The sequence below is a fragment of the Barbus barbus genome, assembly GCF_936440315.1.
Source record: "Barbus barbus genome assembly, chromosome: 23".
In the NCBI taxonomy this organism is placed as follows: domain Eukaryota; kingdom Metazoa; phylum Chordata; class Actinopteri; order Cypriniformes; family Cyprinidae; genus Barbus; species Barbus barbus.
The window spans coordinates 22,207,007-22,269,199 of NC_136751.1; the positions used below are offsets into that span (position 1 = coordinate 22,207,007).

At 39.3% G+C, this 62,193-nt stretch overlaps 1 protein-coding gene across 1 annotated transcript; it reads right to left on the reverse strand.

The window, feature by feature from the left end:
- Positions 1–29,831: 29,831 nt before the first annotated feature.
- On the reverse strand, positions 29,832–55,421 carry LOC306843027 (chitin synthase chs-1-like; the record flags this gene model as incomplete). The annotated part of the gene is made up of 17 exons (XM_079374267.1): positions 29,832–29,924; positions 30,009–30,090; positions 30,173–30,390; positions 30,490–30,600; positions 32,849–33,111; positions 33,638–33,817; positions 33,983–34,267; positions 34,350–34,550; positions 36,008–36,149; positions 36,240–36,341; positions 36,442–36,616; positions 36,702–36,854; positions 36,969–37,058; positions 37,854–38,863; positions 39,823–40,011; positions 42,141–42,276; positions 55,318–55,421. The coding sequence occupies 17 exons, from the start codon at positions 55,419–55,421 to the stop codon at positions 29,832–29,834; spliced, it is 3,534 nt and encodes a 1,177-aa protein (XP_079230393.1).
- Between the last annotated feature and the right edge of the window lie 6,772 nt (positions 55,422–62,193).

Consider the following 62,193-nt stretch of genomic DNA (forward strand, 5'->3'; position numbering starts at 1 on the left):
TGACTAAATTTTCATTTTGGGGTGAAGTAACCTTTTAATTCGCTCCCGCGAGCATATGCGAGTGAAGTGCAGCCGCCAATGCGGGAGAGGTGGGTCTGACTCCGGGATACTTTTACACTGTTCCTGCGGGTTATTATTCAAGTTAGCGGTTCTAAACTCACGTTAAACCACGGATCCTATGGTTTTTTGCTCTATTTTATTTTTGGTTTTATGCTGGTAATCCTATTGGCATATTTTGCATTCAATGCTATGATCTCTATGCGCGCCGCGTTTGTGTAAATGGAGAGAGGGATATGCTAGGAATCTATCCCTTGACGTGATTGGTTACTGAGTTTTGTGATGTAGCAAACCGAGGGCTGTTTCAAATGGCGTTTCTGGGTCTTCCATTGGGAAACTACAGTTTTAAGGAGAAAATACTCAGCAATGGTGTTGATTAATGGATTGGCACATGGTTTGTCTAAAAGCAAATTAAAAACACTAGAAGAATAAACAACATATAAAACTTGATTTTCACTACAGGGGGACTTTAACACATATGATCGCATAAGCTACTTTATAAGACAATCATGTTGCCATTTTCATTTGAAAATTTAACTTTCAATATAAAACATATTACAGTGCATGTGGCAAAGAGGTTTACATACTTGAAAGAGGTTTGTACTAGAAATGCAAACATTAAAATTTTGTGTTTGTACAGTAAACAGGTGTGTGTGTGTGTGTGTGTGTGTGTGTGTGTGTGTGTCAACAGAGGAAGGGATGGGTTATACCTTCTTCTGGAAAGGTTTCCCTCCAGGTGGACAACATCTCTATGGAGTAGGATTTGCCATCAAGAATACCATTCTCCCAAGTCTTACAGAAACACCTGCTGGAATTAGTGAAAGGCTAATGACCCTCCGTATCTCCCTGGCAAAAAAGCGTCATGCCACACTTCTCAGTGCTTATGCACCAACTTTACCATCTGAAAATGAGGCTAAGGAATGCTTCTATCAGGCACTGGATGAAGCTCTTTGCCGGATCCCTAAGAGTGATAAGATCTTTTTGCTTGGGGATTTTAATGCTCGGGTTGGACAGAACGACAGAATATGGAGTGGAGTACTAGGCAGGCATGGCATTGGTAGGATGAATGAAAATGGCATGAGACTATTGACTCTTTGCTCTGAGCATAATCTTACTATAACTAATACCGTCTTCCAGCAGAAGGCAAAGTATAAGACCTCGTGGATGCACCCTCGCTCTAAACACTGGCACATGATTGATTTTATCATTGTGCGGTGTAATGACATCAAGGATGTTCTCATCACTCGTGCCATGAGAGGTGCAGAGTGCTGGACAGACCATCGTATGATTGTGGCCAAGCTCCATATGAAAGTGCACTGCCCCTTGCGGCTGCAAAAGCCCAACAAAAAGAAGCTAAACTGTAACCGCTTGGGAAACACAGATGCAAGAAATGAGTTTCGACGTCTTTTAGATGAGAAACTCAGGGAGTCAGAACCTTGTCTGAGCTCAGAAAACACCATGGAAAAACAGTGGACCTATATCAGCTCTGCGCTTTATGAAGCAGCAGCCCAATCCATCGGCTATAAGAGCAGGAACCACCAAGATTGGTTTGACGATAACTCAGACACCATCCATAGTTTGCTTAAGGATATGCATAAAGCACACCGGGCAATTTTAAAAAACCCTTCATCCACTAAGACCAGACAGCATTTGCAGGAAAGTCGGAGGAAAGTGCAAAGGGAAACACGTGCCATGCAGAATGAATGGTGGATTGAAAAGGCACATGAAATCCAGTCCTTTGCTAATAAAAATGACATGCATAACTTTTATAATGCTATTAAAACCATTTACGGGCCAACAAATCGCTGCATCACTTCTCTGAAAACAGCAGATGGACTAACACTTCTGAGGGACCAAGATAGTATCCTATTAAGGTGGGCTGAACATTTTGACACCCTGCTTAATCAGGATTCTGATGCGGACTCCACCATTCTGGATGAATTGCCTAAACTTCCTCCCATCCATGATCTCAGCCTACCACCAACCTTTCAAGAGGTTCTGTCATCTATCCATTCTCTTAAGAACAACAAGTCCCCTGGCACTGATAATATCCCTGCAGAGCTACTGAAGGAGGGGGGGTTCATGTGTACGCGCACCCTCTATCGGTACATCATCCAGGTCTGGACTGATGAGAACATCCCACAGCAGTGGAGAGACGCAAATATTGCTGTTATCTATAAGAACAAGGGTGACAAGGCTATCTGCGGTAATAGTAGGGGCATATCACTCCTTTCTGTGGGTGGGAAGGTCCTGGCCAAGGTGATGCTTCAGAGACTCGTTAATAACATCACAGAGTCAATGCTGCCTGAATCGCAGTGTGGATTTAGGAAGAATAGGAGCACTATCGACATGATTTTTACTGCCCGGCAGCTTCAGGAAAAGTGCCGGGAGCAACATCAGGACATGTTTATGGCCTTTGTCGATCTTTCTAAAGCATTTGATACTGTACAAAGAGAGCTGTTATGGGATGTACTCCTTAGGTTTGGCTGTCCCAATAAATTTGTTAACATCCTCCGCCAGTTCCATGATGGGATGACCGCTCGGGTGTCTATAGGTGGACAAGAGTCCGAGCCCTTCTTTGTGCGCACAGGGGTGAGGCAGGAGTGTGTGCTAGCACCAATACTCTTTAACATCTTCCTCCTATGTGTCACCAAGCTTCTCCACAACGAGATTGAAAATAGCAGTGGCATAGCAGTAGACTTCAGATTAGACGGCAACCTCTTTAATATTAGGAGGCTACAGGCAACCAAAAAACTCTGTAGAGAGCAGGTCCTGGAACTGCAGTATGCAGATGACTGTTGTAACCCAGGTTACCAGTGGACAGAGACAAAATGCACTCCAAATTAAACAACAGAGTTAAAGTATGAAAGATCATACTTTCAGATCAAATATAAGACCGCAAACAAAATAATTAATTATATAGAAATGGAGAAATATAAATATTGAATGTTATAAATATGTCCAATAGCGTTATCTCCCTTTACATAAGCCTCCAATGAGATCGCATTTTGAGTGACGTCATGGAAAATTCCGCTATCGCGGCACTTTTAGAGAGCAGCGCCTTCTAGAACTTTCTTTTCTCTGTGAACCTCTGACGCGAGCAGATGCTTGTGCTGCTCCGGGAGATTTGAAGCTCTGATTGAGTCGAGAAATTGATGTAAGAGTTGTATAAATGCCTCTAAATCATTTATATGATGACGATGTAGAAATAAGTAGTGGTAAAATGAGTGAAGTGATATGATTGTTCACGTTATGTGTTGACCGCATGTCAATGACGCAATATTAGCGCGAGTTTAAAAGCTAATACAGTGTGTGTGTATATATATATCTCTAACGAAGGATTCAGAGAGAAGCAGTTTATGCCCGAGAATGACATTTTGAGAACGTGTATCATCTGGAACTTCCCTGGTTCTTCTGATGTACATGTAAACGAGTTCCTTGGTGAGTTAAAATAGTTTCAATAATTTCAGTATTGTTCAATAAGGTTAATTTAGGATCATATTAAGTGTTACATCAAATTATTGTTTATTTGGTGCAGCATTAATGGCAAATACAGCCAAGTGTAAAATGGAAGATGTAATTAGGCATTTATGTGAAATTAATGCCATGGAAGGCAATGTATGTGTGTTAAATAAGATGCTTACCAGAAAGTATGCAAAAACGTGTTTATTGCACAGACAATTTATTGCATAAAGACAATTTATTGTACAGAGTCTTATAAATGGACATTATTTGCTGTGTTTTATTAGAAGTTGTGTATAATCTGAATTGATTCGTGTATATAGTGTCAAATGCTAATTGTTTTTTTTTGGGCCTTGTGTCTTCAAGGCCAGGTTTTTGTGTTCTTCTGCTTTTGTTTCCATGTGAGTGCTGTGATGTCCAATTGATGAGTGTGATCCGTCCTGCATGTGAAATCGAACGAAGTGTGAATCATTCCTGAAGTGTGGACCGTCTCAGCTCTTCCTGTGTGTGTAACGGTGGGGTTGGACTGGCGAGCCGCCCGTTTAACGAATCCTTTGAATTCCCTGTTGAAACTGAACTTTCTCGTCTTTGAACGGTAGGATTAGAACCACACATCAATTTATTCTGTTCCATCCAGGGCAGAATAGGACGACTGAATTAAGTGCCTCACGAACTTTTGGACTGAGTTTACAAACTGATCTGTTCATTGAGAAACATCAAACTTTTGGACTTTCAAATTTTGTTTTGTTTTGTTTGTTTCATCTTCTATTGTTTTCCTTACGCCTGTGTGAGGTTATATGGTCCATGTTCAACTAATTGATCAATCATTTATTCTAACAACAAGGTAAAAGAAAAGAACATTCAGTAAATTCAAACTTGTTCTTACCTCATCCTTTTGTTTTGAGTATTCATTGCTGCTGTATCATCTCTCTCTCCCCGGACGAACCTAATCTTTTGAGCCCACTGGTCCATTTGTAAAGTTGACACAAATTTATCACGTGTAACGGGTTACAAGTAAAAGTGGCGAGCCAGCCAGGAGGAGAGAGATTGGCCTGCAGCAATAGTGACAATATAAATATATTATTAATTATTTATATACTCAGCAGAATATTGACAACATGGATATTGTAAAAAGAGAGAATGTAGATGTCTCAAATGCCGTAATAGTCAGCGGCTTAACATTAACTGAAACAGATCAGGACTTAGAAGCATGGTTGTTGAGATATGGCAGCATTAGTCGCAACCTTCTCATTGATGACCCAAACTCCGAATTCCATCAACATGCCATTATAGAGTTTACTTATAGCTCCGCTATGAAAACACTAATGCCCCTTCTGCCCGTAACAATGGTCAGTACGTCAAACCCAGATACCACTTTCATAGTGCGTGCCTTAAGCTGTGTCTACCCTCATGTAGATAGTGACAGAGCCACTAAGTTGTATTTGGAAGAACTACAAAATATTGCTAGCGCTAGTGGAAAGTCAATTGAAGAAGTGCTCAAGGAGGAGTTAAAGAGAATGAAAGCTGGCTGTTCTGTTGCTGAGCCCATAGATGCTTCAGGTGATGGAGTTGAGTATCCACATGCTGCAGACTCTCAAACTCGTGATAGCAGCACCACCAGCTCACTGGATGGACCGTCGTCCCCAGCCAAATTACAGAGAGTGACCACAGAACAAGTAGCCCTTTCCTCAATTGAATCTGAGACATCACAAAACCTGTCCAAGGAAAGACCCAGCAGTAGAACTAGCCATCCTGCAGCTAATGTGTTACCCCATCCAGTACTCACAATGGACATGATTGATCCACCCAGCGTGCAAAAAGTGGTAGTTGAACACATCGTCAGAACCAACGACACTGCTACATTACAACCTGCCTCTTTCCGTCTCAGGTCTTTCTCTGGTAAAGTTCCTAGGCCAGTAAACGAGCCAGACTTCGACACATGGCGGGCAAGTGTTCAATTTCTATTAGATGACCCCTCCATTTCGGATTTGTCTCGCACAAGAAGAATACTTGATAGTCTGCTCCCTCCGGCAGCTGATGTCATTAAACATGTGAGTCCCCGGTCCTTACCTCCAGTTTACTTGGAGTTACTAGAGTCAGTTTACGGATCCGTGGAGGATGGAGATGAGCTGTTAGCAAAATTCATGACCATGCTACAGAACCCAGGAGAGAAGCCCTCCAGTTATTTGCACCGGTTGCAAGTTATGCTGAGCACTACTGTAAGGAGAGGAGGCATTGCGGAGAGTGAGCAAAACAGCTGTCTGATCAAGCAATTCTGCCGTGGATGTTGGGATAATGGGTTAATTTCCAGCTTACAGCTAGAGAAGAAAAAGATCAACCCACCTTCTTTTGCAGAGATGGTAGTGGAAATTCGCACGGAAGAAGACCGGCAAGCCTCAAAAGAAGACAGAATGAGAAATCATTTTGGATTGAACAAACAGAGTAATGCCCCCAAAATGAGAACTGCTACTCATCAAATGTCAACATACTCCCATGATGCAGTTGGTGGAGCAGCTGAAGAGGTGGATACTATGAGGGCTCAAATATCTGAAATTAATGCTCAAGTTGCTTCTATGCAAACCTCAACTTACCAGAAGTGCAAGCCTGATTATTCCAAAAATTCTGAATTTATCCTGCTAAAGAAAGAGCTAGTAGAACTACAAGCAGAAGTAGAGGCTATGAGAACATCCATTTCTGGTAAAGTGCCAAAAGAAACCCCAGCAGCTAAGGAAATAGCAGGATTGAAGAAGCAAGTGGCAGAGTTAAAGGCTCAGTTGTCAGCCCCTGAAATCCCACAATATCGGTCCGGGAAGACGGCAAAATTCCAGCATAGGCAAACCGGGAGAGATGAGAACAGTCAACTCAGAAGTAGTTCAGTGACATCCACTCGTCCTCGTCCTGGATACTGTTTTAGATGTGGTGAGGATAGACACCTAGCCATCAATTGCGAAAATGACCCGAACCCTTCTAAGGTAGATGAGAAGAGGCGCCAGTTGAGAGAAAAACAAGCCCAGTGGGACCTAAAGAACCAAGCCACTACTACTCAGTTAAACACCACACAGTCTCTGTAGCAGGGCATATGGAGACTGGGACGAAGCATCATTGCCCTAAAAGCAAACTGCCAAAGGGACTAATTGGAATGAAATGCACTGCCCAAATCATTGTAGACGCAATTGAAGTGAACTGCCTTTTAGACACTGGTTCCCAGGTGACTACAATTCCCTTGTCATTTTACAAAAATAACTTGTCTCATCACCCCATGAAACCCCTGGAATCTTTGCTGGAAGTGGAGGGAGCCAATGGACAATCAGTGCCTTACCTTGGGTATGTGGAGTTAACTTTAATGTTTCCCAAAGAGTTTCTAGGAACAGACGCTGAGGTTACCACACTAGCACTGGTGGTCCCAGATTTGGTAAATATACCACAAGTCCTCATCGGTACAAATACCTTGGATGCACTTTACTCCAGTTATGTACCAAAAGAGAGCCCCAAATCAGCTTCTAAAGGGTATGCAGCTGTACTGAAGACACTTGATGTGAGGCATCGACAATCATGTGCCAAAACCCTTGGGTGTGTGACATTAAAAGGGGCAGTCCCTGAAACTGTACCAGCAGGGTGCACTGCTGTTCTTGATGGAGCCGTCTGTCTGAATTACCTTCCAGCAGAAACACTGACTGTTATAAGTCCTCCCACCATATCTTCTCTGCCAAGTGGTCTTTTAGTTGCTAGTGCATTGCACGCCTTACCTGTGAAACGTTTCTTCTCCTTGCCTGTGGTAGTCAAGAATGAAACCCAGACTAACATCGTAATCCCTCCCCGGTCTGTGATTGCAGAAATGCATGCTGTCCAGCAGGTGATAAACAAGCCATTAACAAGTGATGTTTCTGAAACACCAGAAAGTCCTCAGATAACTCTCGATTTTGGAGACTCCCCACTGCCTTCCGAATGGAAAGAACGGATATCAGCCTTGTTAAACTCTATGTCTGAAGTTTTTGCTTTGAAGGAAATGGATTATGGACACACTGATAAGGTGAAGCACCGAATTAAACTGAGTGACGAAACTCCTTTCAAGCATAGAGCTCGTCCCATCCACCCACAAGATATTGATGCCGTCAGGAAACATCTACAGGAGTTGTTAGCAGCTGGTATTATACGAGAGTCTGAGTCCCCATTCGCATCCCCCATTGTAGTGGTCCGAAAAAAAGACAACTCAGTGCGGCTATGTATTGACTTTAGGAAGCTAAACTCTCAAACCATACGAGATGCGTACGCACTCCCAAACCTGGAGGAAGTGTTCTCTATGTTAACTGGTTCCAAGTGGTTTTCTGTTCTCGATCTAAAATCCGGGTATTACCAGATTGAGATGGATGAAGCGGACAAGCAGAAGACAGCGTTCGTATGCCCCCTTGGGTTCTGGGAGTTTAACCGTATGCCGCAAGGGATAACCAATGCGCCAAGCACATTCCAGCGGCTCATGGAGCGCTGCATGGGTGACCTAAATAGAAGAGAAGTCTTAGTTTTCATCGATGATCTTATCATCTTCTCCGAAACCCTTGAGGAGCATGAGCGCCGCCTGATACAAGTCCTGAATCGTCTAAAAGAATACGGATTGAAGCTCTCACCCGAAAAATGCAAATTCTTCCAAACATCTGTGCGCTACTTGGGCCACATTGTCTCCCAGAATGGTGTAGAAACTGACCCATCAAAAATTGAGGCCATTAAAACCTGGCCAAGGCCCCAGAACCTTCGGGAACTAAAATCCTTCTTAGGATTTACAGGATATTACCGCAGATTTGTTAAAGATTTCTCCAAGATTGCAAAGCCGCTCAACAATCTTACAGCTGGCTATCCTCCGGTTCGAAAGGAAAAAAAGAAAGATAAAGATCATACTTACTTTAATCCAAAAGAGTCTCTGGGTGACAGATGGACTACCGAGTGTCAACAGGCATTTGAAAGCCTCGTGGAAAGGTTAACCTCTGCTCCTGTCTTGGGGTACGCAAATCCTTGTCTGCCTTACCTATTGCATACAGATGCTTGTGCTACAGGACTAGGAGCAGCCTTGTATCAAGAACAGCAGGGACACATGAGAGTCATAGCATTTGCCAGCCGTGGATTAACAAAGTGTGAAGCCAAGTATCCTGCCCACAAATTGGAATTTCTGGCTCTCAAATGGGCAATCACCACAAAATTCCATGACTATCTGTATGGGGCAGATTTCACAGCGGTCACTGATAGCAATCCCCTCACCTATGTCCTTACGTCTGCCAAACTAGATGCTACTAGTTATAGATGGTTATCCAGTCTCTCAACCTACAATTTTAAGATCCAATACAGAGCTGGAGCACAAAATCAAGATGCGGATGGATTGTCTCGTCGTCCCAATGGTGAACCATCAGATGATTGGGAATCTAAAAAAGAGCAAGAACGAATCAGACAGTTCACTCTATATCATCTTGGAGATCTTGAAGGCAACACCAAGACAATCTTACCTGAAGTAGTGGAGGCCATCTGTGAAAAGCATCACGTCAATCAATCCCATGATTCTCAGTCTTTCCCGTTGACCTTGGTAGAGTCTCTGAGCATGAACGCAAAGGTATTACCTCCAGAAATCCAGGAAGAAGATGGCCATGGTCTCCCAGAAATTCCTTGTCTGTCTGAAGAGGATCTGATCAGGAAGCAGCGAGCTGACCCTGAAATTAAAGAGGTAATTGCGTATTTGGAGTCTAACAACAAACCTTCAAACTTGAAATTCCACTTACCTGCAGTAACCTTGTGGATGAGACAATGGAACAAACTTGAGCTGAAGAATGGGTTGTTATATCGGAAGAGGATGGATGGAGACAAAGTGTTGAATCAACTGGCTTTACCTGAAGATCTTCGAGGAATTGTACTTACCAGTCTTCATGATGACATGGGGCATCTGGGTCTGGAGCGAACTCTCGATCTTCTCCGTTCCAGATTTTATTGGCCGAAGATGGCAGCCGATGTGGACATAAAAATCAAAAAGTGCGAGCGCTGTGTTCGTAGGAAGACTCCTTCACAGAAAGCAGCTCCCTTGGTGAATATTCAGACCCATAGGCCTTTAGAACTAGTTTGTATGGATTTTCTGTCGCTGGAACCAGACAGCAGTAACACCAAGGATATTTTGGTCATCACAGACCATTTTACCAAGTACTCTGTTGCTATTCCTACCCGTAACCAAAAAGCACAAACAGTTGCTAGATGCCTATGGGATAATTTCTTTGTCCATTACGGTTTTCCAGAAAAGCTGCTCAGCGACCAGGGGCCAGATTTTGAATCTCGTACCATCCAAGAGCTATGTAGAATTGCTGGCATCCGCAAAGTGAGGACCACCCCCTATCATCCTAGAGGGAACCCGGTGGAACGCTTTAATCGGACTCTCTTACAGATGCTAGGCACCCTGGAGAACAAAAGCAAAGCTCATTGGAAAGATCACGTCAAACCATTGGTGCATGCTTATAACTGCACCAGGAGCGATGTAACTGGATACTCACCATATGAGCTAATGTTTGGGAGGCAGCCTCGACTGCCGATCGACCTTGCTTTCGGACTTCATACCAACTTCCCATTACAGTCCCATTCGCACTATGTGAAATCCCTAAAGAGTAGATTGGAGGAAAGCTACAGAGTTGCTTCTCAAAATGCATCCAAAATAGCTGACCGGAACAAAAGACGTTTTGACAGAAATGTAGTTGCTTCTACCCTTGAACCGGGTGATCGAGTCCTTGTGCGAAATGTCAGATTGAGAGGGAAACACAAGTTGTCAGATAAATGGGCCTCTGAGATCTATGTGGTAGTCCGGAAAGCAGGTGACATGCCAGTATATACAGTCTGCCCAGAAGGGAAAGATGGACCAGTCCGCACATTACACCGCGACCTTCTACTGCCTTGTGGGTTTCTACCCCTGAATGAAATTGAAGGAACAGACCCTCTGAAAATTCGTCATAAGCCTAGAACCAGATCCCACTCTGCACATGAAGCGGTTCCTCAAGAACATCTGAGTAGTCAGTCTGAATCAGAGGATGACTCTTATATTGGAAATTCAGGACGCCAATTGGAGTTTAGTACGAAAATTATTTCACCTCCAGAACATCCTATGCCCGTAGAGAACTTACCTGAAACAGAGTTTCTCAATTCCCCTGCTGCTGTGGTAGAACCTGTGAACGAAACCTTACCCGACACTGGAACCCTTCCGGCTGCCGTAGACCTTGTAAAAGAAACCTTACCTGACATCAGACTAGAAGAGGACTCCACAGATAATCAATCAGAAAATGAAGAAGAAAATAGTATACCTGTTCAAGATGGAGATACTGTTGAAGTGGAGAACTGCAAAAGCAACGGCATTGAAAGTACTGAGCCCCCAGAGTTGTTAGCACCTATGAATGGAAATGTGCTGGAGTTTTCAGGTCTGTCGGACATTGTGACGGAGGAAACACAGTCCAATGACACAATCTCACCTGCCCAGGATGTTACAAGTAACCAGCCCGTTACAGATGATAACCTTGGAGCTATTGACACTAGACGTTCCAAAAGGCAGCGTGGGCCTCCTAACAAATTCCAGTATCATAAACTAGGAAATCCCCTAACACTAGTCATTCAGTCCTTACTGCAAGGGTTGAGCTCTGCACTTACCACTTCCTTGGAAGAATCCACATCCATCAGTGATCAGTCCTTGAATATGTCTGGTGCTTTTCCTATAGTGGTGACAAGTCAACCCCAAGCATGCCCGAGGACGTGCCTGAATTCAGAGGGGGAAAGTGTAACCCAGGTTACCAGTGGACAGAGACAAAATGCACTCCAAATTAAACAACAGAGTTAAAGTATGAAAGATCATACTTTCAGATCAAATATAAGACCGCAAACAAAATAATTAATTATATAGAAATGGAGAAATATAAATATTGAATGTTATAAATATGTCCAATAGCGTTATCTCCCTTTACATAAGCCTCCAATGAGATCGCATTTTGAGTGACGTCATGGAAAATTCCGCTATCGCGGCACTTTTAGAGAGCAGCGCCTTCTAGAACTTTCTTTTCTCTGTGAACCTCTGACGCGAGCAGATGCTTGTGCTGCTCCGGGAGATTTGAAGCTCTGATTGAGTCGAGAAATTGATGTAAGAGTTGTATAAATGCCTCTAAATCATTTATATGATGACGATGTAGAAATAAGTAGTGGTAAAATGAGTGAAGTGATATGATTGTTCACGTTATGTGTTGACCGCATGTCAATGACGCAATATTAGCGCGAGTTTAAAAGCTAATACAGTGTGTGTGTATATATATATCTCTAACGAAGGATTCAGAGAGAAGCAGTTTATGCCCGAGAATGACATTTTGAGAACGTGTATCATCTGGAACTTCCCTGGTTCTTCTGATGTACATGTAAACGAGTTCCTTGGTGAGTTAAAATAGTTTCAATAATTTCAGTATTGTTCAATAAGGTTAATTTAGGATCATATTAAGTGTTACATCAAATTATTGTTTATTTGGTGCAGCATTAATGGCAAATACAGCCAAGTGTAAAATGGAAGATGTAATTAGGCATTTATGTGAAATTAATGCCATGGAAGGCAATGTATGTGTGTTAAATAAGATGCTTACCAGAAAGTATGCAAAAACGTGTTTATTGCACAGACAATTTATTGCATAAAGACAATTTATTGTACAGAGTCTTATAAATGGACATTATTTGCTGTGTTTTATTAGAAGTTGTGTATAATCTGAATTGATTCGTGTATATAGTGTCAAATGCTAATTGTTTTTTTTTGGGCCTTGTGTCTTCAAGGCCAGGTTTTTGTGTTCTTCTGCTTTTGTTTCCATGTGAGTGCTGTGATGTCCAATTGATGAGTGTGATCCGTCCTGCATGTGAAATCGAACGAAGTGTGAATCATTCCTGAAGTGTGGACCGTCTCAGCTCTTCCTGTGTGTGTAACGGTGGGGTTGGACTGGCGAGCCGCCCGTTTAACGAATCCTTTGAATTCCCTGTTGAAACTGAACTTTCTCGTCTTTGAACGGTAGGATTAGAACCACACATCAATTTATTCTGTTCCATCCAGGGCAGAATAGGACGACTGAATTAAGTGCCTCACGAACTTTTGGACTGAGTTTACAAACTGATCTGTTCATTGAGAAACATCAAACTTTTGGACTTTCAAATTTTGTTTTGTTTTGTTTGTTTCATCTTCTATTGTTTTCCTTACGCCTGTGTGAGGTTATATGGTCCATGTTCAACTAATTGATCAATCATTTATTCTAACAACAAGGTAAAAGAAAAGAACATTCAGTAAATTCAAACTTGTTCTTACCTCATCCTTTTGTTTTGAGTATTCATTGCTGCTGTATCATCTCTCTCTCCCCGGACGAACCTAATCTTTTGAGCCCACTGGTCCATTTGTAAAGTTGACACAAATTTATCACGTGTAACGGGTTACACTGTGCTTTTGTGGCCCATACTCCAGAGGATCTTCAAACTGTTCTTGCTGTGGCGGTTAGGGCATACAGCAGAATGGGGTTGACTATCAACACAACCAAGACAGAAGTGCTTTGCCAATGGCGTAGCAATGTCCGACCCACACTACCTGCGTTCACTGTTGGGGATGAACAGCTTTCAGTAGTGCCATTTTTTAAATATCTGGGGAGTATTCTTGCTGAGGACTGTGGCATTGACAATGAAGTTCAGAGCCGCATTAAACAGGCATCAGTTGCCTTTGGGAGACTTCGGTGTAGAGTCTTTCACAACAAGAATCTTCATCTTTCTACAAAAGTAGCCGTATACCAAGCGGTCTGTGTCACAACCCTACTTTATAGTTGTGAAGCTTGGGTAACCTACAGCCGTCACATCAAGTCCCTAGAGCGCTTCCATATAAGCTGCCTTCAGCGCATTCTGGGGGTTACCTGGCGGGATCGTGTGCCTCACACTGAAATACTTAAAAAGACCAATTGTAGAAGTATTGAGGCCATGATCACCCAGCGCCAGCTGCAGTGGTTGGGGCACGTGATAAGGATGCCCCCATGCCGACTGCCCCGAAGAGTGCTCTACGGCCAGCTACATCATGGTCGACGTTCAGCTGGAGGGCCGAAGAAGCGACATAAGGATCAGATGAAGACTTCCTTGAAGAAGTGTAAGATCAGACCCGAGGACCTGGAGGCTGTTGCTGTTGACCGTACCATCTGGCAAAAGCTGTGTAGAGATGGGGTTCATACACTTGAGATGGAGAGGACAAGCATGAGGCAGCAGAAGCGAGCCAGGAGAAATACAGCCATGACTGCCACCACTACTACTACCATTGCATATATATGTCCCACCTGCAATAGAGTTTGTGGGTCCAGGATAGGACTGTTTAGTCATCAAAAGTCTCACCGATAAAGGCGTGGACGTCATCATCGAATTTCGATGGACAACCGAGAGAGTGTGAGTGTGTGTGTGTGTGAGAGATCAGGAAGACTTTAACTTATTTGGTACTGAAATATTATACCTATCAATACTACAGTAAGTTTAGTAGCCTATACCACCCATATTAGTCAATTTAAAATTTGTATTTATTTTTATTATTATTATTATTATATCCTCACTGGAGGCTGAGCCCCCCTAAAATGAAAATCCTAGAATCACCCCTGCCCAACAGCCTATAGCACGGCAATTGCACAAATCGAAACTACAGTTCGCAGTCTTCGCACTTAAGTGCAAGAAGGGAGTAATGCAAATGACACAGACTCCTTCTTAGCCGACGGCTATTATTATAAGTGCAATCAAAAATACGGACCATTTCAAACAAAGTAGAAATAGGTAGATAAAGAATTATTCCTTCCTAGCGGCAACAACAAATCTACAAACAAAGTATTAAGCAAAACACTCATGTGCTGCCTCCCTCCTTCTTACTAATCGCTTGTTTTTCAAAGGACATTTTATATTATTGTTTTCAACTGTCCGGTAGGGTTGGGTGGTATATCGAGTTGGTGTATATTTTTTAAACTTTTTTTGTGATATATAATGAAGCAATACCCTTATGAAAATTAACCATGTTTTTACTACAAAAAACCCCCCAAAACAACAAAAAAACATGGTTAATGTAGTTTAACCACAATTGGTCCTAAACATGAGACAAGCTTTATATTAAGCTTTGAATTATTATTTTTTTTTGAATGAAAGTTCAAAAAGATAAATGATGCAGATTTATTTTCACAGGGCCTTTGCTCATATTTACCAAAGGTGCCAATATTAGTGGAGGGCACTGTGCTGACAGATAGTGTTGTGCTAGCATTTCACGGGTATATTCTCCAACTGTAAATGTTAGAAAATCATTGAAATATTTCAGTTTTGCTCTCAGGAAAGGATAAGCCTTCTTCATGCGAGTCTCCATGCGAGAACATCATAAACTTCAGTTAACAAACATATGTATCACAACAATTCTGACTAAAATATACATTTTGCTAAAATATTTATTGTTGAATAACAAATTTGTCATATGTAGAATTTCAAACCTGCAAGTAAGTGTATTTTTATGATAGCAGTACCTGTAAAGCAGGCATCCTCAAATCTGGCCCACTCCTGCAGAGTTTACCGCTAACCCTAATCAAACACACCTGAGCATACTAATCAGAGTCTTCAAGATCATTAGAAAATCACAGGTAGGTGAGTTTGATCAGGGTTGGAGCTAAACTCTGCAGCAGATTGACCCTCCAGGGAAAGATTTGTGGAACCCTGCTGTAAAGTGACTGTTGTAATGGGGTAATCAAAATATAGGCTAATGCAGTTTTGTGCTTTTGTTTTTATTCATATTTATTTTAGTTTAGCGAATTAAATTAGGGCTGCCAACTTTCATGCTTTCAGCATGAGACTCACACAACTGACATTGTTCTCATGCTCTCATGCCACATGTCCATTTTCTTATGCATTAAAAAGTGCCCTCAAATGAAAGCAAGAACATCCTTACTTTAAACTGTAATAGTGATAGTGAAGTGACATTCAGCCAAGTATGGTGACCCATACTCGGAATTCGTGCTCTGCATTTAACCCATCCAAGGTGCACACACACAGCAGTGAACACACACACACCGTGAACATACACCCGGAGCAGTGGGCAGCCATTTTATGCTGCAGCGACCTACAATTCCTGCCGGCCGGAGACTCGAACCCGCAACCTTCGGATTACAAGTCCGACTCTCTAACCATTAGGCCACGACTTCGAGGATAATTGAGGAAACAGATTTGACAACCTCTCCAGTGCGTATTAGTGTTTGCACTCTGGAGAGCGTCAGAAGTTTCAATTTATGTGATTTGTAGCATTGAGCAGTGTAGCTGATCACAGACATATCTTGTGATTTCTTTGATTCCGTAACTCTTTTTTTTTTTTTGTATGCTTGCGAATCTTCTCATTGTAATCCGAATCAGAATCACGCTCCCGAATCCTCTCAATGTTATGAAATGTATGCACAATTTAAGTAAGACATTCATCGTGTAGTGTAGAGAGCTTCATTGATTGTGATTAAAATATAAAATGTAAAAATAAATGAATTGATTAAAATGTGTATATATATATATATATACACTCTGTTATTTATTGTGCGTAAATGATTGTTCTAATTATTCTGTATTTTCGTTGTATGCGATTTGATATGGAGTAGCAATTTGACGATTTCATGTTAAATTAGTAAATAAAAGATTGCTCTGATCTGTCTTATAGGCTATTATGTCTTAAACGGATCGCAGTTGATCCGTGATATACGGACCAGGTCCAGACCCTACCATTCGGCATGTGATTCACAGATTAATTTGGCACATTAATTTACACATTCAAGCTATTTAAAGCCACAAGAATAAGAAAGAAACAGAACTCAATGGATATCACATAACGTGTAAACTTTGCGCACTAGTTATGCCGGTGAACCGTAACCAGTCCATGGTGTAAAAAAGGTTGGAGACCCCTGGTCTATAACATAGCTGCTTTGGTTAAAATTTCTCAATGGTATTGTAAAAAACACCCTTTTACCCTGTCAAAATCAGCTCTATTTTCAGCACGCTATTCTAGTCCATGTTACTTTAAATGCTAATGAGCTCTGCTCACCCCGCCCCTCTCTTCCGTGGGGTTAAGCTAACAAGCACATATTAGGAAAGGTGGTTTGCAAAAAAAACATTATACTCACTTCTTCTGTAAATGAAGCTGGATCACGAATGATTCACACGAACTTAAATGCATTTAGGCAGATTGGATTCGGGGATCGGCGCATTCCCTTCAAAAATGAAAGTAACGTTAATCCTCTGCTTCTTCAGCGGCTCAGATGATGGGAGTAAATGACGACTACTATGTTCATTATTACATTCAAAAACAAATGCCTCAATTGCTTAATCAGCGACATTCTTGTCTTCCCCTGCACCGGAGTCAACACAATGGCGGACAGCTCACAGCTCACTCAGGGCGGGTCTAAGGTAAGATGGTCTTGTCAATCAACTATCGTGGGAGCGGCTTGTGCAGAACTATGTCATTCTGATGGGAATCTCAGAACACACTGATTTGAGAAAGGGGATTTTAAAATAGGGATTTAAAAAACAACACTGGGTGGATTTTTATCATTATAGGGTGGATGTGTGTACACACAAAAAAAAGTTTTTTTTTTTTTTAAAGTCGTGACGTATTGTCAAGTATGGTGACCCATACTCGAAATTGGTGCTCTGCGTTTAACCCATCCAAGTGCACACACACACAGCAGTGAGTAGTGAACAAATGCACACACACACACACACACCGTGAACACACACCCGGAGCAGTGGGCAGCCATGCTGCAGCGCCCGGGGAGCAGTTGGGGGTTCGGTGCCTTGCTCAAGGGCACCTCAGTCGTGGTATTGAGGGTGGAGAGAGCGCTGTACATTCACTCCCCCCACCTACAATCCCTGCCGGCCGGGGACTCGAACCCACAACCTTTCGATTACGAGTCCGACTCTCTAACCATTAGGCCACGACTTCCACACACTTCCAACACACATTTATATTAAAGTATCGGAAGTCGGAATTGACCCTTTTTTTATTTTTTAGAAAAAAAAAGCCTTTGTTCACAGCCAGCCTTGTACTCTGGGAGGTTCACAAAACTGTCGTCTATAAAATGCGTTGCACAAATTCAAACATTTGAGTTGTGCTGTTCTGTTGTAAACAAATCTTAGCAATGATTCCTAATTGCATCTACTTTCGGAAGGTCAATTAAAATGCTTTTGCGTTCACACAGAAACACACAGCATCTCCCTGACATTGCTGCATCAATACTACTGCGCATACTGAAACCACGCCTTCTTTCTTTGTGTGCACATATGTGACCCTGGACCACAAAACCAGTCTTAAGTCGCTGGGGTATATTTGTAGCAATAGCCAAAAACACATTGTATGAGTCAAAATGATTGATTTTTCTTTTATGCCAAAAATCATTAGGACACTAAGTAAAGATCATGTTCCATGAAGATATTTTGTAAATTTCCTACTGTAAATATATCAAAAATAAATTTTTGATTAGTAATATGCATTGCTAAGAACAATTTTGACAACTTTAAAGGCGATTTTCTTAATATTTAGATTTTTTTGCACCCTAACCCTAACCCTCAGATTCCAGATTTTCAAATAGTTGTATCTCGGCCAAATATTGTCCAATCATAACAAACCATACATCAATGGAAAGCATATTTATTCAGCTTTCAGATTATGTATACATCTCAGTTTCAGAAAAAAATTACCCTTATGACTGGTTTTGTGGTTCAGGGTCACATTTGGGCAGAATTATGCAAATATTTCCACATTGTGACGTAGACGTGGGGGCGTGTTTTAAGGAGGCGTTTTAACCCGGTCTGGATGAGCCTTCTCTTTTAGATAGAATAAATCCTTTTGTGGGAGACTTTGAGCTTTGTAACTCAGATTGTATACACAAACAGCTACATAACACACTAAAGAAAAGGAAAACAAGAAATCGCATCATATGACCGCTTCAAAACAATTTTTTTTTAAGGAAACACTTTTTTTTGTTTGTTTGTTTGTTTTTAAACCAAATAGAAAATACTGATATATTAATCACAATTCAGGCAAGATCGCCCAGCCACCAACTGTCAGCAGGAAGTGTGTCACTTTCAATATGCTTTGAAATCACCCTTTTTTTTACCCAATTTGTTTCAGATTTCATCAGAATAATGTCAAGACACTCTGTGCACAAGATGTGCCGGTGAGCTTCGGCGACGCAAGTGTGTACATACTTACTTCTGGTCTGTGTCACACATGCCAGAGTAGATGGTGTTACAGCTCATGATTGTGCCCCTCCTACTCTCCGAACGGAGCACTCCAATCTCTCCTTGCAGCGTCATGGCACCGTTTCCAGCACAGCATCATAGGCGTGGGACAGATGGTGTCTCAAACCCCCTCCCCTATTCAAAGAGGGATGCTCCACCTTTACATGAATCGCTTCCTTTACGGCTCTTTCAAACCACCTCTCTTGGATTCTCACCTCATGGTCGTGAAAATAGTGTTTCTTTTGTTGTAAATGTAAGAAGACTGCCGAATCCTGCCCAGAAGAATTTGCACATCTATGCTGAGCCATGCGTCGATAAAGTGGTTGTTTTGTTTCTCCTATATATAAATCCTCACACTCCTCATATATGCCGTTGAGTGTAGTGAGGAGTGTAAGGATTTATAAATATTGTGGCAGGAAGAGCAAACGGCAGACACAGTTTTATTAAACAAAATAAACAAAATAATAAAATAAAGTGTCCAAAAGGGGTTTAAGTGTTCAAAAATAAACAGGGGGTCTGGTGTCCTCGTCGTGCTGCGGAGTTTGTGAAGGAGGGCAGTGTTCTGAAAGGAAGGGTCCAGGTAAGGGGTGGAGTCCGGCGGTCGCACGCGCTCCCTTCACAGGTCCGGGGCGCGAGGGGCGGCGGCTTCGTTTAGCGGCTTCGTCCTCCTTTGGCCCGCGGCGCTTCCGGGGGTTATACGGCCCGACATCCTGGCCCGTCCGCTGTCTCGCGGGTGTGGAACTCGGTCCCTCCTCGACACTCCCTTCCTGGATCCATGAGGACACCGGCGTGAATGTACAGGGAAGAGACTGGTCTCTCGAGGAAACGCACGCTCAGCATTTAAACAGCGGCGGTGATGAGGCTCTATTCACATTAGGTGCGCCTCATCACACGCCGCCAGCCCTGGCTGTTTCAGCGCCTCCTTCTCTCTCATACACCCACTCCCGTCGGGAGCCTGGTGAAGGGCGGCGAATAAGGGACGGGGTGGTGCTGATAATATGGCAGCCAACTATATGGATTATATACTATATCAACTATATAGAACTATATCACAATATGGATTAGATACTCTTTTCTTAAAAACTCATAAAGAATTATTTACCGGACCTCTAACTCAGGTTTATCAATATATCGATAACACAAGGAATTTTTCCCTCTGCATGGAAATTTGGAGTACTTACTCCTATTTATAAATCTGGAAGCTATACAGAAATAAATAATTATAGACCAATAAGTATTCTCTCTGTAATGTCGAAAGTCGCTGAAAAATGGGTAGCGGAGCAAGTAATCACATATCTTGATAATAGTGCCTTTCCACTTCCCCCTATGCAATTCGGCTTTAGAAAAAAATATTCTACAGAAATGGCAAATTGTTTTATGTCATATCTTTGATGGATAAAGGAGATGTAGTTGGTGCTGTATTCCTGGATTTTAAGAAAGCTTCTGAAACTGTAAATCATGAGATTTTACTTTCTCGGTTATTACAGTTAAATTTTTCAACTGAAGCTGTTATGTGGTTTAAATCTTATTTAGAAAATAGAAAACAATGTGTACGGATTATAAATGCGAAATAAGATTACTTGCATTATAATATTGGAGTTCCGCAAGGTTCTATTTTAGGCCCATTATTGTTTAGTATGCATGTAAATGATTTACCAAATGTATGTCCTCCAGATGTTATGTGTCAAATGTATGCGAATGATGTTGTGTTGAATGTACATGCAAAAAGTCAACAACAGGCTGCACAGATATTGACTGACACTATGAATCAAGTTGCACAATGGCTTATCAATTCACGTTTACATCTTAATGTCAGAAAAACTGTATGTTTTTTACTAAAAGGCCAGATTACGATGTGAAAGCAGATGTATTTGTTCAGGAACAAAAACTTGAGGTAGTACATGAATTTAAATATTTAGTATTATTATTGGATTCTCAACTTTCTTTCAAAAAACATGTGAAGAAAGTGGTAAATATAACGAAATTTAATTTAGCAAATTTCAGATTTATTAGAAATAGTTTGACTAACGAAGCAGCAGTTTTATTCATGAATTCAATGATTATTCCCCATATCACATATTACATGACTACCTGGACTCAAACATGTAGGTCTTTTTTAAAACAGTTGAAAGTATTTATAAACAAACTCTTAAGGTCTTGGATAAAAAATCAAACAGTTTTCATCATTGTAGCATATTAACTAAGTTAAGCATATTACTAAAGTCTATTTTGAGTTGGGAACATTTGATTCAATTTGCTGAATCATTTTACCTCTTAAACGGTTTTGCTCCACCTGTGTTTAAGGATTACATGCATCAGATAACAGGAAGATATACACGTGCCGGTATTAGATGTGATAGTAATGTGCCATTATGAAGAACTACCTTTGGTCAATTATCTTTTGCTTTTAGAGGAACACATGATTGGAATAGACTCCCGGTGGAGCTGAAAGAATTAAAACATTTAACAGGACACTGTGGTTTCTCGAAAAAGCTGAAAATATGGCTATTGACCCATCAAAATTGTGATCATTTATAGTGATTTATGGATATGGTATGGTAGTAGTAATTTTATTTGAATATTCTTGATTTATTATTTTTTATGCTCTCAAATGTTCTTCTTGTTCTTAATTTGGTGTATTAATATTTTGTTTATATTTTATTCCTGTCCTTAACATCAACCTGCCAAAAGAGACTACGGATGAAAATTAGCCAGTGTTGGCTAAATCTGGTGCATTTAACATATTGTATGTGTTATTAATGTGAATTGTCCCTGATTAAAGAAATGAAATGAAATGAAAATACATAGGAGAAACAAAACAACCACATCGACGCATCGCTCAGCATAGAGAGAGTAGGAGGGGCACCATCATGAGTAGATAACACCATCTACTCTGGCATGTGTTACACATTTAATCTAGTAGTCATATGACCACTATAGGTCTGTTGATCATGTGACTTTTGTGGACATATTTGCCAGAATAACTTCCTGTTTTTACAACTGATGAAGGTGTTTGGATAGACACCAAAACGTCTTGTTAAGCTTTTTACAGTCCAGTGATTTTTTTGGAAATATTCAATTTCACATTTTTTTTCTAATTTCTTTCTCATTTCATTCAAATTTCACACAAAATCTCTGTATCTCTGTGGATCTGTGATGGCGCATCCAGACATAGTTTTCACTCTCTTCGGTTGTGGTGTGGCTGGAATCAGACTCAGGTAAGCAAGCTTCTGATTGGTGTAGTGGTCACATGTTGATCTTGACAATTAGTTTCTTTTTGTACCAGTGACTGTACTCTTCCATTGACTGTTGGCATTAGATGTCGTCGATTTCATCGGAATACTCCAGTCTCTGACTGAACAAGATAAGACCGTGGTGTCTCACACTTTCCCAGTATAGTGCCCGATTTCACCCACTCTCTTTCATCATCCACTTTCACTGCCCCCGAGGAACCGGGTGGAATTTCAGACAAAGATCGGGCACTGTTCCTCTTCTTGTAATACTTTCTATAGCTCTGTTTGGCCTTTTGATCTGCCTTTCTCACTTGCTGAAGATCGTGCCACTCCGGCTGCAGGTGTGACTCCAACGTGGGAACTGTGATTCTTATTTGTCTACCCATCATAAGCTGTGCAGGACTTACACCTGTAGCTTGAATGGGTGTAGCTCGGTAGCTCATCAAAGCTGAAAATGGGTCAGACTGTTTCAGAATCTTTTTAGCTGTTTGCACTGCCCTCTCAGCTTCTCCGTTTGACTGGGCATAATAAGGGCTCGAAGTAAAGTGCTGGAAAACATAGTCTCTTGCAAAGTCTTTAAAAGCCCTTCTGCTAAACTGTGGTCCATTGTCGGTAAAGAAAACATTAGGACAGCCCCATCGTGCAAGCACGTGTTGTTTCCCCTGACAAGTCCTGAAGGTGAGCTATGTTGATATATCTCGAAAAATAGTCCACGACTATCAAGTAGTGCTGCTTATTCACTTCACAGATATCAACACCAATTCTCTTCTGTGGACGGTCTGGCAGGGGAGTGCTTAGAAGTGGTCCCTTCCTTTGGGTAGGTCTTGATTCCAGACAGTCCTTGCAGTTGTTTACGAGCTGCTGGATTTCTTTACTTAAGCGTGGCCACCACACACTACATTTGGCTCTCTCCCTACATTTCACAATGCCTTGGTGACCACTGTGCAGCCTTTGGAGTATATCGGACTTCATCTTTCGGGGAATTATGATCCTGTCATCATACAGCACTAGGTCCTGGAAAACGGACATGTGATGACGTGCACTGTAGTATGATTTCAAGGCTTGAGGGACATTAGCTGGATACCTGGGCCAGCCTTCAGTCACATATTTCCTCACCATTTGTAGCTCGAAATCCAACTCTGTTTCTCTTTTCACAGACTCCATCTTTGTTTGGGAGATTGGCCATGCATCGCTGACTGCATTCTAATAAGTCTCTACTTCTTGCACTAGTTCAGAAACCGCTGACGAAATGGTGGGCTGAGGGTGTCGTGACAGTGTATCGGCAACCACCAGTTGTTTGCTGGGTACGTATTGTGCAACAGGATTGTATCGCATCATTCGCAGTAACAGTCTTTGACATCTCAGGGGAACTGAATTGAAATCCTTGACATTTATCAACGGGATGAGTGGTTTATGGTCGGTTTGCAGGATGAAACTCTCCAATCCATACAGAAACCATGAAAACTTTTCACAGGACTACACAGCCGCCAGGCACTCTTTTTCGATCTGGGCATACCTTTTTTCAGCGTCGGTCAGCACCCTGGAGCAGTAGGCCACCGGTTTCAGTTCTCCATCATAGTCCTGCAGCAAAACGCCCCCCAGACCGTAACTGCTCGCAACTGCGCTGACGACTGTGGGCGTTATGACATCATAAAATGTTAGAACAGGAGCTTCTGTGATTAGAGGTTTTACATTATTAAAAGGCTCCTCTTGTACAGGTCCCCAGTACCATACTACATCTCGTTTCAACAACTCGTTGAGAGGTCTAATGACATCGGAGAGATGAGGAACATACCTGCCCAAGTAGTGAATCATTCCAAGCATTCTCCTTAGCTCTGAGATGCTCTGTGGCTTTTCCAGGTGCGTGATAGCTTCGATTTTGGTTGTATCTGGGCGTATGCCCTCCTTGTCTATGACGTGTCCTAAGTACCTGAGTTGACTCTGTCGCAGCAGACATTTTTCAGTGTTTAACTTGAGACCAGCTCGGTCAACGGCTTCCGGTACCCGATGCAGTCGGTGCTCATATTCTTCAGGGGTGATGCCGTACACTAAAATATCGTCCATGAACACTGCAACCCCTTCTAGGTCTTTAAGGATGGCCCGTTGGAAGATTTTGGGTGCGCTGGTGATCCCAAAGGGTAGTCTGCGGAAGAAATATCTTCCAAAAGGAGTGATAAAGATTGTTAGCTTGGCACAGTCTATATCCAGTGGCAGCTGCCAGAAGCCACTAGCTGCATCGAGGAGTGAGAAAATTTGAGCATGTGCTAGCTTAGGAAAAATGTCATCAATTGTTGGCAGCACAAATTTCTCTCTTTTTACAGCCTTATTTAGTTGTTATAGATCGACACAAATCTTAATCTGCCCTGTCTTCTTTGGGACAGCCACCATAGGAACACACCACTCAGTAGGCTCAGTGATCTCCTCGATGACAGCGCATTGAACCATTCTCTCTGTCTCTGCCTTGACTTTGGGAGCAAGGGCACAGAAACCCATCTTGCAGTTTGCACACTGTATGGTACAGTATCCTCTTTCAGGCAGGTTTTTATGGGTTTAATCTTTACTAACCCCAGTTCAGAAGAAGAAGAAATGGGTTGGAGCTCTTCTAGCCTCTTCACTAAGCCCATTGCACTTGCAGCATCACGACCAAGAAGATTATTTACATGGTGACCATTCACAATGAATGTTTCAAAACTGTACTGCTTATCTTTAAAAACAGTCATGGTGTTGAATTGTCCTCTGTAGTGCAATGCACCCCCTGGGATCTCAAGTTTCACATTTACCCTTTTGAGTTGTGGCTTGTACTTCAAAAGGGACAAGTTTTTCTCTGAAATGACACTTATGTCTGCACCTGTATCGATCTTAAAGTCTATCTCAGTGTATCAGGAGAGTGACTTTCTATGCTCCACTTTTATCATCAATTTCACCCAGAAAGTGTGTTATGCCGCTGCCCTCTTGTGGTTTGTTGACTTCATGGACTGTTCGGGTTCTACAAACTGCAGTGAAGTGACCCTTTTTCCTGCATTTGCGGCACTCTGCACTTTTTGCTGTACAGATTTCCCCTTTTCTGTGATTTCTGCTGCATCTTTTACATCTCCACTCAGATGCATGCTCTGTCTGGTTTCGTTTTGAGCCATGGTGCTGTCTGCCTCTTTCACTGTGATGGAATCTTCCCCTGCCACCTCACTGATTTGAGCACTAACGCAGGCAGCTTATTTGTTAACATGTCCACGAACTTGTTCAGACTGTCTCACAAGCTCTATGGCGTTTCTGAGTGTCAAATCGGTCATAAATTGAAGCTTTTCTGATAACTTGTGGTCCAGAATCCCGATCACCAACCTGTCGCGAATGTAGAAACAACGGGGCCCAGATCACGTGTAGAGATGTTCCTTAGAGCCAGTAGCACTTAGGACACGCAAAAATACCTCTCACTCATGCCTTAGGGAAGAGTGTACTCAAGCCCACTCATAGAGGGGTCATACACTGGTTCACCATAAGGGCAGTGTGATGTAAACTGCAGGGTGGCGTTAAAAGAGTAAAGCTGCTCAGCGCCTCAGTGAGAGGATCTTCACTCAGATAATGCGTGATGATTGAGTGGGTAACCTTAACAACAGCAGGCCCCTTGGGGCGGGACACAGTGGCAGGCATCCCAGTCGTTAGATAACTGAAAGTAAAAAGACCTGCAGGTCCTGGAATTGCAGTGCTGACCTGGGGACCTGATGACCAAGTATGCTCCCAAAGAAACCTATGACTTGGCCACATGATCCAGAAGGTATGAGGCTAGGAACAGGGCTATCAACCTAGCCTGGATCTAGTATCGACGAGTGAGGTCATCACTCATCAGTCGATAACAAGAGGTGGCTGTCTGAGGACCTACCCTAACAGGTAAAAAAAATCACACAAAAGACATGTCCCAGAAACACGGCAAAGAATGCTAGCAGAGGAAACACAACCACCAGCGAACAGATCTTTTAGAAATGGATTGTACTCACCCACCATTGTTCCCGTGCATGAGCTCAGTTCCGGAGGTGAAGTCCAAAGAGGCCTCAGGTCTGAACCATCAGTAAGGTAGATTCTATGAAGCATAGAACCTGACCAAAACATCATAGGTCCAGCATGAGAAACTGCTATGTCAAGCGCAGGAGGTTCCCACTTAACCTTGGTCAGGTGGAGTTAACGGTGGTAGTAGGGGAATTAGAGAAGGGAAGATGAGGGCAGATGACAGGCCCCCGGAGGGAAGGGAGTAGCACGGAAGTGGGCAGGTCCATGGTGGTAACGGAGAGACATCTGTGGGTAAACCTGGCAGATATTGGGAAGAAAAAGAAGTACTTTCTTCTCGATGCTCCAGTCTCGCCTTCCGAGCTTTTCAGTACCTGCGTCGAAATGGTGGTTGAGAAGTTTAGGGAGGCGAAGGTGCGGCAGCCTTCAGAACCTTCATTCCAAGAAGGTCCAGGTCTGAGCCCGAACAAGGCAGGGGTCCTGGCCCTTCTCGGTCTGGGGATCAGAGATGGGCACAGAAGGGTAGTGTCGCGACTTGTGCCCCTCCCCCGCCTGTGGGTAGGGCTAGAGGAAGGTGTGGGTCGAAGAGAGGTAGGCAAGACCTGAGGGAGGTGGCTTCTACCTTTTTCTATAAAGAATCACTCTCAGAGTCTTGGGGTTTTGATGCCAGAAGATAGACTTTATTACAATAAGAGAATAAAGCCGAGAAGTTTTCTGCAGAAAAGATCTCCAGAATGTTCTCTGTGTCCTCTTTAAATAGTTTTTCCTCTAGGCGTGTTCAGTACATTTCATACATATGCATTATACCTTTTTTGGCTTTTTTCCTTATACATATGTTCCCTCCCTAGAGAAAAGGGGCTCCTAGACGTGTTTATAGTAAGGAAAGAGGCCCCCTTTGTATTTTTACATATGTTTCCTATCTCGAGGGTCAGCACATTCCATCCATGCAGGCCTCCGACACACAGGCATATGATTATAATGGAAGAATAGCTTGATACATAAATGGCTAAATTCACATTAATTATACTTGATTAATTCATATTTTGACTAATAAAAATCTTCTACACCTGCCGCCTTCATTTTTAATATTTGTTATGGGAACGTGCAGGGAGACTATATAAAAATGCGGACTTGTTAGAAAATGTTTACTCGATGAAATCATGGCGTAGTTTTAGTTGGTGCAACAGGTGCAAATATTTATTGGAAAGCTGGACGTTGCAAAGCCCAATGTAGGGCTTACACCCAGCTTTTTTACGTCTAGCTGGTGCAACTGGCCCCAGGTAGTTCCAAGTCAGTTTAATCACCGTTCTATATTAATGTGCTGCTTTAATTGATGTACACTAACCAACAAGAATCACTCGCACGCACACACACAGAGAGAGAGAGAGAGAGAGAGAGAGAGAGAGAGTGAGTTCGAAGGTGGCCGATTGCGCTGCACACAGACATAAACTTGTTTGTCAATGCTTCCCCGCGATTTTTATTAATAAAATAGCCTAGATACTAGATGGATTAAAGGATTTTAAATGCACTTCACAGAGGGTGGTTCTTTGCCTCTACGTCGTGCATTTAAAATCCTTTAATACTTCTGTAATTGTATTCATATTATTCACACCAAACTTTACATAATGTCAAAACACAGAGGAATTCAATTTATGAACTGTTTTTGGATATCTCAAACATTGTTGCCATGGTGATTTACTAAAGTAATGGATTAAAAGAAAACAGGAATTGTCTTATATCTTCAAAGTGCATTATCCAAACTTTTCAAAATATTTTACATATGAAGAACAAGACATTCAGAGGAAACCTGGTTAGTTTTATGATTTTATGATGCTCTGGGGCCTAACAGCAAATCACAAACCACCAGCACTCTAAACTGATAGATGAAGGCTGTAGTTGTCCACTAGATGGAGTCATAGAATAAGAAATCTTTTAAGCCTAATCTTGTTCCTCTCAGTTTTCATCAGCTATAATTACAAATAAATGCATAGAATCAGTTGATATGTACTGTACTGGCAATATTTTTTTTTATTGAATTATTTTACATAAGCTTATAGATAATCGTTTAAGATAAAATCATTTTTAAAAATCCTAATTGATCATTAAAAGTTTTATATATCCTTCCCTTTCTTTGTGTATCTGTTTGACACTCTTGTTCTGGAGTAACCCTTTTATTGCTGTAATCCTAAAAACTATGGTTAAATGTATATTGCCTGTTGTGGACTGTTTTCCTGATGCCACTGGGGTGGCAGTAGCACCTGTGCTTGGGCCCATCATTGTAGCTTATAGCTATATTTGATTGTGTGTCTGAATGGGAGCCAATCCCTTCATCTTCCATCACATTGTAAAAATCCTTCCCAGGAAATGTAAATTGGTATGGACTATGGAGGACTAACCCCCTATTAATAAAGTTTTGAAATTAGTTCAACAAGTACATATGGGTGCATTCAGGTGTCCACATACTTTTGGCCACATAGTGGATAATATGAGTAACACTTACCGCTCACGTTTTTTTGATCATTCATGAATTTATGATGGAAAAGTAATGTAAAAAGAATGTTTGATTTTTTTAAAAATTAAAAAACATAAGGAACGTCAGAACATAATTAAAATTAAAAGGACATGTCAGTGCTGATAGTCTTGTGGGCAGCGCGTCGACATATAGCACCATTGGTGCTCGTCCCGAGTTTGAATCCCAGCATTAGGACCTTTCCTGATCTCGCTTACCCCCACCCCCACTTCGCTTCCTGTCACTTCCTGTCCTATACTAATAAAGTCAAAAAATGCCAAAAATAAATATTAAAATAAGGACAGTGCTGGCACCACAAGCGCTACCATCAAATTTGAAGTAATAATCACAGGAGCATTTGATAATATAGCTTTATCATTTTCGAGGGCAGACTTTCTGACCATTTAAAGGCCTCTTTGGGTTCAACAGATCAGTCAAAGTTGTGACTACACTTGCAAAATTCTGACAAAATCCTCAATAGTACTTCACCATCCCTATAAATTGATACAGTTCAAGATGAGTTTGTGTGTTAATCCTGGGTTAACGTTCTTATTTGCAGTGTCATTGATTGGCCAAATTCAGCATGTGACGTAAAGGCTCTTGCTATCAATTTGTACTATTATTATTGTTATTTTAGCATATAAGTGATCTATAAGGGTTTTGTTTCATACTATTCAAGGATTCATAGAATAATGCTTGTTTTACCTCTTTTTTTACATCACATAAAACAATAAAATAATATAGAAGCAAGTATACTAGTATTCACACAAACTGAACTTCTGTTCAATAACATTAAAACTTCCTGAGACACAATGAGAGACATTTTCAATAGAGCATATATCAATATAATTTATTTACATGCACTCTACAGTAAATGTGTTCAAAGATATAGATTACATTTTGTTTTATATAACTGTGAATTTAATGTTAATTTAGTGCAGTTAATTTTTGTAAAGAAAGAAACAAGGAAATAAAGAAATATAGTGGTATGGTATATGGAATGGAAATAATTAAGTAGAAATAAATAATATATTGGCTAACAAACTACAAATTATTGGCCATTTCTTGTAATGTCAATAATATTCAATGCTAATATTCAGTACTATGTAATTGATTGTGATTAGTTTAATTATTAATTTGCATATCATGTAATTAATTCATTAATTGTCAGGCCCAATGTTTTACACTACAACAGAGCATTCAGGTTTAAACACTAAATAAATATTCCGAACATTCTATTTGCACTGTTATTATCCACTGGACTATAAACATTAATTATTAAATGCAAAACATTATACTGAAGTTATAGCCCTAACAGATGGGTTCTTAAAACATAAAGCTGTGTCTGGCCCATACGTCTCAGGCTGGTGGATTGAGTCCAGGATCTGTGCAACATGATTGACATGGTTCATTAAAAAAAAAGCTAACATTTAAAATGTCATCATTTTGTTTGTGATCCATTGGCTCACCTGATGTGACCGATGTGACTGCTTTCTATAAGATTTAATTTCTGTGTCAGCATATGCCACAAAATGGATCAATGTGTAGATTCTGAAACAAAAGAACATAATCCATTAAAAAACGTCTCTTTATCAGTAATTGTGATTTGATTCTTGTGTGCATGTTTAGTTACCTGTGATAAAGCATTCCAACAAACTGCATTAACAGCAGTACTGCAAAACCCAGTAGAAACATCAGTGCGATTGGATCTACGGAAAACACTTCTGTTGGGTCATAAGTCCCATTGGGATAGATTTTTGGGACCTTTATGGAGACTGAGTCTCCAATCGCCTGAAGGAAGAAAGTTGCCACCAGCCAAAGTGCATTGCAGAAGAAAAAGACAAATGTAACCTGTATGGAAAAGTAAGGCAAAACAGCATGGAAACAGATCTCTACTGTTCCAGAGCAAATACTTTAGACAAGACCACATACTATATTTCTTTTGCGTACCTTATTTCGAAGTTCTCTTAGATCATCAGCGATTTTTTCCTGTTGTTCTTTATTCTCTTTAAGAGGTTCCAGATATTTCTTCTGCAGTTCTTTCCAGAAATCGATTTCATCCTGCAACATGTGAAAAAAATGAGGAATTAAAACCTAATATTTAATATCTAATCAGCAACTCATAAAATGCATGACATGTTAAAAAACATTTAAAGTATACAGTTGACATATCTGCAGCGACAAAAGGCTCAAGTTAGAATGACCAAAAATTACTGTGGAAAAAAAAACATGCATTATTATGACACAAAAATACATGGCTGCTTTTGATTAATACAATAAAAAAAAACAACTAAATAATAAATAAATATTATTTAAATAAAATTATAATACATATGTATACACACACACACACACACACATATATATATATATATATATATACACTGAATAAAATAATAAAAACAACACTTTTGTTTTTGACACAATGCCACAGATATATATATATATTTTTTTTTTTTTATGTAATTGGGGTTTTAGCTGTGACTTTATTGACTTTTTTATTTACTTTGTTATATTTACTACTTATTTTATTTTGATGCTGTAAAGCACATTGGTCAGATGCTGCATGACATGAATATGAATTTGAAACATTTTATTGGCATATTTGTTTTAAATTAACATGTTTATTCTTCCGCGAAACGATATAGTACCACGTGACTAACATTCAAACGAATGTACGTTAGTAAGACAATTTATAACATCTACATACAATACCTTATTAAGATCCTCTGCTTCATACTTGTCTGTCTCCATTTTTTTCTCTTTTAGCCAGTCTTTGAGAAGTTTTATTGCCCATTCTGTATTTTTTTGTGTGTTGGCTTCGTAGCTGTCATGCTCTATTTTGTCAAGTTCAGTCTCAGTAAGCTCTCTGTGTCTTGTCGTTGTTTGTTCTTCGTAGTTCAATTTTCGTTTTTTCGTCTTAATTGGGGAGCCATTTGAATCGTCCAAATCTATCCACTGTTCAAACGTTTTGTTTTTACCGTACATGTTAAAATTAATGTCGAAATTTTCCATTGTTAATTGTGGTTGTCCAGTGTTTGTCACAAGATGGCGCCAAACGGTAATCTTTTTTTGGCGCGGAGGGATTATAAACATACAAGTAGTACCGGCTATGCGTTATTACTTTGGAGAGGTTATTATTTGAAAAGAACGAACCTGCAAATGTCCCAACTGACCAATCAGAATCAAGCATTCCAGAGAGCCGTGTAATAAATATGGTTATATGCAAGTTAATGAAATGCTTTTATTTTGTTATTCCTCATGAGACAGTTATTTTCATATTATTTGGAAATTGTACATTTAATATTACTCAACATTTGAAGTCATTTTCATTTGATCAGTTTTTTAAATGTGTTTTATTTCAAATTAATTTATTCGTTCATTCATTCATTTATTCATTATTGACAAAGAAACTGGCTTAATAAATGAATGCCAGAGATCACTTTTCCTTTGATCTGAGTTTTTACACGCTATTACCGCAAGGCCTAGTATATGCGCGCAACACAAAATAACGTGGCGGCTAGAATGACTGTGTTTTTCAAAGTGGAGGCTGACCTGACCGCAGTTGGATTCGGACGGCAATTAAATCAACAACTACCCCCTGTATATGGTGAAAATAACTTACGCCCCCCTGAGAAACAATTACCGTCCGAATCGGGCTTAACACAGATTTAGACAGATTTGTGAACAATATTTGAGAGAAATAGGCCTTTTGTGCACGTAGAAAAAGTCTTAGATCTTTGAGTTCAGCTCGTGAGAAATGGGGGCAAAAACAAAAGTGTTGCGTTTATAATTTTGTTCAGTGTATATATATAGGCTATATTAATTTCAAATATTTTGTTAGTTAGACTTACCAAAGGCAGTGCAGATTCACCCAAAGGAAATTCGTAAGATTTCATCTGCAAATGCTCAATCCAAGCTTTTGGATGAAACATATGAGTTTTAATGGTAGTCAAATTCAATAAGTCTACATAGAATATTATGAAACTATTTATAGAAGTTACACTTACTTTGATGAGGACTAAGCTGGAACTCATGTTCCCTACAATACATAGGAATACAGTATTAGTTTTAGTTGTAGTATTAAAACACGCCTCTACGTAGTTACAATAGATACAAAATAAAATGCTCACAGATGGACTGAAGTGTCAGTGTTAAATTGTCCTATTGTGTGGACATGTTTTTACCTTTGTGTTTCCAAGGGAATTTGTGGCTTTTCAGTTTTTGTTATTTCTTCTGATGGTAATATCTTCTCACTCAGATCTTCAGATTCCAAGCATGGACATTTGCAGCATGTGGCATTCATGACCTTTTTCTTGATGGTATCGACTGCCGTAGTTTTAGTCTGGCTGCCGGTTTCACGAGTGCCCCACGTGACATTGTTCATGTTGACTATGGAGTAAATAGCTAGGAGTAGATACCCACTGGGAATGCATAGGAAGTATAACAATCCATAGATGACCAGTGAGAATTCCTGAGGGTGTAACGCTGCCGTGATGATGTACAAAACCACCATGCCGATGAGGAACAGACCACTGGGGGTCAGAAAAGTCTTTTGCTTCACTAAATCACCTATGAGAGTTGACGAGAGAAGAGAAAGTATTATAGATATAGGCTAGATCGTATTGCTATCTTTTAGAAAAAATGTGCAGTCTAAAAATATTGATGGACTAAAGCATACAGCTACTGTACTTTCAAAAGGTTGGGAATGGTAAGATTTTCTAATGCACCTAAGTCTAATGTACACTACCATTCCTAAGTTTTAGTAAGATTTTTTTATATATATATTTTTGATTCTCTTATTCTCAGCAAGGCTGCATTTATTTGTTCAAAAATTTAATATTTTGAGATATCATTACATTTTAAAAGAACTGTCTCCTTATGTCTTTTAATGTTTTAATTTACTCCAGTAATGATTTTTTCTAATAATGTAAATGTAATTACTGTCACTTTAAACTTTATCAGTTTAATGCATCCTTGCAAAAGAAAAGTATTAATTTATTTTCAAAAAATCTTACTGTGCAACTGGAAAAGAAAACGACACTGAAAAGAAAACTTCTGATCAAACTAAAAGATACTTAAAGACAAAATTTTTTACCTATGATTGAGAGAATTGTTCCTGCCATGAGAAATGCATAGAGTACACTCATGATTGCTGCAATTTTAATCTGTGTGTCAGATTTCAGTTTGAAGCACAGGATGAGGTAGACAGAAGGGGGCACTATGGCCAAAGCTAGGGCTATATTTTCATCCATATTCAAGATGAACACAAAGCTTCCTGCAATATAAACAAAGCACTTTAATAGATATTTTGGTCAAATGTAACTGTAAAAACATATCTTCCTTATGCCATACTGCTGAAACAGAATAATAAATCCAAGCACAAAATATATATTTATTTATTTTTTTATTCAAATAAATATTTCTAAACTGCTAACTTTACCTGATATCATGAGACAGATAGTGGCAGGGCCCAGGATGGAAGCTGCCATGCTGATAATCTGGTACAAGATGTAAAGTTTTGAGATTGAGCTGTTCCTCTGAGAGGTCAGTCCTCCTGAGCCCAAGAGGTCGATGGTGTTGGCCATGGTAGAGGGTCCCCAGCGTCTGCGCTGGTTGTAGAACTCCTTAAAATCCTGTGGAGCGTTGGTGTAGGCATCAGATGCTGCGTTATACTCCACCCTCCAGCCCTGCTGCAGCAGCAGAGTGCACAACCAGCGGTCCTCACCTGACATTACACCAACAGAGGGTGAATTACTTTAGTCTTAGTTGAATTGATATAATTTGTCAGAAGTTAACTTCAAGCAGACCTTGGTCATACTGGACATATTGGCTGGCTTCACTGGCTTTGGTTGTGTATCTCTTCATGACGTTGTCGTCCATGAGTGCAGCTCCTCTGAAAAGACTGAAACATCCAGGGCTGCACAGTACACAGCCGAACACGTGTTCTGCAGTCTTTTGCAGCCAGTGGCCTACCGCATATTCAAACTTCTGATACCACACCATGGGCCCTTCAATTATAGTGAAGAAATGACCTGATTAGTCTACTCAGCGCCCTTAAAATCTATGCATAAGTAGTCTCTAGTGCAGGGGTCACCACACCCGAGCGGTTTGCATGTGTACTGCACGTCAACTCGGACAACGACGCAGAAGTATAAACGAAAACCGACGCACAGCCTATGGTGTGGAGGCTACGGCATATGTCTGACCCAGAAGTATAAATCAGCCTCAAATCCGTGGTTTTCCTGTGGAATCGGGCCACTTTAACATTCTTTCCGTGGGATGTTTTTCATAAGCTGGTTTGCCAACCGACTTAAAACATCTAAAGAAGAAGAAAAATATGTTTTTCATGTCCGCGGGTTGAAGCAACCCAAATAACATGATATTTAGCCTCTGGACTTTTATCAGGGGAACCCTGCCAAAAAATTTTTATTTTACAAGAGCCAATCATGAACAAGAGTCAATAATGATATTGTCGGAGCTATGAATACAATAAAAAAAAAAAAAAATCATAATAATTATTTTTAATAATTAAATAATAATTAAAATTATAATTTTTATTGCAACTCCATTCTAATTATTTTATTCTTTTATTATTATTATTATTATTATTTATTATAATTATTCTTCTCATGAATTATTAATGATAAAGTGAAAAGATGGCCATCTTTCAAACCATTTACAAATACAAAAACAAAAACATGCTAACAAAGCGGCATCTACACGCAAAAAGGGAGAGCGTCACCGATTCCATAATAAAACCAGAATCAACATTGGCTTGACTTTTCAGATGTGGCGAGAACTCCGAGATTTGTAAGGATTCAAAAGCAACCCAGAAATGTTTTTTCTTGCTTAACAGGTAATATATTTAATTGAAATGATAAATAGTCATTCAGCTCTCTAGCATCAGCATAAGTTCATTGTAATATTTGACCTTATCAGACTAGCAGTCTTAACGTCCAGTGTTAATGACTTGTAATGTAAACTTTTGTTACGTCATTTAGCTATTTCTTAAGGGAAATTTGATTTGGCCAATACAGATAGACCGCGTAAAAAGATACCTGCATTAAGACCAATCATGTGCTTATGTCTTTCACATTAGAGTTTAAAAATCTTGTAGCCAAAGGAATAAAATTCTTATAGCACTTGTATCTGAACCTTGGAAAGCGACCTAAGTGGTTCGCATCCTTCATAGAGCACATGAGAAGGGTCCATCAGTTGGTCCATCAACAATCATTGTGTTTTGATTTAAAAACATCAAAGTTTCCAGTAAATCAAAACACAATGGCACCTGCTTAGATGACATCTTTTTAGATTTCCATGTGTACTCTGGTGCCACGAACGACCACATTTATTCGAGCAGATCCAACGTACAACCAAAACATTGTTATTCTGCAAGATGAATGCAGTTTTATTTTTAACTGCTACAGGACCAAAAGCCACATGATGTAGCTATAATATATCCAACCTGTGCCCGTGGGATGAATCCTGCCACAGGCAGCTCCAACCTCTGGGTAGAGTTTAAGTCTGTCGATTAACAGCATGACTGCTGACGGCTGGAAATCAGTGTCCCCATCCAGGGCCAAGATGTATGTGTTCTCACTGTCTTTCTAGGGAGCATTGAAAAAAAACACGCTGTAGTCAAAATTTCTGGCTGATATTGTATTAATCTGTAGAAAGTCTAATAATAAGCTACCAACCTTCAATTTCTCATCAAGGTAATCCAGTTCTTCACCTGCCTTAAGCTTTTTGAAGTACTGTCTGTTAAGTCTCCAGCCAAGAATGTAATACAAGTACATTATCTGCGAACACAGATGATTAGTGAAGTTGTGGGTATAAAAAAAAAAAAGAAAAAAAAAAGTATGTTTTTTTTTTTTTAACTGGATTTTTCATGAACCTTACCTGCGACCATCTTTTTTTGTGACGGATAAGTGTCTTGTCTTTGAGGTGAACCATCATCAAATTGCCTTTAGGGAGGGTGTATTCCAGCCGACCCCCATAAGGGGTGTTTATGATCTTCTGGCGTGGTAGCGCTGCCTTCTGTTTGAATATACATGGATCCTCTTCCATGAAAATGCTAATGTATGTGAAGTATTAGTAGATTAGTCTTGCACATAAGTTCTCAGAGCACATAAACAGATATAACGAAGGAGGATTCTTACGTGTAAACTTCTTTAATTACATCAACAAGTGTTTCAGCATATTCATTTGCATGCCTTCCATTATCGACATCCTTGAAAGCATCATCAAAATAAATATGGAATTCAAACTCGACATCACTATGTTCCTTGGTCTTGGGCCTGTATTTATCGAGCCTGGTAGTAAAAGAATTTTGCAATTACAATTCAATAATTATATAAAATATATATATAAAATTAATATATAAAATTAATAATTTTTTAGAAGTTGAGTAAGTGTAGTCTGTTTACCTGAACATAGAGATGATTATCTTCATCATTTCATCGTAGGTCTCGTGCCACATTGTTGCACACAGAAACACTCTGATGGTTTCTTTTGCACTGAGGAGTACATTTTAAATATTTATGTCATTAAGTCATTTCATGTTAAGAAATCCAAAGAAAAGTTTAGTCTTTCATTGTTTAACAGACTTGAAGTTCTCAGATATAGTTTTTGGAAGAATCTGATGAGATCTTTTGAAATAGGGCTTTATTGCAGATTTATTTTAATTGCAGGTATTTTGGTAAATGTGAGCACAGATTTAGATGTTGAATGCTTTTTAAAATCCAGAGGAGATACATGTGAAAATACAGGGGTCTCTTTCTCAGATGAAACCTCTAAGAAGTGGGGGATTTTGCTCTCCTTCTAATCTTACTAATGCCTTGGAGAAAGAACTATAACATCAAACAGATCTCATTTGTCATTTTTAATAGGAACACATTTACTGTGTACAATGCTTTAACTTAGAGGGGTTGATTTAAAGGGATGCACTGATAATAATAATAAAAGAATAACTCATACCAATAACAACATAATCATGTTATCCAGTTAATAACCAACATATGTAACCAAGATGTATTATTATTAGTGTTTAAAAGAGTGTTTAAAGATAGAATTTAAGTGAGATTTAGATGATGACAAAGAAATATAGATGGTAATAAATGATTATTTTACATTTAGGTTTATACATTTTATATATGTAAATTATATAATATATAAGATAAAAATATAAATGTAAAAAAATACCATTCAACATTAAATATTAAATTTTGTTATGGATAAATAAAAATATTTAATATTGGCTGATATATTAATGATACATGTAACCATACTTAAAAAATAAAAACACTTACCACTTTTTCTCCTTGATTCTCTTTCTGATTTCAAAACGGGTATTTAGCAACATGGACTGTTCTAGAAATGCTCCTTCATACATGCGTCGCACAAACAGATCTTGGGTTCTTTCTATTCGATGGATCTTCAGGTACCAGATGTAAACCGTACTGAGCATGAGTCCCAGCCACCAGCTCAGAGCAGAGAAGCCCAAACAGGTCAGTCCCCCTATCTTCTCGTTAACCACAATGTCCCTGGTTTTCAGAGTTCTTATAGCATCCGTCAACATCAAATGCAGCCATGTGTCACTGGATTTTGGCCGAAAGGTCTCAAAACAGGTAGAAGTTTGATTTGAATCTGGGAGCCTGATTGATGTTGGAACCAAAAAGACTGCCAAAACTGTGATCGAGGCCAGGTACATGGGCAGGACGAAGCTGCGGTGCAGGGCGTGCATCTTACAAGCCACAACCACAAACCAGCGGCACAAGGCAGAGGATACAATCTGGATCACCACCAATGAAACGATGACTGTTTCAAAGACAAGTTTGACCGATTTCCATTCTCTACCTGACAGAGGAACGTAAGCTCCCACCACAGCTGACGTAACCAGGATTCTCGTCAAACTGGAGATGATGCAGACCACGTTACGGGACTGAGCGATGTCTTTGGAAATGTTGTCTAGAAATGATACAGCAAAGAGCGTGCTGTAGTTCTCCCACCAGTTCACAGAAACACAGATGGTCCCAATGATGGCAAGGCCAATTGATATATTTATCTCTAAGGAACTTTCGAATACCAAATAACTGACTGCAAAGAACACATAACCTGCGATGGTTAATAAAATGGAGCACATGGGGAGCATTATAAGCCACTTTTTCTCTTTGGCAAGGCACTCAGCGACCACCTGGAACACTGCGGACAGGATGCTCACGCTGTTTAGGATCATCACATTGGTGATAATGTCAAAGTGTGGCATGGCTACTATTGTTAGAACTGCTGTTCCCAGTGCTACCAGGAACTCAACACACAGAACCTGGAAGAAAGGTCAAATCAAAGTCAGAAAGGTTACGGCAATCATAATCAGGATCTATGCTGCCTATAACAAAATTGGAGGTCCCACTTTATATTAGGTGGCCTTAACTACTATATACTTGCATTTAAATTAATAATTTGATACAATGCACTTATGGTGTACATGTTTTTACATTGTACTTACATTTAAAAAAAAAACACTTGCATGCAATTACATCTGTAATTATTTTCTGTAATAACATTTATAGTTGCACAGTTGACTCATCCCTTACACCTTAACCCACCCTTAAACCTACCCATAGCACCAAACCTGTCCCTAACCTTATCCATATCCCATCTAAATGGCAGCAAGTGTTTTGCAATACAATTAACACAATAGGTACATTGTACTTATTTTGGAAGTACATAGTAGTTAAGGCGACCTAATTTAAAGTGGGACCAAATTGGATATAAAAAAAATCACTAAGAAATTGCTAGTAAGTGATTGTAACAAACCATCGCAAAGAAACGACAAGTAAAACACTAAATTAAACATTAAATTTTGTATAAAAACGCACTCCAATAATCTTGATTAACAATTTAAACATTTTTACAGAGTATAAATCTATTCATTAAACACTCGTCACGTTTCTCTGGAGAAAGGGAACAAGGAGACAAGGAAGTCTTCAAATAACAATATCCTTTAATCAGAATATTCACAGGGAATCCAAACACGGAAGACATTCATGGATCGGGGTGAAGACAAACAATCCCGGACATTGGCGAGAAGGAAACACAGGGCTTAAAACTAGATAATTAATGAAACACAGCTGGGGACTAATAAACTAATCATGAGAACTAAACGAGAACAGGAAACTAACCAAATAAGGACATAGAGGGAGAAACTAGGGCAAGGAAGGCACATGGGGAGCAAAACAAAAAACAAGACAGGACAAATGTCAGACACTTGTGTTTGCTTACCCAAAAAAGAGTTAATTTCGAGGGCCTGGTTGCACTCTTGAAAATGAACTTCCATGTGCTCTTTAGCAGAAGGAGAACACTTGGCCCAACCAGAACAAAGCCAATCCCAAGTAGGGCGGTCGGTTTTTGTTCTGAACATATAATCTCAGTTTGATTGTTCCCAAATGTTATCAAAAGCAGAAATGATGTCTGTAAACACAAAAATGATCTTCAATCTTTTTTGTAATATTCAATAGCTAAGTGGATAATGAAAAGTGGAAAATTAAAATTCACTGTTATTTTATCTTCTCACCCTCAGGCCATCCAAGATGTAGATGACTTATTATCATTATTTTATATTATTTGATTTTTTTCAGTACAACAGTAAAAAAGATTTTTAGTTGGAACACTGTCCGAAGCTGTATCCCCTTCTAGCCACAACCGCAAATAACACATAATTACTGTATTTGCATTACTGTAAGGGTAGGTTTAGGGTTGTGGTAGGGGCAGACATTAAAAAACAATTTGACAGGTAGCATTTTTCATTGTCTAAATTGTAGGCCTACTACCAACTGTTTTAATGGGAGGTAGCAAAATCTGGCAGGGCAGCACAGATTCATGTTACCGAATATATTATAAAATACACCATTATAGTTTTTTGTGTTTGGGCACTTTGTAATGTAAATAAGCCCAACACTCATGTACAGCAGAGTGGAGCGAGTGAAGGAGCTTTATCCCCTTGTATCACACAATAGTGACGATTCTATTCAACATTAATGTTTTGCAGGGAGTTTAGCTCCACCCTTTTTTACACCGATACGGTACAAAATAGTTTGATTTAAAAAGATTAGGGATTATTGATTAAATGTCATTTTCAAAATTATCTCCACATTTTACAAGAGCTTGTCACTCGTAATTGACATTAGATAGTGGTGTAGTGTTAGATGCGAAACAGGGATGACGTTTTTTGTGGGCAGAGCCCATCTGGTGGCGGTGACAGTCTATGGAGCCATGGAATAAAAGAATAAAAAAAAGGTCAATTTGATTTTATATTTAAAAATTCTCACTTTATTCTCGCAATTCTGAGATTATATCTCACAATTCTAATAAGGAAAAACACCTAGTCATCCTCTTTTTCCCCGGCTCTTCTGGCTTTTTTTCCCCTCAGAATTGACAAACTCACTATTTTTGAGTTAAATCGAGTTATAAAGTCCAAATTAGGAGATATAAACTTGCATTTCTGAGAAAAAAAGTCATAATTGTGAGAGAAAATAAATGTTATGTAAAAATGTTAATAGTATAAGTCTAAAATCTTATGCTGTAACTGTAGGACTAATACAATACGATAACTATGAACAGCTTATGTGAATATTATGTAGACCTATTGTTTAAATCACATAATGCTTTAAAAGTAGAGTAATAGCAGTTTGTGAACGAATCTTTCTGTTGAACCGATTCTTTTTGGTGAACTACTTGAACCAGATCATCAAATCGGACTGAACATTTGGAAAAGTTCGTGGCTCAAGCAGCATAGATCTACAAGTTACTAAATCAAAACTCACTTTTGGACATGCCTGACAGTCACTCTGATTCAAAATAAGCCAAAATACAGGCGCATATGATCCTATGCTGTTCTTTTTGCGAACTCATTCAGCGCTCCAGTTTCTCCAAGAGTCAATGAACTGAGGAAACAGTTGACTCGGACTGAAGACCGATGTGCTGGTGATATTTTTTATGTAAAAAGGTGAGCTGATTTTTATTCACTTTATTATTCACTTTATGCTTTAGACCAGTGCTTCCCAAACCTGTCCTGGAGGACCTTTTGCCCTGCACTTTTTGTATGTCTCCCTAATCAGACACACCCAATTTAGTTCTTGCAGTCTCTACTAACGAGTTGATGAGTGGAATCAGGTGTTTTCGATAAGGGAGACATACAAAAGGTGCAGGGCAGGGGGGCCTCCAGGACAGGTTTGGGAAGCACTGCTTTAGACATCCAGGTTTCACTTAATTAATGGGTGCTTTAATAATATAATTGTGAATGTCATTGGGTGATTAGCTACGTAAACAAACTACTTGTTAGATATATCAATAGACCGTCAGGAGCCACGGGTATTCATTTTATGTTCTTTGATATGCTTTTTTATTATTATTATCAAAAAACAGTAGCTGCTGAGTTTCATTTTTAAAACTAGGGACCACAGTTTTAGATAAAAACTTAAAAAGTAATCTATTACAGTGAGTGAATTAACAGCAAATTTTAATTTTTGTGTGAGCTATCGCTTTAACTGTTATCCCATCATCTATAAAATTATTAGCCAGTGATTAATAAAGCAGCTCACTTTACTGAGCAGAACAAGGGCGAAGACAAGTACACCAACAATGGCACACGAGAACAATTTCAAACACTGCACTTGTTTCTTTGGTTTCAGCTCATCTTGAATGATTGGTACTTCTCTGCACACATCCCAAGATTGCCTGTTTCGGAAAAGAAAAAGGGGGAACAGCTTACTGGAAAAGTGAAAATTCACTGGACTGAGTGTTAAAGATGTTCATTAATAACTAAATAGTGGTATTTATCATGCAAAAGAAGTTGTAGGTTTTTTTTATTTTAATTTTACATTTATAAATACATATTTATCTAGCTGTATGATTTGTAGAGGATTGTTCTAAATTTATATAAATATACATACAAACACATACATACATATATAATATAATGAAAGTGTTATTTTGGTAACTTATTTCAAAAAGTAAAACTTTCATATTCTAGATTCATTACATGTAAAGTAAAACATTTCAAAAGTTTTTTTTTATTAATTTTATTATTTTATTTTGATGATTAGAGCTTACAGCTCATGAAAGTCAAAAATCCATTATCTCAAAATATTAGAATATTTCCTAAGATCAATAAAAAAAAAAGGATTTGCAAAACAGAAAAGTTCAAGTTCCTTAAAGTATGTTCATTTATGCACTCAATACTTGGTTGGGGCTCCTTTAGCACAAATACACTATTTAGCCTTCAGCTCTTCTGTATTGTTGGATCGACTGTTTCTCATCTTACTCTTGAAAATATCCCATAGATTCCATATGGGTTTCAGGACAGGCATGTTGGCTGGCCAGTCAAGCACAGTAATATCATGGTCAGCAAACCATTTGGAAGCAGTTTTGGTACTGTGGGCAGGTGCTAAAGTCCTCCTGGAAAAGGAAATCAGCATAAAGCATAAAGCTTGTCAGCAGATTGAAGCATAATGTGCTCGAAAATCTCCTGGTATTGACTCCTGCATTGACTATGGACCTGATAAAACAAAATGGACCAACACCAGCAGACGTTACGGCACCCCAAATCATCGCTGGCTTCGGAAACTTCACACTGGACTTCAAGCAGCTTGGATTCTGTGCCTCTCCAGTCTTCCTCCAGACTCCAGACCTTGATTTCCAAATGAATAGCAAAATGGACTTTTATCTGAATAGAGGACTTTGGACCACTGAGCAACAGTACAGTTCTTTTTCTCCTTAGCCCAGGTAAGATGCTTCTGACGTTGTTTCTGGTTCCGAAGTGGCTTGGTAGCCCTTTTCCTGAAGACGTCTGAGCGTGGTGACTCTTGATGCACTGACTCCAGCTTCAGTCCACTCCTTGTGAAGCTCTCCCAAGTGTTTGAATCGGCTTTGCTTGACAGTATTGTTAAGCTTGCGGTCATTCCTGTTGCTTGTTTACCTTTTCCTACCCAAATTTCTTCCTTCTAGTCAAATTGGTTTTTAATATGCTTTGATACAGCACTCTGTGAAAAGCCACATCTGTCAGTAATGACCTTCTGTGACTTTCTTTCTTTGTGGAGGGTGTCAATGATTGTCTTCTGGACCATTGCCAAGTCAGCAGTCTTCCCCATTGTTGTAGTTTCAAAGAGGAAGAGATACCCGGAATTTATACTGTATGGATGATTATGTAATAAAACTCAAATGTAAATATTCTAATATTTTGAGATACTGCATTTTTGACTTTCATGAGTTGTATGTTCTACTCATCAAAATTAAAACAGAATATTTTAAATATCTAGAATATATTAAAGTTTAACTTTTTGAAAAAAGCTTTATTTATATATATATACAGGAGTTTTGACTTTCATGAGCTGTAAGCTCTAATCATCAAAATTAAAACAGAAAACTTTTTAAATGTTTTACTTTAATATATTCTAGGTTCATTACATATAAAGTTTCACTTTTTGAATTAAGTTTGATATATATATATATATATATATATATATATATATATATATATATATATTAGGGCCGGGACTTTAACGCGTTAATTTAGATTAATTACACAAAAATAACGCGTAAACATTTTTTAACGCATTTTAATCGCACTTATTTTTGCACCGCGGAACGTTTCTCACTGGATGAGTTTCGGCGGACCGATTATACTGGAGCACCAACTAGCGTTCAGACAAAAACAAACCACAGTGAACATGGACAAAGAAGCTGATGAGACCGCTTTGGTTGGCCCTGTGGATGGGAAATTTTGTTATAAAAAAAAAAAGGAATGGATGGAAGCGTCGATAAGAGCATGGTTGTGTGCAAGCTATGCAACAAGGAATTTGCATATCACCGCAGCACATCGAGCCTCAAGTATCACCTCATGTTCTGAATGTACTTGAAAGTATTGTGTTTTACTTAAAAAAACAGTTTACAGAAGGTATACCTACCTATAGGGTACCTGAATTTCTGAAATGTAGGCCATTATATTTCTAAATATCCTATTGCTACACTTAATGGCAATATTGCACTGGTCTGTTGGACTTGGTTGAACAAAAATAAACAATATTTTGTTGCTTAAGCTTATGTATTCAGTCATTATTCAATGGTATACTAAAAATCCATATGAAAAAACTTACTTCTCACTGTTCTCAGGTCAAATATTTATATGCGATTAAAATGCGATTAATTAATTACAAAGCCTCTAATTAATTAGATTATTTTTTTAATCGAGTCCCGGCCCTAATATATATATATATATATATATATATATATATATTCTTAGCAGAAATAATTAAATAATTACTTTCAAAAATAAATAAAATTTGGTAAAAATGTAATATTAAAATAATTATTAATGAACATTAATAAGTTTAAGAAATAACAAAATTATGTAAATTTAAACATTTTTAAATTATGGTATTTACAAAAAAAATTGTTCAGTACCTCCGTTTATGTCCCTGTTGTTGTTCCATAGTGATGTTTGCAGAGCATCAACAACATTTGATTAATCCTCTGTAAAACAGACGAGCGCCTTATAACCAGATGGGAGGGAGCACTACGCTTTTATTTAGCATGTTTTCTATGTAAAGTGATGCTTATCAGCTTCATATTTTCACTTCCTGCTTTGATGAAAAGATTCCCTAGAATTAAATCATGGTACTGGTATTGTTGAAACTATGCTACACAGTGACATTCTGTGCTTCCACCTTGTGAAAATAGTTTAGGCCATTTTGTGTTCTTGTGTGACAGTACACCTGCAACCAAGATGCATAAAATAATGGTGTACTGTGTGATGTGAAAGAACTTTTTGACATGTCCAGGCCTGAACCCCACTGAGCAAAAAATATAAATGCATCTGTAAATATGTAAGATATATGAGAAAAAATGTAATTAAATTGTAATGAGAAATGTTATATATTAAATGTATATGTTATATATAAAACAATCACCAGAAAACTGTAACAGTTTGGTTTCTGTTTAAGTTTTCTTTTTACCCTTATTTGGTATTTCCTGTTCTAGTTTCCAGTCATTAGGTAATCATTCATTCTCATCACCTGTGTTATATTAATTATCTTGTTTCCTCGTTTGATTGATCCCTTTAAAAGTCCTGAGTTCTCCCCTAGTCTTCGTCAGAGCTTGATAATGTTGTTTAATGGTTTAAGTGCGTTGAAGCTGATTAAAAAGATTCCTGTTTCTTTATTTCTTCGTCGAGCGCTCTTCTTTGATCCACAACCACATATCCCGTAAAATAGGGAAGATAATTCTGTCACTTTATTACATAACTGTACATTAGGACAAGGGTTCAAAAACATTTTCATCCTATACGACCCACCAAGGGATGTAACTTTGAGACCCAGTAAAAATGTGAAATATGCAAATATAGTCTTGCAGAGTGATTCAATATCTGTTCCAGTGGATTCTGCAAGTTCATTCAGTGAAGGATTCATCAGACTGATTCAAACAAATGTTTTCAAGTAATGGAATAAGTCACTTCTAAACTTAAAGCACATGGTCATACAGTAAATGCTGAGTGGAGCAGTCAAAATCACTTACATACTACAGAAACTTGTAAGATTAATTAAAGTCGGGTTTGTGAATGAACCGTTCTCTGGAGACCAATTAAATTAATCAGTTGATTCAAATTACAAAACTGATTTGCTCAGATCTGGACTGATCAGCATTTCTTCAAATCAATGAATAACAACTTTGGTCTGTTTGTCACACACTGTGTTTGAAACATCAGTAAGGTGTGTTAAGGCCTTTTTTAAGGCCACGCTGCGTAAAATAGTCTGCTGTTTTAATTTTCTAGGTTGGGACAAAAGCTAGCTTTTAAATTGTAATGTTACAAGATTTTAACAAGTATCTTATTCTCTTACTTAACGGTCTGATATTTTTTATTTCACGCAACGGTAAAATAAGTCAAATCTATGTTATTTAACTTTGTATTTTTTATCAACTCAAACTTTTTTTAAAAGCGCATAGATTTTCACATGTATCTTATTGTTTTAAATAACGAGTCCGATGCATTTTGTTATAGATGAACGAACGCGCTCACCTCTTCTTTTGTTATTTAATTTTGTCAAACTAACTAGTTTTAAATTGTAATGATAGAAAAACTGCCGTATTGTTTAACTAACATGTCAGATGCTTTTTTGTTTTATTTTCTACGTTTTTCCTAAAACTCTTTTAACAACACTAGCACGTCTCGACTTGTAGGGAAAAACAGTCGTTGTACGTTTTACGCGTATCTTTAATGTTTTTTCTTGATGTGTGTGTGAAAACGCTTTAATAAAAACTTCCCTTTATCCCATTTAACGAATTTTTATGAGGGGCAATAAATCTATTTTTTTGAGACAAGGTGCCCTACATCCTTTCTACCGTCAAACCACACTTAAGTAAAAACAGCAGTTGCTTCCTTTAATTAACACACCCAAAATCCTATTGCAGGGCAGTTGCTCAAAACGAAACTACAGTTCGCACTTCAGTGCAGGAAGGGAGCAATGCCAATGATATGGACTCCTTCTTAGCCGACTGCTTAGCCTAGCAGCGAGTAATAAATTTAAACAGCAGCTAGATCTACAAACAAAGTATTAAGCAAAACACTCACGAGCTGTGTCTCTTCTTCTGACTAATCGCTTCTCCCAAGTTATGACAGTGAGCAAGCAGTTTAAATAGTCTACAGTCACTGTGGGCGCCTTCTAATTTGCACACTCAACAGCCTATAGCAGGGCAATTGCTCAAATCGAAACTACAGTTCGCACTTAAGTGCAGGAAGGGAGCAATGCAAACGGCACGGACTCCTTCTTATCCGACTGCTATTATTATAATTAAGTGCAATCAAAAATACAGACTATAACGAAAAAACAAACTAGAAATAGGTACGAATTATTCCTTCCTAGCAGCAAGTATAACAGTGTTATACCCAAGTATAACAAGTTATAACAGTGAGCAAGCAGTTTAGTGACAATCAGTAAATAGTGTTTGAGTATGAATGGGTCATTTTGAGTAAAAATAAGGAACTCCAGATGTCATAAAACAGCAAGTTACTTAGCCTAACAACAAAAGCAACCATAAAACAGTGTAAATACATCTTGAAAACAGCAAAAAAAAAAAAAAAAAAAAAAGTATTAATTATTCATGCCCAAGTGCATGATGGGAACAAAAGGAGCATGACGTTGATATTTACTTAAACAATCTTTGTAAAAAATAATAAACAATTCCAAGTAAAATATACTTATAAGTTCAAACTTTAAATTCTACAAGCTTAAATTGAGTACTAATATTGAATTTACTTTTTTTTTTATTATTATTCTTGCCTGAACTAAATTATTTAATGTAGAAATTACATTTGTTTTTCTGTAGTATTTACTGCACCACAAAATAATTGTTATCAGTGTGGGGGAGCAATTAGTTACTGTAGCCTAAGTTTTCGCTGTGTTCACCCCTCATCACACCACAGCTGTTTCCTCCAGCGAAAATGAAGCCCTTAAAGTCCCCCTGTACTCAGAAATTTTATCCCTTAAAACTAATCTTTGATAATCAAAATTACATATTTAAATGTTTTTTTTTTCTTGTGAAAATAATTTTATCATACCTTAGAATAGCTTGAATGTAATTCTGCACCCTTGCCTCTTTTACTATACATGGATCTTGTAGGGAAGGTGTGCTGGTTCTTAAGTATACTTGGTCATCGCCATGGAGTGTCAGTAAGGACACGGAGACAGGAACTCCAGTTAGTTTACTTTAATGTCCAACAAGTTTACTGGTTACATTGGTTTATACGAACTTGTGCATGGTCGTGTGGCTATATGTGTGTGTGTCTAAACAAGGAAAGGAGAAATAGAATTACATAAATTGAGTGATTTAGAACAAACAGGAAAACATTATCACATGTAAATGATCAGGTATAAAACTGTATGCAGTATTGTAAAGCAATAGACATAATGCACATCTTTAAGCATATAAGCTTTAGAAACTAACAGCATATGTAAACGTGAGTAGACACATTAAGTGACATTAACCACACTTCTGAACTAACTAGCATTTGAATTAGGCAGAAATATCTCACAATCGCATTAATGAGTTAAATAGGACGATTCTACATATTTGGTATACAGCCCAACTCTTTACATAAACGATCGCTCGTGCAGGGTCGCGGGTCTTCCGCGCATCTGTCTAATCTTATATATAAACAACTCGATAAATAATCTTAATTAGCATTAACAACACTATACAAGATAAAGAAACACTTACTTTTGGTCATTAACGCACACAACAAGGAATCAGGAGAAAACACACGAACCATATCTTTCTGACAGAGCAAAATCCCTAAAAGAATATATATTTTAACAGTCGTCAGACAAAGCGGTTATTCGATTGGCTGTCCCTTCACGTGATCGGTGCATGATAACTACTGCGGTCTGGATGCCTGAGAGTGTCCAGCAGATGGCGCAGATGAATTTCCTCTTCTACAGATCTAATAATATGCAATTTAGCCCCGCCTCCACTCAGTCACACTAGCCAGGGCTCCTGATCCATGGATAATGACTGATAAAACTATGTTTTTACTAGCGGACAATAATAGTGGATACTGTAATAGTCGTTATAGTTACTTACTTGATGATGTTGTGTCCTCAACATGCCTTGAAGACTCGAATGCAGCAAGTTTGTGATTCTTAAAGGGTTACTCCACCCCGAAAATAAACTTTTGTAATTTATCACTTACCCCAATGTCGTTCCAAACACGTAAAAGCTTTGTTCGTCTTCCGAACTCAATTTAAGATATTTTGGATGAAAACCGGGTCCCATTGAGTGACTGTCCCATTGACTGCCAAACAATTAAGGCACAGAAAAGTATAAAAAGCATCGCCAGAATAGTCCATCTGCCATCAGTGGTTCAACAGTAACGTTATGAAGCTACGTGAGGTGAGTCTAACACAGAACAGCCTATGCAGTTTGCGTCCAGCGGATATTCTCCAAAATGGCGCTATGCTAACGCAGAGGAAACGAATGGTTGAATAAAGTTTTTTTTTTGTTGTTGTTTTTTTTAGTACAAAAAATATTCTCGTAGCTTCATAACGATACGGTTGAACCACGGATGGGAGATGGACTATTCTGACAATGTCTGCATACTTTTCTGTGATTGACAGTGGTAATTACTTGGCAGTCAATGGGACAGTTGCAAGCCTCCTGGTTTTCATCAAAAATATCTTAAATTGTGTTCCAAAGACGAACAAAGCTTTTACGGGTTTGGAACAATATGGGGGTAAGTGATTAATGACTAAATTTTCATTTTGGGGTGAAGTAACCTTTTAATTCGCTCCCGCGAGCATATGCGAGTGAAGTGCAGCCGCCAATGCGGGAGAGGTGGGTCTGACTCCGGGATACTTTTACACTGTTCCTGCGGGTTATTATTCAAGTTAGCGGTTCTAAACTCACGTTAAACCACGGATCCTATGGTTTTTTGCTCTATTTTATTTTTGGTTTTATGCTGGTAATCCTATTGGCATATTTTGCATTCAATGCTATGATCTCTATGCGCGCCGCGTTTGTGTAAATGGAGAGAGGGATATGCTAGGAATCTATCCCTTGACGTGATTGGTTACTGAGTTTTGTGATGTAGCAAACCGAGGGCTGTTTCAAATGGCGTTTCTGGGTCTTCCATTGGGAAACTACAGTTTTAAGGAGAAAATACTCAGCAATGGTGTTGATTAATGGATTGGCACATGGTTTGTCTAAAAGCAAATTAAAAACACTAGAAGAATAAACAACATATAAAACTTGATTTTCACTACAGGGGGACTTTAACACATATGATCGCATAAGCTACTTTATAAGACAATCATGTTGCCATTTTCATTTGAAAATTTAACTTTCAATATAAAACATATTACAGTGCATGTGGCAAAGAGGTTTACATACTTGAAAGAGGTTTGTACTAGAAATGCAAACATTAAAATTTTGTGTTTGTACAGTAAACAGGTGTGTGTGTGTGTGTGTGTGTGTGTGTGTGTGTGTGAGAGATCAGGAAGACTTTAACTTATTTGGTACTGAAATATTATACCTATCAATACTACAGTAAGTTTAGTAGCCTATACCACCCATATTAGTCAATTTAAAATTTGTATTTATTTTTATTATTATTATATCCTCACTGGAGGCTGAGCCCCCCTAAAATGAAAATCCTAGAATCACCCCTGCCCAACAGCCTATAGCACGGCAATTGCACAAATCGAAACTACAGTTCGCAGTCTTCGCACTTAAGTGCAAGAAGGGAGTAATGCAAATGACACAGACTCCTTCTTAGCCGACGGCTATTATTATAAGTGCAATCAAAAATACGGACCATTTCAAACAAAGTAGAAATAGGTAGATAAAGAATTATTCCTTCCTAGCGGCAACAACAAATCTACAAACAAAGTATTAAGCAAAACACTCATGTGCTGCCTCCCTCCTTCTTACTAATCGCTTGTTTTTCAAAGGACATTTTATATTATTGTTTTCAACTGTCCGGTAGGGTTGGGTGGTATATCGAGTTGGTGTATATTTTTTAAACTTTTTTTGTGATATATAATGAAGCAATACCCTTATGAAAATTAACCATGTTTTTACTACAAAAAACCCCCCAAAACAACAAAAAAACATGGTTAATGTAGTTTAACCACAATTGGTCCTAAACATGAGACAAGCTTTATATTAAGCTTTGAATTATTATTTTTTTTTGAATGAAAGTTCAAAAAGATAAATGATGCAGATTTATTTTCACAGGGCCTTTGCTCATATTTACCAAAGGTGCCAATATTAGTGGAGGGCACTGTGCTGACAGATAGTGTTGTGCTAGCATTTCACGGGTATATTCTCCAACTGTAAATGTTAGAAAATCATTGAAATATTTCAGTTTTGCTCTCAGGAAAGGATAAGCCTTCTTCATGCGAGTCTCCATGCGAGAACATCATAAACTTCAGTTAACAAACATATGTATCACAACAATTCTGACTAAAATATACATTTTGCTAAAATATTTATTGTTGAATAACAAATTTGTCATATGTAGAATTTCAAACCTGCAAGTAAGTGTATTTTTAATCAACCCTAATCAAACACACCTGAGCATACTAATCAGAGTCTTCAAGATCATTAGAAAATCACAGGTAGGTGAGTTTGATCAGGGTTGGAGCTAAACTCTGCAGCAGATTGACCCTCCAGGGAAAGATTTGTGGAACCCTGCTGTAAAGTGACTGTTGTAATGGGGTAATCAAAATATAGGCTAATGCAGTTTTGTGCTTTTGTTTTTATTCATATTTATTTTAGTTTAGCGAATTAAATTAGGGCTGCCAACTTTCATGCTTTCAGCATGAGACTCACACAACTGACATTGTTCTCATGCTCTCATGCCACATGTCCATTTTCTTATGCATTAAAAAGTGCCCTCAAATGAAAGCAAGAACATCCTTACTTTAAACTGTAATAGTGAAGTGATAGTGAAGTGACATTCAGCCAAGTTTGGTGACCCATACTCGGAATTCGTGCTCTGCATTTAACCCATCCAAGGTGCACACACACAGCAGTGAACACACACACACCGTGAACATACACCCGGAGCAGTGGGCAGCCATTTTATGCTGCAGCGACCTACAATTCCTGCCGGCCGGAGACTCGAACCCGCAACCTTCGGATTACAAGTCCGACTCTCTAACCATTAGGCCACGACTTCGAGGATAATTGAGGAAACAGATTTGACAACCTCTCCAGTGCGTATTAGTGTTTGCACTCTGGAGAGCGTCAGAAGTTTCAATTTATGTGATTTGTAGCATTGAGCAGTGTAGCTGATCACAGACATATCTTGTGATTTCTTTGATTCCGTAACTCTTTTTTTTTTTTTGTATGCTTGCGAATCTTCTCATTGTAATCCGAATCAGAATCACGCTCCCGAATCCTCTCAATGTTATGAAATGTATGCACAATTTAAGTAAGACATTCATCGTGTAGTGTAGAGAGCTTCATTGATTGTGATTAAAATATAAAATGTAAAAATAAATGAATTGATTAAAATGTGTATATATATATATATATATATACACTCTGTTATTTATTGTGCGTAAATGATTGTTCTAATTATTCTGTATTTTCGTTGTATGCGATTTGATATGGAGTAGCAATTTGACGATTTCATGTTAAATTAGTAAATAAAAGATTGCTCTGATCTGTCTTATAGGCTATTATGTCTTAAACGGATCGCAGTTGATCCGTGATATACGGACCAGGTCCAGACCCTACCATTCGGCATGTGATTCACAGATTAATTTGGCACATTAATTTACACATTCAAGCTATTTAAAGCCACAAGAATAAGAAAGAAACAGAACTCAATGGATATCACATAACGTGTAAACTTTGCGCACTAGTTATGCCGGTGAACCGTAACCAGTCCATGGTGTAAAAAAGGTTGGAGACCCCTGGTCTATAACATAGCTGCTTTGGTTAAAATTTCTCAATGGTATTGTAAAAAACACCCTTTTACCCTGTCAAAATCAGCTCTATTTTCAGCACGCTATTCTAGTCCATGTTACTTTAAATGCTAATGAGCTCTGCTCACCCCGCCCCTCTCTTCCGTGGGGTTAAGCTAACAAGCACATATTAGGAAAGGTGGTTTGCAAAAAAAACATTATACTCACTTCTTCTGTAAATGAAGCTGGATCACGAATGATTCACACGAACTTAAATGCATTTAGGCAGATTGGATTCGGGGATCGGCGCATTCCCTTCAAAAATGAAAGTAACGTTAATCCTCTGCTTCTTCAGCGGCTCAGATGATGGGAGTAAATGACGACTACTATGTTCATTATTACATTCAAAAACAAATGCCTCAATTGCTTAATCAGCGACATTCTTGTCTTCCCCTGCACCGGAGTCAACACAATGGCGGACAGCTCACAGCTCACTCAGGGCGGGTCTAAGGTAAGATGGTCTTGTCAATCAACTATCGTGGGAGCGGCTTGTGCAGAACTATGTCATTCTGATGGGAATCTCAGAACACACTGATTTGAGAAAGGGGATTTTAAAATAGGGATTTAAAAAACAACACTGGGTGGATTTTTATCATTATAGGGTGGATGTGTGCACACAAAAAAAAGTTTTTTTTTTTTTAAAAGTCGTGACGTATTGTCAAGTATGGTGACCCATACTCGAAATTGGTGCTCTGCGTTTAACCCATCCAAGTGCACACACACACAGCAGTGAGTAGTGAACAAATGCACACACACACACACACACACACACACCGTGAACACACACCCGGAGCAGTGGGCAGCCATGCTGCAGCGCCCGGGGAGCAGTTGGGGGTTCGGTGCCTTGCTCAAGGGCACCTCAGTCGTGGTATTGAGGGTGGAGAGAGCGCTGTACATTCACTCCCCCCACCTACAATCCCTGCCGGCCGGGGACTCGAACCCACAACCTTTCGATTACGAGTCCGACTCTCTAACCATTAGGCCACGACTTCCACACACTTCCAACACACATTTATATTAAAGTATCGGAAGTCGGAATTGACCCTTTTTTTATTTTTTAGAAAAAAAAAGCCTTTGTTCACAGCCAGCCTTGTACTCTGGGAGGTTCACAAAACTGTCGTCTATAAAATGCGTTGCACAAATTCAAACATTTGGGTTGTGCTGTTCTGTTGTAAACAAATCTTAGCAATGATTCCTAATTGCATCTACTTTCGGAAGGTCAATTAAAATGCTTTTGCGTTCACACAGAAACACACAGCATCTCCCTGACATTGCTGCATCAATACTACTGCGCATACTGAAACCACGCCTTCTTTCTTTGTGTGCACATATGTGACCCTGGACCACAAAACCAGTCTTAAGTCGCTGGGGTATATTTGTAGCAATAGCCAAAAACACATTGTATGAGTCAAAATGATTGATTTTTCTTTTATGCCAAAAATCATTAAAGTAAAGATCATGTTCCATGAAGATATTTTGTAAATTTCCTACTGTAAATATATCAAAAATAAATTTTTGATTAGTAATATGCATTGCTAAGAACAATTTTGACAACTTTAAAGGCGATTTTCTTAATATTTAGATTTTTTTGCACCCTAACCCTAACCCTCAGATTCCAGATTTTCAAATAGTTGTATCTCGGCCAAATATTGTCCAATCATAACAAACCATACATCAATGGAAAGCATATTTATTCAGCTTTCAGATTATGTATACATCTCAGTTTCAGAAAAAAATTACCCTTATGACTGGTTTTGTGGTTCAGGGTCACATTTGGGCAGAATTATGCAAATATTTCCACATTGTGACGTAGACGTGGGGGCGTGTTTTAAGGAGGCGTTTTAACCCGGTCTGGATGAGCCTTCTCTTTTAGATAGAATAAATCCTTTTGTGGGAGACTTTGAGCTTTGTAACTCAGATTGTATACACAAACAGCTACATAACACACTAAAGAAAAGGAAAACAAGAAATCGCATCATATGACCGCTTCAAAACAATTTTTTTTTAAGGAAACACTTTTTTTTGTTTGTTTGTTTGTTTTTAAACCAAATAGAAAATACTGATATATTAATCACAATTCAGGCAAGATCGCCCAGCCACCAACTGTCAGCAGGAAGTGTGTCACTTTCAATATGCTTTGAAATCACCCTTTTTTTTACCCAATTTGTTTCAGATTTCATCAGAATAATGTCAAGACACTCTGTGCACAAGATGTGCCGGTGAGCTTCGGCGACGCAAGTGTGTACATACTTACTTCTGGTCTGTGTCACACATGCCAGAGTAGATGGTGTTACAGCTCATGATTGTGCCCCTCCTACTCTCCGAACGGAGCACTCCAATCTCTCCTTGCAGCGTCATGGCACCGTTTCCAGCACAGCATCATAGGCGTGGGACAGATGGTGTCTCAAACCCCCTCCCCTATTCAAAGAGGGATGCTCCACCTTTACATGAATCGCTTCCTTTACGGCTCTTTCAAACCACCTCTCTTGGATTCTCACCTCATGGTCGTGAAAATAGTGTTTCTTTTGTTGTAAATGTAAGAAGACTGCCGAATCCTGCCCAGAAGAATTTGCACATCTATGCTGAGCCATGCGTCGATAAAGTGGTTGTTTTGTTTCTCCTATATATAAATCCTCACACTCCTCATATATGCCGTTGAGTGTAGTGAGGAGTGTAAGGATTTATAAATATTGTGGCAGGAAGAGCAAACGGCAGACACAGTTTTATTAAACAAAATAAACAAAATAATAAAATAAAGTGTCCAAAAGGGGTTTAAGTGTTCAAAAATAAACAGGGGGTCTGGTGTCCTCGTCGTGCTGCGGAGTTTGTGAAGGAGGGCAGTGTTCTGAAAGGAAGGGTCCAGGTAAGGGGTGGAGTCCGGCGGTCGCACGCGCTCCCTTCACAGGTCCGGGGCGCGAGGGGCGGCGGCTTCGTTTAGCGGCTTCGTCCTCCTTTGGCCCGCGGCGCTTCCGGGGGTTATACGGCCCGACATCCTGGCCCGTCCGCTGTCTCGCGGGTGTGGAACTCGGTCCCTCCTCGACACTCCCTTCCTGGATCCATGAGGACACCGGCGTGAATGTACAGGGAAGAGACTGGTCTCTCGAGGAAACGCACGCTCAGCATTTAAACAGCGGCGGTGATGAGGCTCTATTCACATTAGGTGCGCCTCATCACACGCCGCCAGCCCTGGCTGTTTCAGCGCCTCCTTCTCTCTCATACACCCACTCCCGTCGGGAGCCTGGTGAAGGGCGGCGAATAAGGGACGGGGTGGTGCTGATAATATGGCAGCCAACTATATGGATTATATACTATATCAACTATATAGAACTATATCACAATATGGATTAGATACTCTTTTCTTAAAAACTCATAAAGAATTATTTACCGGACCTCTAACTCAGGTTTATCAATATATCGATAACACAAGGAATTTTTCCCTCTGCATGGAAATTTGGAGTACTTACTCCTATTTATAAATCTGGAAGCTATACAGAAATAAATAATTATAGACCAATAAGTATTCTCTCTGTAATGTCGAAAGTCGCTGAAAAATGGGTAGCGGAGCAAGTAATCACATATCTTGATAATAGTGCCTTTCCACTTCCCCCTATGCAATTCGGCTTTAGAAAAAAATATTCTACAGAAATGGCAAATTGTTTTATGTCATATCTTTGATGGATAAAGGAGATGTAGTTGGTGTTGTATTCCTGGATTTTAAGAAAGCTTCTGAAACTGTAAATCATGAGATTTTACTTTCTCGGTTATTACAGTTAAATTTTTCAACTGAAGCTGTTATGTGGTTTAAATCTTATTTAGAAAATAGAAAACAATGTGTACGGATTATAAATGCGAAATCAGATTACTTGCATTATAATATTGGAGTTCCGCAAGGTTCTATTTTAGGCCCATTATTGTTTAGTATGCATGTAAATGATTTACCAAATGTATGTCCTCCAGATGTTATGTGTCAAATGTATGCGAATGATGTTGTGTTGAATGTACATGCAAAAAGTCAACAACAGGCTGCACAGATATTGACTGACACTATGAATCAAGTTGCACAATGGCTTATCAATTCACGTTTACATCTTAATGTCAGAAAAACTGTATGTTTTTTACTAAAAGGCCAGATTACGATGTGAAAGCAGATGTATTTGTTCAGGAACAAAAACTTGAGGTAGTACATGAATTTAAATATTTAGGATTATTATTGGATTCTCAACTTTCTTTCAAAAAACATGTGAAGAAAGTGGTAAATATAGCGAAATTTAATTTAGCAAATTTCAGATTTATTAGAAATAGTTTGACTAACGAAGCAGCAGTTTTATTCATGAATTCAATGATTATTCCCCATATCACATATTACATGACTACCTGGACTCAAACATGTCGGTCTTTTTTAAACCAGTTGAAAGTATTTATAAACAAACTCTTAAGGTCTTGGATAAAAAATCAAACAGTTTTCATCATTGCAGCATATTAACTAAGTTTTCTATTTTGAGTTGGGAACATTTGATTCAATTTGCTGAATCATTTTACCTCTTAAACGGTTTTGCTCCACCTGTGTTTAAGGATTACATGCATCAGATAACAGGAAGATATACACGTGCCGGTATTAGATGTGATAGTAATGTGCCATTAAGAAGAACTACCTTTGGTCAATTATCTTTTGCTTTTAGAGGAACACATGATTGGAATAGACTCCCGGTGGAGCTGAAAGAATTAAAACATTTAACAGGACACTGTGGTTTCTCGAAAAAGCTGAAAATATGGCTATTGACCCATCAAAATTGTGATCATTTATAGTGATTTATGGATATGGTATGGTAGTAGTAATTTTATTTGAATATTATTGATTTATTATTTTTTATGCTCTCAAATGTTCTTCTTGTTCTTAATTTGGTGTATTAATATTTTGTTTATATTTTATTCCTGTCCTTAACATCAACCTGCCAAAAGAGACTACGGATGAAAATTAGCCAGTGTTGGCTAAATCTGGTGCATTTAACATATTGTATGTGTTATTAATGTGAATTGTCCCTGATTAAAGAAATGAAATGAAAATACATAGGAGAAACAAAACAACCACATCGACGCATCGCTCAGCATAGAGAGAGTAGGAGGGGCACCATCATGAGTAGATAACACCATCTACTCTGGCATGTGTTACACATTTAATCTAGTAGTCATATGACCACTATAGGTCTGTTGATCATGTGACTTTTGTGGACATATTTGCCAGAGTTACTTCCTGTTTTTACAACTGATGAAGGTGTTTGGATAGACACCGAAACGTCTTGTTAAGCTTTTTATAGTCCAGTGATTTTTTTGGAAATATTAAATTTCACATTTTTTTTCTAATTTCTTTCTCATTTCATTCAAATTTCACACAAAATCTCTGTATCTCTGTGGATCTGTGATGGCGCATCCAGACATAGTTTTCACTCTCTTCGGTTGTGGTGTGGCTGGAATCAGACTCAGGTAAGCAAGCTTCTGATTGGTGTAGTGGTCACATGTTGATCTTGACAATTAGTTTCTTTTTGTACCAGTGACTGTACTCTTCCATTGACTGTTGGCATTAGATGTTGTCGATTTCGTCGGAATACTCCAGTCTCTGACTGAACAAGATAAGACCGTGGTGTCTCACACTTTCCCAGTATAGTGCCCGATTTCACCCACTCTCTTTCATCATCCACTTTCACTGCCCCCGAGGAACCGGGTGGAATTTCAGACAAAGATCGGGCACTGTTCCTCTTCTTGTAATACTTTCTATAGCTCCGTTTGGTCTTTTGATCTGCCTTTCTCACTTGCTGAAGATCGTGCCACTCCGGCTGCAGGTGTGACTCCAACGTGGGAACTGTGATTCTTATTTGTCTACCCATCATAAGCTGTGCAGGACTTACACCTGTAGCTTGAATGGGTGTAGCTCGGTAGCTCATCAAAGCTGAAAATGGGTCAGACTGTTTCAGAATCTTTTTAGCTGTTTGCACTGCCCTCTCAGCTTCTCCGTTTGACTGGGCATAATAAGGGCTCGAAGTAAAGTGCTGGAAAACATAGTCTCTTGCAAAGTCTTTAAAAGCCCTTCTGCTAAACTGTGGTCCATTGTCGGTAAAGAAAACATTAGGACAGCCCCATCGTGCAAACATGTTCTTTAAGCAAGCACGTGTTGTTTCCCCTGACAAGTCCTGAAGGTGAGCTATGTTGATATATCTCGAAAAATAGTCCACGACTATCAAGTAGTGCTGCTTATTCACTTCACAGATATCAACACCAATTCTCTTCTGTGGACGGTCTGGCAGGGGAGTGCTTAGAAGTGGTCCCTTCCTTTGAGTAGGTCTTGATTCCAGACAGTTGTTTACGAGCTGCTGGATTTCTTTACTTAAGCGTGGCCACCACACACTACATTTGGCTCTCTCCCTACATTTCACAATGCCTTGGTGACCACTGTGCAGCCTTTGGAGTATATCGGACTTCATCTTTCGGGGAATTATGATCCTGTCATCATACAGCACTAGGTCCTGGAAAACGGACATGTGATGACGTGCACTGTAGTATGATTTCAAGGCTTGAGGGACATTAGCTGGATACCTGGGCCAGCCATCAGTCACATATTTCCTCACCATTTGTAGCTCGATATCCAACTCTGTTTCTCTTTTCACAGACTCCATCTTGTTTGGGAGATTGGCCATGCATCGCTGACTGCATTCTAATAAGTCTCTACTTCTTGCACTAGTTCAGAAACCGCTGACGAAATGGTGGGCTGAGGGTGTCGTGACAGTGTATCGGCAACCACCAGTTGTTTGCTGGGTACGTATTGTGCAACAGGATTGTATCGCATCATTCGCAGTAACAGTCTTTGACATCTCAGGGGAACTGAATTGAAATCCTTGACATTTATCAACGGGATGAGTGGTTTATGGTCGGTTTGCAGGATGAAACTCTCCAATCCATACAGAAACCATGAAAACTTTTCACAGGACTACACAGCCGCCAGGCACTCTTTTTCGATCTGGGCATACCTTTTTTCAGCGTCGGTCAGCACCCTGGAGCAGTAGGCCACCGGTTTCAGTTCTCCATCATAGTCCTGCAGCAAAACGCCCCCCAGACCGTAACTGCTCGCAACTGCGCTGACGACTGTGGGCGTTATGACATCATAAAATGTTAGAACAGGAGCTTCTGTGATTAGAGGTTTTACATTATTAAAAGGCTCCTCTTGTACAGGTCCCCAGTACCATACTACATCTCGTTTCAACAACTCGTTGAGAGGTCTAATGACATCGGAGAGATGAGGAACATACCTGCCCAAGTAGTGAATCATTCCAAGCATTCTCCTTAGCTCTGAGATGCTCTGTGGCTTTTCCAGGTGCGTGATAGCTTCGATTTTGGTTGTATCTGGGCGTATGCCCTCCTTGTCTATGACGTGTCCTAAGTACCTGAGTTGACTCTGTCGCAGCAGACATTTTTCAGTGTTTAACTTGAGACCAGCTCGGTCAACGGCTTCCGGTACCCGATGCAGTCGGTGCTCATATTCTTCAGGGGTGATGCCGTACACTAAAATATCGTCCATGAACACTGCAACCCCTTCTAGGTCTTTAAGGATGGCCCGTTGGAAGATTTTGGGTGCGCTGGTGATCCCAAAGGGTAGTCTGCGGAAGAAATATCTCCCAAAAGGAGTGATAAAGATTGTTAGCTTGGCACAGTCTATATCCAGTGGCAGCTGCCAGAAGCCACTAGCTGCATCGAGGAGTGAGAAAATTTGAGCATGTGCTAGCTTAGGAAAAATGTCATCAATTGTTGGCAGCACAAATTTCTCTCTTTTTACAGCCTTATTTAGTTGTTATAGATCGACACAAATCTTAATCTGACCTGTCTTCTTTGGGACAGCCACCATAGGAACACACCACTCAGTAGGCTCAGTGATCTCCTCGATGACAGCGCATTGAACCATTCTCTCTGTCTCTGCCTTGACTTTGGGAGCAAGGGCACAGAAACCCATCTTGCAGTTTGCACACTGTATGATACAGTATCCTCTTTCAGGCAGATTTTTATGGGTTTAATCTTTACTAACCCCAGTTCAGAAGAAGAAGAAATGGGTTGGAGCTCTCCTAGCCTCTTCACTAAGCCCATTGCACTTGCAGCATCACGACCAAGAAGATTATTTACATGGTGACCATTCACAATGAATGTTTCAAAACTGTACTGCTTATCTTTAAAAACAGTCATGGTGTTGAATTGTCCTCTGCAGTGCAATGCACCCCCTGGGATCTCAAGTTTCACATTTACCCTTTTGAGTTGTGGCTTGTACTTCAAAAGGGACAAGTTTTTCTCTGAAATGACACTTATGTCTGCACCTGTATCGATCTTAAAGTCTATCTCAGTGTATCAGGAGAGTGACTTTCTATGCTCCACTTTTATCATCAATTTCACCCAGAAAGTGTGTTATGCCGCTGCCCTCTTGTGGTTTGTTGACTTCATGGACTGTTCGGGTTCTACAAACTGCAGTGAAGTGACCCTTTTTCCTGCATTTGTGGCACTCTGCACTTTTTGCTGTACAGATTTCCCCTTTTCTGTGATTTCTGCTGCATCTTTTACATCTCCACTCAGATGCATGCTCTGTCTGGTTTCGTTTTGAGCCATGGTGCTGTCTGCCTCTTTCACTGTGATGGAATCTTCCCCTGCCACCTCACTGATTTGAGCACTAACGCAGGCAGCTTATTTGTTAACATGTCCACGAACTTGTTCAGACTGTCTCACAAGCTCTATGGCATTTCTGAGTGTCAAATCGGTCATAAATTGAAGCTTTTCTGATAACTTGTGGTCCAGAATCCCGATCACCAACCTGTCGCGAATGTAGAAACAACGGGGCCCAGATCACGTGTAGAGATGTTCCTTAGAGCCAGTAGCACTTAGGACACGCAAAAATACCTCTCACTCATGCCTTAGGGAAGAGTGTACTCAAGCCCACTCATAGAGGGGTCATACACTGGTTCACCATAAGGGCAGTGTGATGTAAACTGCAGGGTGGCGTTAAAAGAGTAAAGCTGCTCAGCGCCTCAGTGAGAGGATCTTCACTCAGATAATGCGTGATGATTGAGTGGGTAACCTTAACAACAGCAGGCCCCTTGGGGCG